This window comes from Falco cherrug, chromosome 2, assembly GCF_023634085.1.
Source record: "Falco cherrug isolate bFalChe1 chromosome 2, bFalChe1.pri, whole genome shotgun sequence".
Lineage (NCBI taxonomy): Eukaryota > Metazoa > Chordata > Aves > Falconiformes > Falconidae > Falco > Falco cherrug.
Window position 1 is genome coordinate 53,702,131 of NC_073698.1, and position 72,089 is coordinate 53,774,219.

A 72,089-nucleotide genomic window follows, 5' to 3' on the forward strand; every position below is an offset into this window, starting at 1 on the left:
ATTGCTTTAAAAAGAATGAATCTCCATGTCATGTTCCATGTTAATCAGTATATAATTCCATTTCTGTCCTCACTAAATTCTCACCATCTTTTTTTCAGGATTGCTCTGCTTCATGAATATCGCAGGATAATTTTCCCTATTTTAAAATTCTTTATTGTTATCGCAGGTTTTCTTACTATTCAGCTTTTGATGTCCATGAATCCCACAAACTCTGAGGACCTAGGGGGCCCCCAGAATAAGGCCGTAAATTTACTGAGTTTAGGCCCACTTTTATAGCCAGTGGAGGGGGAAACAGGGAGAGAGAACTAAGACCAGTCCTGTTCATTTAAAACTGAAGAGCCTATGTGTGTCTGTGCCTCTTTCTGCTGGCTGTGTGTGGTGAGCTGGCCTTGGCTGGATTCCAGGTGCCCACCAAGCCTCTCTGTCACTCCCCCTACTCAACTGGACAGGGAGACAAAAGTACAATTAAAGGCTCGTGGGTTGAGATAGTGACAGAGAAATCATTCACCAACTACTGTCATGGGCAAAGCATTCTCAAGTCAGGGAAATTAATGTAATTTATTTCCCATCAAATCAGAGTATGGTAATGAGAAATAAAACCCAAATCTTAAAAACATCTTCCCCCCACTCCTCTCTTCTTCCCAGGCTCAACCTCGCTCCCAGTTTTTCTTATCTTCTCCCTCCGAGCAGCACAGGGGGATGGGGAATGGGGGCTGTGGTCAGTCCATCACACATTGTCTCTGCTGCTCCTTCCTCCTCACACTCCTCCCCTGCCCCTGTGTGGGGTGCCTCCCACAGGAGAGAGCCCTCCATGAACTTCTCCAACATGAGGCCATCCCAGAGGCTGCAGTTCTTCAGGAACTGCTCCAGCGTCAGTCCTTTCCATAGCATGCGGTCCATCAGGAACAGACTGCTCTAGTATGGGTCCCTCCCAGAGTCACAGGTCCTACCAGCAAACCTGCTCAAGCCTGGGCTCTCCATGGGGTCACAGCTTCCACCTGCTCCAGTGTGGGGTCCTCCATGGGCTGCAGATGGATGGGTATCTGCTCCACCACTAACCTCCATGGGCTGCAGGGGGACAGCCTGCCTCAACGTGGTCTTCACTACAGCCTGCAGGGAACTCTGTTCTGGCACATCTGGAGCACCTCCTCCTCATCCTTCTTCACTGACTTTGGTGTCTGCAGAGTTTTTCCTCTCACATATTCTCACTCCTCTCTCCCTTCTGGCTGCCGTTGCACAGTAGTTTTTACGCTTTCTTAAATATGTAATCACAGAGGTGTTACCACCATCGCCGATGGGCTCAGCTTTTGCCAGCGGTGGGTCCGTCTTGGAGCCAGCTGTCATTGGCTCTGTCAGACATAGGGGAGTCTTCTGGCATCTTCTTACAGAAGCTGCCCTGTAACCCCTGCCACTACCAAAACCTTGCCATGCAAACCCAATACACTATGGAGGAAAACCACACAGCTTAACTAGAATGTCAGGTTACATACATAATTTAAATGCCTGAATTTAGATAGGCTAAAGGCTAGTCAACACAATTACTTCTACATGAAAATTACACTGATAATAGAATTGCGAGTGGTAAAGCCAAAGAATATCAATATTTACTTCAAGATTTCATTAAAGAAAAAAAATTATTTCTCTTGCATAGAAATTCACTTTTCAGTCACTTTTATCAAAACATACCATTAGAATCATGATTCTCATAACCTTATCATTAAAACCTTCCTTGATCTTCTGCAATAAAAAAATCTTAAATGCCATTAGAAGTAGTATTTATAGTGAAATGTACACATATTACATTACTATGCCTGGGTACTGTTCCAGAAATTATAGGCCATGTAGGCAGGATCTATCCACAGTTATAATTATAAATGTGAGAGAGAGAACCAGTCAGGTTCTTTACCACAAGCAAGATTACTATGTTTTTCCCCTTTATAGTCAGTGTAAAGCAGCTGGCTGACTTCCTTTCCTTTTAGATTGGTTGCTGTCATACAATATCTGTTATCTTTATGCTGTACACATTTTCATAATGTTACCATGTAATATAGTCCATTTTAGCTTTGCAGCCATATTGTTTCTTTCACTGTAATTTTATGCCAAGAGGGAAAGAGTCATTTAAAACTTACAGTCACTGAAGAGACTGTTGTATAGGTAACTAATGAAACAAACTTGGATTCTCCTTGGGCTCTCTGTATAAGTGAAGTAAATTAAGGTTCAGTGATCGGTCATCTGTAAATATAGGGTCAACTGTTGTTTGAGACCCCTTTAGAAGACTCTGAGATACCTGTAAGGATCATGCACGATGCTTAATTAACATAGCCTGTTGAATGAATATGTATGATTTTTCCAACAAATGTAATCCATAAACATATTTGTGGACTATATAATTTTGTTTGATTGAAACATACTGCATGTATGTTAGGTGGAATGATCCCCCATGCATCCAGCACTGCAATAAAGAATGCCTGATTCCTAATGGTACATTGGTGTTGCGTTTTCTATTCCTGATTTTGGTAACAACAACTTTGGTGAGGTTAAGGCTAGATAACACATGTAGAAATGAGAACAAAAGTAAGACATAAAGATGTAAAAGCCTTTCCTAGGATATTAGGGGTGGGAGAGAGATTTATTTTTTTTGTTTGATCATTGAGTCCTTAAAGACAATGGTGATTTCAGTATTTAATTATTCATTTCATTTTAAAAAGAAACAAACACTGATCTCAGCAAGAAAGAAAAGTCCCCCTGCAGCTTTTCCAATTATTTGATACAATAATTTTACCATGACCCCTAATGATTCTAATTTCCAGTCTTTTAAATCATCTACCAAATAAAAAATGACATGTGGTGGCCCAGGAAGAACAAGGAGAAACAAGTTCCTTTCTGTTGCCAAAGAGAACTGTACCATGAAAGTTTCAATTTTCATTCTAATCTTTTTTAACTAGAACAGCTGAAAAAACCCCTATATTCCAGTTTCATATTATACAAACACAATTCTGATAAGCCAAAAGATAATTTTACATTATTTCAAGCACTCAACAGAAAAAACATAAACATGCAAGTTAATAATTATGACCTAAGGCCAGAACGGCACAACACAGGGCCCAAACAAAACCCAGGATCAAATGCTGCATGATGCAGATACGATGAATCTCTTCTAGACTGCATTAGCCCTGTAAAGCAAGTGGGTGAGCCACACTGAATCCGTCAGTTTTTGGTCGTTAAAGTCAGAGTTGCCTCAAGTCATATCCAAGTTCCTTCTTCCATTAGGAAATCCAATTAATTTAATACTAAATGGCTAACAAGCTGACCAAGTGTTCCTGTCTGTTTTTATTATATTGAATGGAGCATCAATGACTTTCACAAAAGTTAAAAAATACTTACTGTGAGTAGCAAGTGAGAGAGAGGGTATGCACTCTTCCAGATGAGATGCAAAAGCAAAATACTTGATATTAGTAAATTTAATTCCTTCAGACTTTGTGAATACAATTTAGTTCCAGATTATAGGCATCTTAAAATTGGGTTATGACCAATAGTCAGCTAAATACATCTTTAGATTTCATTCACTAGGTTGACTAGGGACTTGATGTACTTCCATTCACATGAGCATTTAGTGCCTGTTCATATACTCTGGGGAGCAAAAGACACATATGTACAGCTGGCAGATGCAACACAGATACAAAAGTCTGGAAAGTATCCTACTTTGGAACTGAATCCTGTTCTGGGCATCTACAGTCTGAAGTTGATCTGAAACCCTTAGTGCTTGTTCCATTTGCATAAACATAGGCATCTAGATTAATTTCATACATCTAAGGTATCCAAGACATCCACACAAGGCTGACAGGTACGCTTTGACCTAAGGGAGTGCAAAGCCTTTCTGGGCAAGCAGAGAAGCAGGGGTGAGTGGCACCAGGCACATGATTACATCCATTGGCAAAATGAGATCTTATGAAAGTGCCATGGGAACATTGCTAATAACAGCTGGCAGGATTCACCTGAATTTTAGGCAGCTTAAATTCAGTCAATGAATATTATACCAGGTAACTGTCATAGATTCTGGAACATTTTCTATAGCAATGGCATTGTGCTAATTGAATTCTAATTCACTAAACTACAACCTATATGCCTCAAAAATCTCTGGGTGTTCTATTCAATACAACTGTTTTTCAGTTCCTTGCCTGAAGTGTTAAATATTTATCTTGCATACCTTACTTAGCTGCAGATATCACATTACTGTAGATTGAATTTCAGTAATTGACTACATTATTTCTATATAGCCTTTATATCTCAAAGGGATGCTGTGAAACATAATTAATGTGTTTGAAATATTTGGAAAAAATCAAATGGAAACCAATAGAGAAAACTAGAAAAAAATTAAAAACCAGTTGAGAAAAATAGGTGGATAACAGGTATAAGACTGGCATAAGTACAAATAGTCTTACCATAAATAACTGTAACAAATGTCCAAACAGACACCTGTGAAATAAGAAGTTTTATTTTCATTCCTTTTGGATTAAATGCAGAAAAGACATTCTTAATTAAAATGATGGGTGTCCATAGTAAGCTTTCCATGCTTTCCATCGGTGTAACTAAACTGGTTTAAAAACCATCTACAAGAAACCAGTATAAATTTCATTTGCAACAAAGGTCCCTGGTATAACACTTCTGAATTGCAGTGTTACATTCTTTCCCAGCTTCTCCTCAACAATAACAAATAAAAAACCCTCTCAATAATAGCAAAGAATCACAGAATCATTTTTAAAATTCAAATTTAATTTATCGGATTTGAAGTTCAGTGGTATTTAATACAAATGGAAGAGTGGTTTGGCATTACTTAGGCAAAAATAAGATGTCAAAATCAATAGAAAACAGTGAGTGGTGAGGGATATATGTGCATAATTAGACATCCTCACTTCCTTGTGAGGTTTCAGAATATGTAAGGCTGTAAGAATAAGGACAAAGGGAGACAGAAGCATTACTGTAATAAATTAAAGTATTTCCCTGACTATTCAAATGACAGTAAGGAATCCTTTCCCTTGTAATCCTTTGGATTTCAGAAGCCTATGGAATACTGAGGATAAGTTAATACAGAACACCAAAAGGACTCAAATATAGCATAGTACAGTGAAAAACAACAAGGTGTAAAAAGAGGTGAACTCTTAGCTTGATGGTCTATATCCAACCCTTTTTCACTGTGGCCTGCCTTCTCTGTAAAACTGACTCTCCCTTGTTGGTGTGTTCTCCTCCCTAATGCCGGTACGAGTTTTCTCTCCTCACTTAGATTTTGTTCTGCACTCATTCTACCCAGGCTTTCTGCCTAGTCTATACCACACAGTTTCTTAAGGGTTTTGCTCTAATACCTAGATTTATTTCCATGGATTTCTTCTCTTTCTGTTGATCTCTGCAGAGAGACTGCTGTCATGCAGAACAAGTGGAAATAGCAGGAGGAAATAATAGGAAATTTCACAGGAAAAAATGAAACTGTCTCCTGTAACGTGATCTAATCCTGCTCTCTGTAGCCTCAGTCTATATAGAAAGAAGAAAAAAATCTTACTGCTGCAAAATATCCAAGGGAAAATCAAGCACAACTTACACTTGATTATGTAACTCCTTTCATTAAGAATCTCATGTACATTATGTATTCTAATTTAAGTGTATATATTTGCAAATAAATTAATCAACACAGAAGAAAATTTTAAGGAGTAGAAAATAAAACTTGCACTACCATGAAGCCATGAGTAACACCAAGTATTTCCAAGACTCCATATCTCTGTGTTTAAAATATACGTAAAAGGTTTAGGTTCATTTATTATTTTTAAAAAACCCAAACCCTCACTGATTTGAACTACATGATGCTCTCAAAAGGAAATTTACTTTTCAGTAATTATCTTGGAAGTATTTCATTATAATTGGCAAAGTTATTGCTAGAGTGTTGTATCTTGCTCCAAGACAACTTCTTTAACAGTCATCTTAAAAGTAGGTTTCCATGGCTCCCATTTCCCCAAAATAAAAGCAGCTAGTCAAATAGCATTCAAAGAGCACTCTGTCTCAAAGCTAATTGCTAACATGGAAAATTGCTTTGAATAGTTCTAAGCTTCATACTGTCAATCAGTTCACAAGTTTTCTCACATTTAAGTTTATATTTATTGCTTTTTTTTTCTGTAGGCTTAACACCAAATGTCAAGAAAAATCAATGGGACAAAATCAACTTGAAAATATAGATAGACAATTTCCAGTGCAGTAAAAAGTAGTCATGTATGCATACCTGAGAGCAGAATTTGGGTCACTGAAAAAACCACCAACATTATGAATTTGTACAGACAATAGAAAGTAAAGCAGAAGCTTTCATTCCTTTTCCATATTCCACTCATTAAGGTAATATTTTTAATAAGAGTACAGAACTGTGATGAAATTAACATTTTCAGTAAATACTGTATTGTTCTATGCTTTTCAAAGCATGTTTGTTGCTGGTATGTGCTATAGATATAGACAACCTAAACATTCGATCTGAAACAGTAAAGTAATTCTATTATTCTTATGGCTAAGTACTCAGGTGTCAAGAAGTGCAGTCTGTTTATTGTGCCACTGATTTCATATGAAAATGGTTGAAATGGAAGAGTGCATTGGCAGGTGTAATTATACAGGATTGATGAGGGAATTAGAGAGGAAAGTAAGGACCATTCAACTGCATTTAGAACATAGAACATTGCCTGTGAAGCTGGCCAGAATGGCTTAGATGAAAAAGTTGTCTGCTATGTATTATTTCTTCATAAAATAGATGAATTCTGCTATGACATGGAATTTTATTACTCCCAGACACAGACTATACAAAGAAAATAGGATTATTTTAAAATGTGCTTTAATTTCTGTAGGAGTCTCTGACATTTCATCTACCTGTTCCTTACATTCTGCAATATTTAAGTGCAGATCTGTTTACAAACCTTTGGTGTACTTTTCCATACATTATTCTCCTGCTCTATAATTAACCTTTTGTTTAGCAATAGCAATTATAATTAAATTAGCATGCTGAACTATATAATATTTCATGCTAAGCCTGCAACTGTTGACTTAATTTCAGTTTTAATATAGCCAAGGTACTGAAATAGATTTTCCCCCATATCATCTTATTAAAATAATTATAAGCGTCTTTTAAAAAGTACAATCTTAATGAACTTAAATTAAATTTTAATTTGAACAACTGATTTTGTCATTAATATTACAGATGTTGAGGCTCACCATGAAACATCAAACATTTAAGGAATTAAATGAAACACGATTTTAATTAATTCCTACATACTGAGATGATATGCAACTGATTCTGCTTTAAAACATCTGTTAAATAAACTTTATTTTTTGTTTAATCCCTTATAATTTCTTGTTGTTCTTTATTTTTCCCTTGTAGCTTTCTTGACACTTACCTTTTTCACAGAACTGTTCAAATGTCTGTTATTGTGTCCCATAAGTGTCCAGCAAGTTTATCTGCTAAATATTCTGTTCTGCTGCATTAGATAACGGTTCTTATTTCTTACAGGAGTCTTTAGTTCAAATCTGTTTTATTTTATATCATCTCAGCTGTCATTCACAACTTCTGTCCTCCAGAGTCACCTACTTCTACGTACATGTTTGTTCCCATTCCGATTTTGTGAATGCAATATCTGGTTTGAATGAGCCCATTAATTCATTTTCTTTTTTTTTCTTTTTTTTTAATATAATTGTATATCCCACCCACAGGGTGACACTATAATCCTTTCAAGCATCAGTCTGGCTGTCACATAGCAGGAAACTAAGAAATATGCGGGCTTACTCTTAATTACTAATTATGTATTCCCAAAATGGAACCTTCTTCTGGTGTGTAATAATGTTGTCAGCTTTCCAATTCTCGAAGCCAATCCAAGTCATCCCACAGCTACCTACTTTGTTCTTCCTGTCATGATAAATTTCTTACATTTAAGCTTCTCGTTTAGCTGAACCTTCGCTGAGACCAATTCTTGCTTACTGACATGAAGCATGGAATTCATCTGACTAAATAGCAAGAAACACATTTTGAGAGGGTGATTCATCTCATATTAGTGTAGAAATCTGGAATAGGTTAGATGACTCATATTCTGTTTCTCCCATTCAATACAAAGGGACAACACATGTTACTTGAATTACTTGAAAGTATCCTGCTTTGGCTAATTCCACAGTAATATTTATCTGCTGGAAACTTTTCCACTGTGTGATAGGTTGACCACAGCCAGCAGCTGAGCACCCAGACAGCCACTTGCTCACTTCTCCCACACCTCCAGCAGGATGGGAGAGGGATAGGAACCTACCTGTTCACCAATAGCCAAAACACCAACATATAACACTGTTTTAGTCAGAAATCCAAAACACAGCGCCATGCTGGCTGCTCCAATGAAAGTTAACTTCACCTCAGCCAGACCCACTACACACAGCTATCGCCATAAAAAACCCCATAAAATGCTTTGGCCCTTATTTCCAGTCACAGTAGTTTAAACTGTAGTGAGGTTGAAGGAAAATATCCTACAACTAAATTTCTTTTTCTATGGAGAAAGCAAGGAATGGCTTTTGCCCTGTCTATTTCATGTTGTATGCCCTCTCCCTTACAGACCTTGCTTATGCCCTTCCTTCTACTAGCAAAAACTGGTTTTAAGCAAAGTAACTACTATTCTCATCTCCTCTACCCTTCCCTGCATCAAACGTCAAAGGCAGTAATGACCAGGCAGCTTTCATACTGAAAACCAAAGCAAACCTTTAGCACTTCAAATATAAACAGTCGTTACAGAGTTCTTTTTAACTGGGTATGTTTTCCATATCAACTAATCTATAAACCAGGTACAAAATTAAAATTGAGTTATAAATCTTAGAAATTAAAAGCATACATAACATCTGCCTATAGATGAAACTTTTCAGACTTGTACTTTCTCTATTCACTGTGCACTGTTCTCTGAAGGCACTTACTAAAGGATCTCTGCGCCAGAAACAAACACAGCGCTCTAAAATGATATTGTGCTCTACAGAAATTTTGCAGTAAAAATGTAGCCTACTTTGGGGATAGTAGTCTAATTGTATAAAACCAAACTGAGCTCTGTAATTCCCTTTTCTAGCTCTTCAAATCTTCAGTGGACTCAATGATCAGCCTAAAATAAACAAACCAAAAATGTCTTTTCAGTAGTTTTTCCATCTCTCTGCGAAAGTTTCCCATCTAACTTCTTGGAATATAAATTATCCCCACACACACACACCTTTTTTTTCTTTAAGATTTATTGGGCTATATTGCTACATGCCTTATTTTTAGACATCTAGTTGTCTAATGGAGTTTGTTTTGATACATCCAAACTAAACATTCAGGCTTTGTAGCCAGTGCATAAAAAGAGTGAATCAGTTAAGAAAGCAACAAGACCCTGCATGCTGCGAGACTCACCTAGATGGAATTCATCTGTTTATGCCCAAGCTATCCACACATTATAATCACTGGAGAGAAACAGTTATGTCCAGAGACTAATTCACCTGTCCTGTTGCAGCTTTTTGTCTTACGAGGAGATGAATCACCCCCTAAAGGTGACAGTTTCTCTCTTTTTAATATAAAGGTTGATGGGAATGACCAACTAGCTTTTAGACAGCGCATCAATACAAAAGACTCTCAGGCTTAAGAATAAACCTTACAGTATGTTCCATCTATAGTCAGAATTCACAGCTTTAAGAGCAGGAGAACAATTCATATCTCAATCACTTCTTCTAAAAGGTGACTTATTTCTTCTGAAATTTTGCAGGAGCAGCTAGAAGTAAGATTTTAATTCCATTCCTTATCCTTGCCTTTTCATTTATGTACACACACAAGCACACGTACATAGTGATCTTTGATTAAATATATAATCTACCATAAAAACAAGGGCTTGAACCTGGAAATCACACTCTAGTTGCTTCATGAAAATGCTTCATGAAAAGTAAAATAACGTTGCCAAGATGCATCACAATAGAATATATTATGATGTCATGGGGTGCTCTGCTGGATAAAGTAGGTTCAACCAATGATGGCTCAAACAGGAAATTGCACTCCAGGCTCTGCAATTTTACCTCCAAGTATTCCTTTAGCTGTGGCACATTTTGTACCAAACAGACGAGTAGCCCAGAACAAAGCACAAATCTGAATGTAAAAAAGACTGTGTTGGATGCTTCTTTATTTGTTCCTGTTACTGGAGTCTCCACTTGGCTCTTTTCACTGTCTCTCATCAAAAACCTGTTTTATTACCATCTGAGAACACAGAACAGACTTGGCAGACAAGATATGCAAAGGAGCAGGCTGTAGATATTACAGTAGAGGCGCACCTATTCTGCAGTGTTAGAAGTAAAATGTTTCTGGCACACTGACATTCTGATATTAAAGATCTCTCTGTTCTGTAACAATAAACATTTTCAGAATCAGTCAGCAGCTAATGGGATTTGGGATGCAGGATTTAGCAGTTTTGGATTAGGAAAATATGGAAAGATAGTTAGATACATAAATCCCGTTCAAGTGCCCATGTAGATCTACCCAATAGGCATTTTTTTTAATATTTAACACACAGAGGCAATTGGCTTTGGTCTGTATTGAGTAGCAGTTTATCCATTTCCATCAAAAATCCTCCACAAAAGGACTAATTCCTTTTGAAGACAAGCACAGTAACCATTCTGCCAAATGCTGACTGACAGCCAAGCTGCCCAGGGTCAGTTTCTAAGCACCCTTTCTAAAACATTTAAACAACTCAAGCCTCCACCTAGACACCCAGGAAATTACCAACATGAGCACAAAGTCATGCTAACATAGAAAAATTCATTGAGACTTAGAGCATACATATCAAAGACAGACACTGGTTCAGTTCCTGGACCAGTACCATATTCTGCTCCAGACCAAAACTGGTTGTTGGAGAAGAACCACATTCCCCCTGCCTTGATTCTTTCCTTCCTCACCTAAGGTAGTCACTGGACCTGGAGTATGAGGGACTGTTCCTCTTTCCATTCAAAGACATCACTGGCAAGCCTCCCCTCCTCCAGCCAGGCCCACACTTTCCATACACCATAGGATTTACACATACCTCACTGAAAAATATCAACATATACTTTTGAATACTTCATGCTACCACTTTTGGTTGATCTATTCATCAATACATATTAAATGTCATCCTTAAATCAAACAGTTTGCTCCAGATATACTATTAAATATTATCTAGAATTGTACAGTGGTCCTGTAGCTCCAGTGACTTGATGCAATTCTTCTTGATTTACATCAGAATGACTAAAATTAAAGTCAGTGTAGGATACCAGAAGTTTTAAAGGCCAGGAGGACAAAATCCTGTTATGGGCAAGTTCTTCAAAAATTAAATGAGCAACATTGTTTAGAGGAAATTCCCTTACTAGCTACTTTTAAGAATAACTATACAATATAGATAACTAGGACTGCTGCTTGTAGAAAAACTTTAATTTAAAATAAAATTTCACACTAATTTTCTGCAGTTTGAGCTAAGAACCATTACAAAAAAGAAATTCTGCTTTTTAGCTAGTATAAGTCATCATGGTCCATTAATATCAGTACAGATAATTCTGTATAGATAGCCTGATCTATACCAGTTAAGAATTTTAATTTGTTTTTTTCTCTTTTCATTGGAGTGGATTGGTAGTTTGAGTATATTTGAGGTCACTACCTAGCACTGCCTTGTTTTCTCTCTGAAGATGAGTTGTACTGTACAATGCAATTATGCTGATAAAAATGTGACATCAGATAGCCCTTTGGGGAAATTGCTTTGTCATGTCACCCAGATTTAATTAGGTAAAACTAAAAGAGAGGAGGGGGGGAAGTTTAGCTGACAATGAATGTCAGTTATGTATTTCTAAGATTAAGACTCCCTGTGACTTGGTACCAAAAAAATAAGTCATCTTACAATTGATTATGATTCACTTTTAAGAAAACTTCTCATTTTTTCAGTGTAATTAACTGAATAATGAAAAAATATGAATCAATTCCATGATGAAAGTGTTTTTGCACCTCTCACAGACTCTTTTTGTTATGCAGTATAGCTACCATTTCTGGGTTTTAGTTGCCTTCCCCTTCCCACCCCGCCACCCCCCACTCCCCCTCCCCTGTTTGTTTTTTTAATAATGATTTAGATAGTACACACAGCATCTACAAAGATAAGTGGTTAGTGTCCTTTTTTGTCCTCATGGAAAAAGGATACCACTGAGACCATTGCAGTTCAGAACAATAGTATATTTGCTTAACTTTGGTTTCACATAACAGCCTGATTGAATTAACTTATTAACACTGAGATTCAGTGTAGATAATTTTTTAGTGAGGATAGCTATAGTCAAAAGAAAGAAAAAAAATAAGAATCCTTACACAGTGATGTGCTCTGAGCTGACTACTGCAATTCAGGGACAGGATCCCAAATGTACAATGTGTGGTTCTCTGAAAAGATCAGTCTAGTGTCCAGTAGCAATCAAAAATTCAACTGAATTTTAGGAGTTTTTAGGAAAGATGACGGATAACAAAGAAAAAAAAAAAGCCACTACAAAGTCATGCTGCATGTGGATCTTTAATACTTTGTACAGCTCTTGTCCATCCATTTCAAAAAGGATGTAATCAAATAATGTTCAGAGAGGAGCAAAGGGATCATCAAAGAAGAATTTGGAAGAACTTGGAACTAAGAATCTTTAGACTGGAAAAGGAAAAAACAGAGAGAGAAAGAGATGATGTTGATGATGATGAAATCTGTGAAGTCATGAATAGCACAAAGAAGGTGAACATTGAGTGACTGTTCATTGTATTGACTTTTCAAGAAGTAGAAGTACCTTTGACCTGGCTCTGCTATGTTGTGATCTCATGCAGAATCTTGAGCCTTTCCACATGAGAAAGAAAAACAGAAACAAAAACATGAACAAAAAATCTCAAAGAAGGTGGTCTTAATTTCTAGGCAAAACTAATTTCACAGTAGAGCTACTGGCTCTAATAATTAAATTTTACTTATTTGAGAGCTGTACTTCTTGAGTTCATTCAAACACATGTGAAAATCTTACCTTTTCATATGAGCCTATCGAATCAAGATCAGAGATTTTAGATACTGCAGGAATATGAAGATCTAATCCATTAGAATTAAACTTTGGTAGAAATTATTTGCAAGATCTTTCCTCTCTACAATCTGTCCCTCCATTTCTGAAGGAAATAAAATTGTTCTCTTTCAGTCAAACATTGTGAGCATAACAGATTTTCATATTACCTGATTTGGCATAAGGTGCCAAAAGTTAGAGCATAGTAGAGGAACAGTAAGGGAAGAACACTCTGGAAGAGCAAATTCTGGAAAATAAATAATAGGATAGTAAGTGTTTTGCCTGCAAAAACTGTTTTTTCTCTTACTATTTCTTTACAAGCAGTACTTAGTGTCATGATTATACTTCCTAGCTCAGTCTTCCATGCCACTAGGCCAGATGCTGACAGAATTCAGGTTTACTTAAATCACAGTAATGTAACAGTTTCATTTTCCAATATAAAATAGCTTTTCAAAAACATGTTTTATGTTTTATGACTGCTATATGAGCTGTGAGACCCTTTAAGAAATACTTCTTTTCACTGAAGTCTGTTCAATGTGGAAAAAATAATTAAATAAGACTTACTAATGTAAGTCATTAAACTGAATGGTTTCTGCCATAAGCTATGGTAGTTGCTAGATCGATAATGCAGCAACAGCCATTCTCTTGGCCTCAAAACTGCAAGATAAACATTTTGCAGAGGGGCTGTATTACAGAAAGCCTCTCCTCATATTAAAAGTCTTGTGGTTTTTTGTTTGTCGGAGCAATTTGCCTGTGCTGGGTACCCCATGGACTTCACATAAATAAAGTTCATAAAAATTGAAGTGGATGTTTAACATACTATTTAAGAACATACCCTCATTTTGAAACATAATTTTTTTTTTTTAATTCCTATGGGAATCTATTCTTGTAACTAAGCTAGAGATGACCATTTTCATTAGCTATTTCCTTCATTATATTACAACTTTTTCTAGGGGATAGACAATAAATTATTATGAATTGTATGTAAACAATGTGTATATGACCATTTATAAAATGTGGTACATCAACTGTTTTAAAAATGCTACCTATATACCTACAGGAGTTTGCCCCTTTTCTGTCACCACCAACGTTATCTAGTGAATCATTTCTGTTACTTTTAAAACTTGTGTGAATTTATTAGCTTTGCATTTGGATAATACTGACGAGATTTGCTAAAGTAGTGGCTGTTTTGTAAGCTTTCCTTGCAAATCTCACCAGCACTAGTCCATTCAGAGTGGCAGCTACAGAGGCTTGTTCATGTGCTCAGCTTCTAGGCTGTCCTCTCTATCTAAAAATGAAAGCAAATCAGAGATTTAAACATCCGCATAGCAAAGAATCCTGTTGACTTGATGTAATCTTTGAAGCTAAATGCATAATTGGGAGGAATGAGCCATGTGTCAATTTAACTGAATTTTATTGATCAGTCTTGTAGACTAACTTGTGTTATGCAGTTTTGGCAAGTGTGTGAAGTTTCTTTGTGACTGAATGGAGGCATGCTGTTTCTCTGCTCTTCCCACATTCTTCACAGGTTTAAATGGTTTAGGTTGATAACTTCAGGTTTGGGTAATCCAGGGGTCTGTCTCTTCTGCTAAATCAAATATGCTCAAGCCTGGAATGCTGATCAGATCCACACAGCATTTACAAACTAGGTCAGTCTTTGCTCTGTGCTGGGATGCTCCAGTGACTCTCCTGTCTCCAGGTAGGGCACATTCTGGAGAAAGTTCATCCCACACACAATGCTTCAAAAAGGGCAGCTTGGAGAAGACTGTCCAGTTTTAATTACCGTCAATAGCTCACCAATGCTGCTTCAAAAAGCTTTCTGCCTGCAGATTCCCTGTGTGCCTTAATGCCATACCATATGGTGATGTTTAGTAATTGAATCCAGCCCTTCTTAACTTCTGGAGTGGATTTCAGCTTACTTAAATGTAGGTGGCTATGTTTCTATTATACTCAGTATAATAAGTACGTTAAGTACAGTAAGTAAAATTCAGGCAAATTTTTCATACCTTAATATAGACTTTCATTATCTGAATATCCTTCTGGACTCATGATTGTATTGATGAGGGGCTCCATTTCCATTTCTTAAGCATGGGAATCTAACACTTTATGAAATACTTGAAGGTATCCAAAACATCTGCCCAGGGCTGACAGATGTAAGACAGGGCCTATAGGAAACTGATACCTGCAGGTGGGCCCAGCTCAGTAGGGCCCATGGTTGGGCAGGGCAGGGCTGTGGGAAGCTGGGGATCAGCTGTTATGGCATCACTGGGACAGGGGATGATGGCCCCTGGGGGTGACATGGGGTCCTGAGCCATAGGCAGGGTGGGGAATCCCCAGTGTGGGCTGGGCTAACACAGTGCAGCCTGGTGGTACCCTCCAAGTCCTGACAAACTGAATCTTCATCACCAAGTGATGGTGAATTGAATACCATGCTAGATGTTTCCAGTTAGGTAACAGCCAATGACAAGAACTTCTTAAGAATAAATTTTGGATGTGGTAAACACATTTGAATTCAGTTATTTCTATTTTGCACAAATTTAAATAAGGAACCAGTTTAAGAGGAGATCTAATGGGAAAAACTACAGAGTGAAAAAGAGATAATAGTTCAAGGTTGTAATAGTATGAGATTCCCATCAAAAACATGAGAGAGGAATCAGGATATCTAATTCAAGAAAGACTGAGACTGCTAAAGATGACACAATCAAATAAACCAGAGGAACAAGACTTTAGACAGCTAATTCTGAACAAAATGTCAAAGCACAAAACTTCTGATATTTGACCACACATAAATAACTGAAGCCTATATCTCAGTGTAAATTAGCTGTAAGGTGTATGCATTTCAATCGGTAGAATTAAGGATATTTTTTAAAAAAAGAATATCTAGAAAACAATTATATAATCTCCTTATTAATATAATACTCTATTAATATAACAGACTCACATAGACTGTTCATTGGAAAGTCAAAGAGATTTGCTGATGTGAGATTGCATATGCCTAGACCCAGATGATAAAATTTTCAGATGCATGTATCCAAGATTTCCTACACATTTATTTTTCAAAAGCATTAAAATTACTAAAAATTTCAGAGGAACCAAAAAAGATAATTTCAGACAAATTACCTGGAAGCTCCCTTTTATGAGTAACTCTCTTACTCAATAACAGACCCACAGTGTTAGTAGTTTTCCATTAACACGTTATTCAAAGTCTAAACACATTCTTGAGGTGCTGTACGAGTTACTCTGTGACAGCCAAAAAAACTAGATCTTTTTCAGGCATCCACAGACATGACAGAGTTAAGCAAGCAGCGAATTGCATATTTTACACAAATACCCACTGTGCATATCTGAAGATAATTTATGGTTCAGAGAATACATCAGATGAATTTGAAAGGATCTGGAAGCAATTTCTAAAACACACCATGAGGGGATTCACTTAATTCTAGATCCAACACTTAACTGCCAGCATACGGCTTAACAACTTGTGCAACCCATACAGGTGCTGACTGTCTGAGATAAAGCAATTTATTCTTCATTCATTTATGTCTTACTATTTCTTTTACCTTTCAATGTGTACATGGAGAAGTCTTTAGCATGATCCAAAAAAGATACCAGTAAGAATTACTGCCCTTATCATGCCAAGACTTATTTGTGGCAGTAGTGGGTTAGTTGCTGGCTAGACAAAATGAATACTAAGAAACATCACTGTATAAATTGGAAGTTTAAAAACGCTTACTTCAATATGAACTATTATGGCAGCTGTGGTTATTCTAGCTTATTTCTACGTACAGTACCCTGACTTCTAAGAGGACTCTTTATTCCTGAAAATATTAGTGTAAATTTTAAATTTGAGTGTTTTCTATGCTTCTTTCTGGTTGGGTTCATACAGTGTCTATTTAATTTACAATGTATGTTTTCCACTAATTCTAGTACACTTGAAATGGCTATAAAATTGTATGTATTATACATTTCTTTTTCATTCAGTAATATTCTTCCACGTTACCTGAAGTCATTGTGACCCTCGAAAACTCAGACTACAGACCCTGAAGAACTTATTTTCTTATAAGTAATGCTGTTGACATGGGGGGAAAAAAATCATGTCATTTTGGCAGAATCATATTCAGGTATACTGTGCGCAGGAAAGCACTGTGTATTTCTGTTACTGTGTCACAGCAAGAGCACAGTCTCATCTCAGGGCTGATGGGAAGGGAACTGTAGTTTGCCTTAGTTTTGCTTGCTCTCCTGTTGATCTTTTCTGCATAGATGCTTAAACATGTAAGATTACTTGTCTCTGTGGGGATGAACCTTTGTAAAATACAGCTATAGAGCTTTCTTCAAGCCTTATTCAGTGAGCAGTGAACTTCAGTTAGGTAACTCCAGCTCTTTTCCAGGTGCGGACAAGTAAAATGTGGGAGGTCTCAACTATTTGGTTATTATTCTCTATCAGAACCTGCTCTTTCACACATTAACTCTTTTAATTTCAGTGGAACCCATCAAACATAACATGTATTTTTCTTACAATTAATGTTAAACTATTAAATTGCACATTGATTTTTTAAAAGGCAAAATAAAGGAAGTAACAACTTAGTTTTACAGACCTTGGCTATGCCATGGAGATTTCATATTGTCAATATTTTTACTTACCGTTCTCCTGTCTCCTTCATCAACCTGAATATATTCTCTTCTGATTTTATCAGATTACCAAGTGACAGATTTTTATACCCCAGAAAATTTCTTCTCAGAAACAGCATGAAGTTTAGCTGGGAGCAGAAGTTCAAGCTCTGTTATCTCTTTGATAAAGCCTTCCTTGATCTGCTTAAAGTCACTCCTCCAAGTCTCTGCCCTGAGGTTAAGATCTACAAACTAAAAACCCCATTTTACTGAGATGATTTCTTTCACTTCTGACTCCCTATAAATCCTCTTGTGGCACTGGTATTGATTAGCTTGTCAATAAGTATTTTACCTGACTATTGTTTGCAGCCTAATTGCCAATAAATGCACGTGAAAAGATATTACACAACAGAATGGAATTCCTTTTATATTTAGACCTACGAGTATGAAGTTTCTCATCAACTTCAGCCTCAAAGGCCAAAAATATTAAACTAGCCAGTACAGTATGTCATTTTAGCAAAATTTTAATCAGGACAGATAAGTAATTGGGGGGTGGGGGATAGATGTAGATACAGGATGCTAGCACAGAAACAAATAAATATGAATATTTTCTAGATGTAAAAACATTTAAAACCTTTTTTTCCCCTATAGAAATATGGATAGATATTACAGTGGTATCCCAAATCTGACATCTAGAATTGATTTTTGAAATCTGAGTGGAGCTTAACATAGATCTTGCTATGACAGCTTTTCTTTAGCAAGCTAATGATAATCAAAACATTAGGGTTTTTCCCAGGTTTTGCAGGATTTAAAGTATATTTCTTTCATCACTTTTACAAATTCCACATTTACTATGCATCATATTTCCAGGTGAGATTTTTCTTAAGTGATGAATTTTTAGGGATTTGAGGGTCTCTCAAAAACCAGACTAGAGTTGTAGACCAGAAACTGGCTGTCACAGAAACTGTGTGGTGATTGTCTCTAGTCTTTATCAACAGCTAATAAAGACATTTAAACTAATGTCTTTTATATCTTGTAACTATGTAGTACAACTCATATCAAGATTTCAGTATATAAAGTATACAAACATGATAAACTGACAGCAGTCTTCTCCACCTTGGTAATACATAATGCTCATAATGTATTAGAAATTTGTTGTAGTCCAGTCAATTACCAGGACTATCAACAATTTTTATCTGTAATCAGGATGGGAGATAGATTTACTACTAATCCCTAACTGACATTTGCAGTAGAGTGATAATGTCACTTTTGAAAGATAAGAAGTGGTAGTGAATAATCTTTCAAGAAAGCTGTCAGAGATAATATTCAGGCTTAGTTATGAGAATCTGTAGGAAGGAGGTTTTAATCTGTGTATACCATGATACATGAATTTTCAAATCCAAATCTCATTCAATGAAATACTACATAAGACAAATTTTATTTTAGTTTGGTTTAGTTTATTTTTTAATAGAGACAAGGTACCAGACTCAAGAACTCTGTCACTGTTCTGACTACTTGCTAGTTGGATAAAATAAAATATGAAACTTGGAGCTGATGTAAGGTAGCTATGAGCTTGATTCTAAACTGTTGGTGCATAAAGTGTAGAATAAACTATTCTCTTTCTACTCAAGTTTGACTGGTGCAAAGAGTAATTTCAGGCTAAAATAGCAAAAAGCGGTACCTTCCATTCCTCAATATAGAAAAAAAGAGTATCTTAAAAAAACAAGTTGCAAACCATCTTTTCAGCAACCCCACAGCAATCATTGAGCATCACTGTTTTCTTCTACTCTTAATAATCACCATGGTCCATTATGTGCAGAAGCAATGTAGCATGCTGCTCTTAAAGAGATGTTTCCCAGTGCCTGATCTTAAACATATGTTTTTGAACATGTAGCTGGACACTGGAGTATGTCTAAACATCAAGATATACCAGAAAATTTGTAACCCAAATGAAAAACAACCAGGGTTTTTTATTGTTTTCTTAAAGAAAATGAATATTTCTGGGGATTTCCTTTTTCCCTTTAATCTGTCAGCTCTGGCAATTTATTCTAGTATATGAAGTTAAGATGGGTTAATTGTCTTATACATAACACTGTCATTATTTTTCCTCTTCTTGTACCATTAAACACTTTTATCAAACTACATTCTAATGTAACTATGTTTGGTTTACTACCGCAGAATTGTGAAAGTATAGTTTTGACAAAATTGCTGAGAATAATAAATGTCTCAAATTTTTCCAGCACCTTCAACATTTCACTTAGATTTTCTTTTAGACTCAGGACCCAATTTCCCAGTCAGCAGCAAAAGCCTACCTTAATAGTTCAGTTTGGTTTAGTTTAGTTCAGTTGTGAAAGAACTTCTGCTAACAGGTTCCTTTTTATGCAACATAATAAATACAGTTGACAATATCTTCAGGTTCAGCAATGTCTCTTTGAAGCTGATCCATGATCTTCTGCCTCCAATAGGTTTTAGTGTTTTCAGAAACATCATCACCACTGCAGAGTTATCCATGTTGTAGTCTGCCATTTGTTTGAGTCTACAAAAATAATTTTCCCATCCATTTAAATTTAAATGTTGTAGTATTCATTCTTTGGTGTAGTCTTGCAAGCAAAACTTCTTGAGTATTTATGCAGTTAAAACTTGCAACACCACCCCTGCAACTGAGCTTATGCCATTGAGAGTCCCATGGCTGTAAGTTTTTCAACTTAGTAGTATGTATGATGATAAAAATAGTGGCTTTGAAGTCCCCAGTTGGAACATTTGTGTATAGCTGGTACCACAATATCAACATATGCCTTGAAACATGAAAAAGCTCAAGTTAAGGGAAACAAGACAATTTTACAGGAAGATATTTGTGAGAAGGTGTGTGATTTTTTTTTTTACAGTACTTCATGTGCTATTGCACATGTATGTACGTTCATAACAGTCTGTAGGTCCTTTATTTAAATTATTTTGGTGTACCTAATGGATCAGATAGGTGGTGCTTTATGATTTTATAAATTTTAAGTATAAAATGCTCTTTTTAGGCAACGGGAGCAAAACTTACCCAACTGACTAAAAAGGTGCCGATAAATCATCATGGTCAGTGAAATGGATTATTCAGCCAACTGTGGCAAGTTACCTCAGAGTTTTGCTCTGTGTTGCAGCAAACGTTTTTCCAATACAGTGATATCCTATTAAAGTTCTCAATGTTAGGCAATTTTTTTTCTTTAATGAAGACCATCCAATCAATTGGCACATTTTTAAAAGGTTTGAAGAAAAACAAATCAAGATTTCAAGGCAGATTTAGTACTTCTGCTACTAGGTAAGCAACTTTTAATGTCTATACTACTGTGCTGCTGGCTTCACACTAGTCTTAAAAACCAATCTTTTAGATTTATTAGAAACTTATCTCTGAATTTCTTTCCTATGCATCCTGAAGAAAACATGCTTTTCATGGAAAGCTGCAACATGTTTCATATATGCTAAAGCACAGATGATTTGCAAAACAACACATTCATACATAATAGATTAAGTAAATTACTTGTGTACAGGACACAAAAAATAAAGAGCTTTAAAAAAGCTCTCACAAAAATTTTAGGTTTTTAAACTCTTTGTTAGAAACTGCAGTCTGGGATGTATTTCAGCTCCAGACTGAGAAGCCACAGTCAGGATTTTAAAGGATGTAGCTGAATCCCACGCTTGGAGTCTTCACTCAAGGACAGCATTTGGGGGAGTTTCTTTAGATTATAGGTGTAGAATTTTGATTTGTACCCTTCTATATAGCTTTTCATAGGGTGTAGCTATAGATCTGATTTTAGTACTATCTCTGTAAGTCTCCATCAAAAATTCCTGATGTCTGCAAGGAAGGGCTGATATGTATAAAATTGTGCAATAAGTACATAAATAAGCTTACATGTATGCCTTGGCTTTGCAAATTTATGTAAATTTTTGCAAATCTACTCTAAGCAAAGCTAAAGGTGATACTTGAAGGGAAACAACCTAATTTGGTTCCTTTAACATCTGCAAAAACATTCAAAAGTTTTTTCACCAACATACAGAATTTAGTGCTGCTTTACAACATAGTTTGAATCCAGCAAAGTAATTTAAGGAGATAGTGTTATTAGAGACAGAACCAGAATACTTACAGAAATGCTGTTCATCCACACCTACAACTACTTTGCACTACTGAAACAGATGATTCCATCCAACTTTACTACATCACACCAATATCCTTCCTTACCTTCCGAAAATATTATTAAAAGTGCCTGCCAGCAACTCCATCTCTTTCACAGTGGAGCATCCTCAGTTTGAAACAGCCCACTGATTGATTATGGTAATCTACTACAGGCTGAGAGCAGTTAGTAAATCTCAAGTCATTACATCATATTTACCGTGTGGTTTTAATTTTGTTTTTGCATTTCTTATTAGCCCTACATTCATTTTTCAAGTTCACCACAACAAAAAAATAGAGCATGGGTTAAAAAACATCTGTAGCTTTTCTATATGGAATACATGAAAGGAAACATATACATAGTATAATAGTAGTTGCAGTATTCTTGAGTAGGCATTCATCAAATTCAAGGAACATCAAGCTTTTAGCTACCCAAATGATTACATCAAAAAGATGGAACATACAAACTGCAAATTAATCTTATACTTTATTAAACATACTGAAGTATAAAAGACGTACGTCAGCAGCCAGATGTGGGTGCCCTCATTTTTGTCACATATATCTTCACTCCACAGAAGTCACTTAGCAGTAGTGGTGTATTGACCTACCAGACAAAATTATTCAGAATGTACCTACTCAGCATTACCCATCCCTTGATAGGTGCAAACGTGCAGCAATGCAAACCCAAGTTTCATAGACGTAGAAAATGTGGGACAGAGACACTACACAATAGCATCAAACTTGTTTTGATCCCCTGTAGCTCTGCTACCCAGGTAACAGAAGATTATCAGCATCACTCTGCAGTCTCTTCACTCCACATTGCACTTGTAACGCACAGCCCGAGTGTGTCCCAATATAATTGTTCCAGGGTGAGGTTTGGTGTTTGCAGTTGCAACACTGACAAAGCCTGATCACAATGAGACTTCAGAGTATTTGCAAGTAATAATAGAGAAACGTAGTTCACAAAAGATTTTGCCTTTTTTCTCCCTGTGTTTTAAATTATTTATATTAGATAAAATATGTTTCATTTCAGCAATATTCCCTTAGCCTAGGATAGACTGCCTTCTCCTTAATGTGCCAACTATTTTAGGTTATTGATTCTTCGTGTGTGTAGAACTCGGGTGAAATTTGCTAGAAATTACCTAAATTTAGATACCTAAATAAGAATGTCTACATATAGGCACTCACAGTAATCAGTGGAGATCCATGGTTCAATTCAGTTGTTTCAACATGGACCCTTAGTCCCATCTGGGATGCATTGAGAGGTCCAAGACGTCTGCACAAACCTGGCAGGTCAAGCAGAGAGTTTATGGGGGTTCGCAGTCTTCTGGGTGGCAGCTGGAGGCCAGCTGAGCTACTTGATGTGTCTCCAATGGCACCAAATGCCATGCATAAGCAACTGAATCCCACCCTAAAAGCAGTAAAATGGAAACCGGTCGGGGTGACCATCTTGAGAGAAAGGGTCCCAAGGGAGCTGCATGAGCACAGGGCTTTAGCATCATCTGGATAGCTCGCTACCAGTCACCCTTCCTGACTCCTGGCTACTTCTGCAAATGAACACAAGCTACCCATAGAAAGTTTGTCACACAAAATCCCTTTCTAGATCTCAAAATTCTCAGCTATTGAGATCGCATGCAGATGCACCTTGCTTTCACAGGGAGGAAATCTGTGCAGGCAGGCCAGAGAGGACCCCAGCACCATCCTCGTGCTGGGGTGCCAGGGACAACGAGGGGTCTCGGAGCCTGTACTCACTCCAGCTGGCATGTGCAGCCTGGGTGCTAGTAAGGGAATGCACAGAACCTCCACTGTCATCATAGACATCCTCTGCAGCACTTACAACAGTACGTACTGGTAAATACAGTATGTTGTACAGATTATGGATACAACTTTTAGGTATTGTTATGACAACATTCACAACACAATTATAAAAGAATCACATATTTATTTGGGAGAAAAAAAAATGCATATTTATTGGCAATCAGAATGATACCTAAAGGATGATGCTGATCTCTAAACGTTTATATAACATGTATCACCTTTTTTTGTAAATCCGCAGGTGGACATTAAGAAATAACTGCAGTCCTCAACAATGCAGATAGAAGACTAAGCAGTATTGTTAAATTCCAGCTATGAAATGAAAGCGTATGTGTCATGTTAAGAAGGGGGGTTACTTGAACCTTGTATATTTGGTCAGCCTGTCAATTTCCCAAGAAAGATGAGACCGTTGTGTCCGACCAGCCTGCCCGCTACCTGCATTTTGACAGCCCACTGTATTGGGGGGTGATTCCACTGATCTATTCAGGGACCCCTGTTGGTAGCGTCACCGAGTCAGATCCCGTGTAACAACTGCTCAGATCTCCAGAGACTTACACAAAATGAACTTCAGCTGAAGACTTTCATTATACAAAATGCAAGTTTGTGACAGAATAAGGTTTGAAGATTGCCAGTGATAATACACTGACTGCAAAACAAGCCCAAAACAAACACTTCATAACAGCCATCAAGAGTTAGTCATAGAATGAAGTGCTTACCCAACAGGTGTCCCTATGGGGGAGAAGGTGGGTTCAGCCCGTCCACTGGTCCCACAAGTTATGATGGAGTCTTCCTTAACTTCTTCCCACTTTTTATACTTCATGGCACTTTCATATTAATTTATCATACACAGGACAGGTTCCAAGTTTCTCACTTCTAGTGTAAATTAGTGCACATCCTCAGATAGCACTGCTGAAGTTTTTCACTTGGTTACACATGCTCCCCAAGTGGGGTTTTGGTCCCTTGCAGGGGGGCTGTTTGAGTTGGAGGTCATGATCTCCCACTACCACAATTTCCTTTGTCCTACTTTTGACCAATTTTCTGTTGATATATGGGGGTTGTAACACCTTACCAGCTTGTCTCCTCCTCACTTGAATGCTCCTTTCTTAGTGAACCGTGTTCTTTTCACCATCTGTTCTTGGTCACTCATCCTTCCCAAGGCTGACTCTTGATTAGAAGTCACTTCATTTGTAGAGACTGGGTCAGCTTGACCTAAATTTGTGTTAAACACTGAATCAGTGTGTGGTAATTTGGCAGTTCAGACAACAGTTGCCCCCTCTTGGACTTATTTCAGTCCAGGATTAGTCCATTGTCTTTACATTTAGATGGGGCTTGAGTGACTCCAGTCATACATACATATTGTTACGGATTGGTATCACGTGCCCAGTGAGGTGTGGTGGTACCTTGGAGGCAGGTAACTTTGGGGTGGAGGTGTGCATTGGTATTACAGTGAGATTATTTCATCTGAGGAAAGTAATTTGCCCACAGTGGTCGGCTCAGCAGTGGGCATCTTCTCATATATTCTTCATGTGACAACTGCTATGCAGCTTATCAGACCATCAGGTTCCCATTCCTGCAGGGAGCCCAACAGAGCCTGGCCATGGGGTCTCCACTCCACTCCACCCCCTTACTCCTACCAGCATGAGCTGAGCTGGCAGGGTGTGTAGCTTAGGGAGCCCTGGTAAAGTAGATTCCCTGCATGCCAACCATCCTGAAAGTGATAGCTGCATTTTACACTAAAAAGATTTCTGTAATACTATGCTTCTTTTAGGTCACAGTTTTCTCTGATTCCCCCTACCCCCCCCCCCCCCCCCCCGCCCCCCAAGTAATTTTCCCACAATATATGTAAGGAATCAAGTAGCTACTATAATCAAGTAGACAATAAGTGGTGTTCAGAGTTGTTAATATTTTTATATACATGCAGGGGCATGCTGACGGTATGCTCAGGAACAATGAATTTTCTGTCAGACAAAGATATTTTAAAAGGTATATGTATGGAAATATTGTTTAAAAAAAATCACTTATGAGTCTAAACGTATTAACTGTGTAGCAACAGAAGAGAGAAGACATGAAATAACAGACCACAGAATATATTCAATAGATTTTAGTAAACATTTTTTTATTGAAATTTTACTTTGAGCCCTTTATGAATAATACAAGATTAACAAAAAGTAACATAAACAACTGGAACAACTGAAAAAACTGCAATTTTTGTTGAGTACCTCTCAGCAAAACAGAATTTTTCTTCAGTATTTCTTTTTTTTTTCCTTAGAGCAGCATACATAAATCACAGCATTCTTTATTGCCATTGAGAATGAATGGGATAAATCCATAATTTGGAAAAAAAACAAAACAAAACAAAACAAATGTGCTGTTTAAGTTCTTTATATTTATTCTCTGCAAGATAGTGTCTTATTTTATAAAGACAAAATCTGCTTCACGGTTTCTAAGTTCCCAGCGTATACTTTAAAAAAACAGAAAAAACTACCCTGTTCTTTCCATATATTCTAGAAACTTTTCAGAGACACAATTCAAAATCTGTTGGGTTTTTTTTGGTAAATTTTAATTTGGCCTTGTAAATAAGAAAAGTTTTCTGGGATTTTTTGCTTGGTAGCTTTGAAATATTGGTCAAAGGATATTTGTTATGCCTTATAGCACTGGACGAAGTTTTTTTTTTTCATAGTATTTGTCCAAATAGAGGTGATCCTATGAAACTGCGTGAAGCTTTGCAATACCATTTAAATTTCAAATTATTTTCAAGGACCGTCTAATATTGAAAACTTTGGAGTTCTATATTAAACTATCTGCTGGGGAATTGACCTCAAAGAATACAACATAGAATTATGCAGTTGTCTTTCAATTTTTGTCATTGGTTCACACACAATGTTACACTTTACAAACCTCAATCAAATAGATCTGCAAAAGGAAGCTGTAGTGAATGGAAATCACTGTGAATCTAACGGTTTACACACTGACACAAAAGAAAGAGGGGAAAAACATACATGCACAGTTTTGTCTTTTTATTTGGGGACTTAATCCAGCTTTCATTGAAACCTGTAGGAATTTTTCCATAGTCTTCTGAGACTTTGGAAGAAAGTTTGTTATATCTGCCTTTGATATTTGTAGTATTCATAGCATGCTGGTATCCAGGACTCACATTTTCATAATTGCACAAAATCTAGTTTTTGAAACCGGGGGAAATACCCACAGATTTAGATGCAGTTTCTTATGAATGAGGATGTCAGAATTTTGTCCTTGGTATTTTACAAGCTAAAAGCCCTAGTGTGGAGGGGTTTTATTTCTTTCTATTATTATTCCTTAAATAAAATAGAAGAGCCTGTGATGGTCTTGTCAGTAGACAGACAAGGATAAATACTCTGTTCAAAGTCTAAGAATGAGAAAATAAAGTGTAAAACTAAAATCTGTCTAAACTACCTATTACCTACAGCCAATGTGAGCTTGACAAGAACAAATCTCTGTTAGATGAGTAGAATCTTAAACACTAATTAATTCACAGTTATGAATTAAAAGATAAAATTTATTAACTTTTTTTGTTCTCTGGTGCATATCCTATTGCACTACAGAAATAGCATTCTGCTAAAAATGCTATTTACCATTCAAGATCTGGGTATTTCAAATAATGAATTCTCAGAAGGAAATTGCATAGTCCTCTTATGTGTATTAACGTTCTAACATATGTGTAATCTCTCCTATTAGCACTACTTCTACCAAAGATGCAAAACAATGATTAGTAGTGGAGCATTTCCCAATAACGCAGGCATTAGAAAGGAGCTAAAACCAAGAAGGAAACCACTTTGGTATTTAAATGTCCCGTTGTGATTGAATGCATGGCTCAGAAAAGCTAGGCCACCAATTTGTTCATCCCACACACTTTTATTTCCTTGTTAACTAATTGCCCTGAACAGCTTTGCTGCTGGTAAATGTTAATTACATAGTGATGGCTCCATGACTTACTTCTAGCAGTATACACAAATTTAAAATCCCTGCTCTCTCAAGAATAGCTCCTGAATTCTTTTTTTTTTTTTCTTTTTCCATGGAAATGCATTGCCAGTCCAGTTCATTCTTCTTAACTCATAAATAAGTCTGCAGTCCTGGGATTTCTGTGTGCATTATTGAATTTTAGCCTAAATCAAATGCTCCACAAATATTATCTGGTTAATTTTCATAGTCTTTGCATTCTTTAGTATGAAACAACAATAGAGGTTTTCTTTGCTTTTCTTTTTGAATACCCTTTGAGCCTGTCATGTTATTGTCCATGCTTATAAAGGAACTTAGGCACCTACATTTTTTGTTGGCTTTAGCCCTTTAACCAGAATTTAAGCACAGTTATAATGTGATCATAATGTGATTTAAATCCTCAGACCCTTAGCTAAACCTTCAGGTATCTAATTCTATATTAAAGATGCTCAAACCCAGCCTTTTTTCTCTGTAAACCTGCAGTCTTCACATATATTTCTTTTGTAAGATTTGTTGTTCTCCATAAATTGAGTCTATTTCTAAATTTCCCCAAGAAGCTCAGTCTGGAAGGTATTATACTCAATCCAGCATGCTGTAGACAGTGTTTAAATTGCTTTACCACTTCAAAGGATTGATGTTTCTGCCTCCCATTTCCTAGGAGCTTGCCTCAGCTGTCAGGCATTCAGGCTTAGTGGGATAGCTGATTGTACTGGTTTGGGCTGGGATAGAGTTAATTTTCTTCATAATAGCTTGTACAGTGCTATGTTTTGGATTTGTGATTGCAATAACGTTGATACCATACCAATATTTTAGCTATTGCAGAACAGTACTTACACAACATCAAGACCTTTTCTGCTTCTCATGCTACTCCACCAGGGAGCAGGCTGGGGGTGCATAGGACATTGGGAGGGGACACAGCTGGGACAGCTGGCCCCAACTGATCAAAGGGATGTCCAATACCATATGGCGTCGTGCTCAGCAATAAAAACTGGGTGGGAAGAAGGAGGAAAGGGAGATCTGTCTTGTCAGGCAATCATTATGTGTGATGGAGCCCTGCTTTCCTAAGGGTGGCTGAACACCTGCCTGCCAATGGGAAGCAGTGAATGAATTCTGTGTTTTGCCTTGCTTGCATGCACAGCTTTTGCTTTCTCTGTTCAATTGTCTTTATCTCAACCCACGTGCGTTCACACTTTTACCCTTCTGTTTCTGTCCCCCATCACGCTGGGGAAGAGTGGGTAAGCAGCTGTGTGATGTTTAGTTGCTGGCTGGGGTTAAAGGACAACATCCATTTTGTGTACAAGTGATGATCTATTGAGCTAAAAGGCAACTGAAATTAAATACAAGACTGCTACTTTCACCAAGAATATGGACTATGGACTTGTGTGGAAAACTGCATCTAGATTTCTGTCCCCTCTCCCAAGACCTTTGAAGTATGTTTGGGAGTAGGGAATTCAGTTTGGTGCTTCTTGCTAAATGGGTAGCAGAGTGATAACAGAAAGCCTTGGAGCCTCCAGAAAAGATGGACCTCTCTGTGAAACCAATTGATTGGATGTATCAGAATGCATACCTGCTCTGTTATAGTTTAAGATAAATGTTGTTAAACTGAAAACACCAATTATTTATGTTTGATAGTAAATTACATCAGGAGGGAAGGTAAGGTATTTGGCAGAAAAGATTACCCTACACAGTGCCAGAAACTGCACTGATATCTTATGGGTGCCAGAAAGGCAAATCAGAAAGGGCCAACACAAAATGCCTCTGTTTTGCAGACAGGAGTGAGCTGGGATCTTGCAGAACACTTTTTTCCACTTCAGAGAGCTGCATACAGCAAACATTCTTTTAGGTGCCCAACAGATCAGCAGACATTGGCACATAAATATTAAGTAAACTAAGCAGAACAAGGAACCATTCTCTGGCCCTTAGACCCGGTGGCATGGGATGACCACCTCCACACAGCATAGAACTTGACTACCGATATTTTCTAGGCCTCACATGGTGCATTGCTGGCAATGAGAGCTGGTTGTTACTTTTAATCTATTCTTATCAGTTAAAAATCTCAGGAAAAAATTCCACAGCTGACTCTGAGATTCCATAATACATACACTGAAGATCTGCAGCATAACGTAAAAATGTGGGTGGGAGCTTGCGCATTCAAAGCCTGCTGAGATAGTGCTAGAGAACTGAACAGAGCAGAGGGACCCAGCACAGAGCAGTGTTGTCCATAATGCCTTTTGGGAGTGTTCCTTGATACCTACTCTCTTCAGTTTGGGCTCAGACAAAATTTGAGAGAATGCTGTCTGGCACAGCCAAAACTGTACCAGTGGTGATACTGAGAATTAAGTAGACCACATGTTAGTGCTGAAGACCATCCTCTGGCCCCATTTGATTTTTTTAACATAGACATAGGCAGCAAGGGTTTGGTTAAAATCGCAACAAGAAGTTAGTGAGAACTGCCCTATCTCAACTAGGAAAGACAATAAAGTTCTTCTGCCAAAGTTAATACAATTCTTGCCAATTCAGTGAAGTTTTCAGGCTAAACCAGAGGCTTGGTAGTATTCATGGGACATAGCCAGAAGGACAGATTGGGTACATAGAGGTAGCTAGTGTAGGCATCAGCATGCTGGCCTTTCCTTGCAGTGTGTAAAGTGCATAGTTGTTTCAATGCAAAGAGGTCTCACAGGCCTAAGATATTCTCTTCCCCTCATTCTCATGATGGTATCCTCAACCTTGCAATCTTTTATGTATACTCTGTGTGTGAAAAGAGATTTGTCTGGATCAGAGACTCAGATCCACCCTCTGTAAGTGTGGTAAACTTATCCCATATAAATTCCTGCAGCAGTAAAACAAAAGTAAGGTGCAAAAGTTTTTCAGGGAGACTGTAAGCTCCATCTGCATTTAAAGTAACTGTGGGGATTAGCTGGATGTTCCCTTCACTGCAAACCAAATGGACAGAATTGAATATATCTCCTATGCAGGTTCTAACATGCAGTGTTTGAAAAGGCAATAGATCTTTTGAGCTTCCAAAGCTTTTAGGACTGACACAACAAATTCGTAAAGAGCTGATCTACAGCTCTAATATATGTTGATTCATCACATGCTAAACTGGCAGCTGCAGTAGAAATGGCCTTTGATTTTAGTTGCTCTGTTAGGTTTTTTGGGAGATGGGAGATCTGATGACATAGTATTATTACTAGTTTTTTACCCCTCTTAAAAGTTCATCCTTATTTTTCAAAGCTTAATGTACAGACTCTGCAGATTCTAAAAGCATTCTTTATCACTAATCAGGTCTTTATCACCAAGTGCTTTTCCCTCTGCAGTAACTGTCCTTGTGATTTGAAAAATTAAGTCTTTGCATTAGCTCAGCTTTAAGTAGTATACAGCACTTTTTTCTCTTTATTTAGTGTTCCCAGAAGACTTCTCATTATTAACTTCTTAACTCAGACTTCTTAGAATGTCTTCCTTTAATATCTCTCTGCATTATCTCAGCTTGCTTTTTAACATTAGCAAATAACACATATTTCAGTAACAGTTTGGCCCTATTGACTAGAATGGCTTCCTTTTCAGATGAGCAACACACCTCTTTTGATTTATTCTTTAAATTTCTCTCATCCTCTTCCATAAGTTGTAACATTTACTTTCCTTTGTCCACATTCATACACAGTTCCCCTAGGCTGAGTGTTGTCTTTGTATTTTTCCCTCCTCTGTCAAGGAACTACCCATTTTGTTTTCATTTTCATTTACTTCGTTAAGCACAACTAGTGTTGGCATTTAAAGCACCAGCATACAGCAACAATTAATTATGAACAGTCAATCTGCCTTGCCAAAGGACAGGAGATACTCAGTTAAACCAGAGGAATAGACTATAATGGCAACTAGTACTGCATAAGCAGGTCATCTATACTATTGCTTGAGATCACTTGTGTTAAATCAAACTGATAGCATTTTGAAACAAGCTATTTGGCCTTCCACCTTTTCTGCTATAGCCTCAAAGAAGATGAAAACTATCTACTACCCAGTACTCCTACTATGCCTACCAATAGCTGAGTGCTTAGAAGCACATCACATGGCCCAAAAGTCAAAAAAGTCAATTCCATTTAATAAATACTGATAGGAGCTCTAGCTTTTCACAGAAGCCATACATACTTTCAAAACATCCCTCCATCTTCACCTTCTTCACTCTTTATCATTCCAGATTTCTCGTGACATTGAACCCTGATCTGGTCCCATTTCTTCTAACTATCTTTCCTGCTCATTGACAGCAGTGCCTTCTTAAGACTGCATGAGTAAACTAAATTCCTTCCAACCATTTGGCAGTAAGAATGTGAAAACCTTCACTTTATCTAGGAATAATCATTTGCTGTTTCTTGCTTCTCATGAACTGCCACTGCTTTGTTCCATTGGTCTTCAATGTTTAGATCTTGGGATCAATTTAGAACCTCTCCTGGGCCAAATGACAGCTAAATCTAAAGTGATGAAGCACAATATAGAGAGCTAAACCCAGGACCTGGAAGGCAGCCACTATATTGGACTCAGGTTCAACAGTGTTCCTTATTTCTTCATTTTTCATCCAAACCTTGAAAGCCAAGCATATGGATAGGTAGCCCTGCTTCAGCAGGAAGGTTGGACCAAGTTACCTCCAGAGATCCCTTCCAACTTCAACCATTCTGTGATTCTGTGATATACCGGTTTGTTAACTCTGGTTTTTGTGGGTTGACTATAAAAAAAAGCTGTCTTAAAGAAAAATCACTGAAAAATAAATGCTCTAGATGACATTGGATGACAAGAAATTGAGGGGTCTGGACTTTTAAAACAAACAATACTTCAGAATAAATTTCTGGAACAGAGATGGATTTCCCCCTAGTTTTCCTTCTGTTGACAATAAATAACTGGTGGGACAGAATTTTACTGGAGCTTTTGAGTGGGCTTTCTGGCCAGTACATAAGCTGCCTATTACAAGTGTCTTCTGTATTGGAAAGCTTTCTGAAAGTGACTGGATTATTTCAGATTCCTTTTTTAAGTTTTATGGGAATTTAAACTTACATCCATCTAGTACAATCAGTACCAGTGTGATGTCCCACAAAGCTTCCAAAATGTGTTATTCAGCTGTGGTAGATTCTAACAAGAAAACTGCAGCAGCAGGCTTTTAAATCAATGCTACTTTGGAAAAGCAGCAAGAGGTCAAAATGACACTTGACATAATATAAATTATGTGGATTTGTTAAACCATTTTTATGAGAGGTCATTCCTCCAGCTGGTTCCTCTTCTATCTCTACAATCAAATTGTACCTAAACTGGGAATAAACCGTAATTTAGATTCATTGCTAGCTGAGAATAATCTGGAATATGTGTAAATGCTGTTAATTTCTGTGCCATTCCTACAAATTCTGTAAAATAAAACAGTAAAAACTGGAAAACTTTAAATGCCTTAGTAATGGGCCTTCTCATTTTGATCCAAACAAAATGTAGGAGTTTTAGGTTAAAATATCAGAATTGTGATTTTACTTTTTCAGATTCTTTTAACCACCCTGTTTCTCTAATACATAGAGATACGCTGTTTTTTTCTTTCCTTCTTTTTTTAACCAGATTATTTCTTTTCATTGTTTCTTCAAACATAAGGAAGATATAGCTGTTGGAGCAGCTATTGTGTATAGACGAAATACATTCAGCCTTTTCAGACAGGTAGCTTATATATAGAAAAAAAGCAAGATTAGAAAAAAACCCAAGGACAAGGAAAGGGAACACATACTAAGTGGCCTTGCATCACACAGAAGAGAGAAATCTCCAAAGCCTGCAGAGTGATACTTCAGAGGAGTAATAAAGCAAACAAGAGTAGAGTGCACAATAATAGAGTGCACAAATGGCTCGAGTAGGTACAAATAAAGATAAATTAATGAAATGTTCTTCTAAAAGAGACTGAATTATAAGTGCTATTCGTATTGCTAGTTATCTCCAAAGAGAGCTTACTGGGAAGGAAAAGTAGCAGTACGGAACACAGAGGATAATATAAGAACTCAGGCTGTTACAATAATGGTTCAGCCAGTTAAGAGAAGTCTGTATGGGGGGGAAGAGTGGAGCTGGCCTATTCTAGGGGTGGCAAAATTCTGAAAACAGCTGAAATTACTCTGAACCTACACAGGGCTACAATGTACTAGCACCAGAAAGTTACAGAGAAGACTTCTTAAATATTACAAAATGTTTTTGAAGTATTTACACTCACTTTTGAGCAAAAATATATGCACTGACAATTACAAAGGAATAAACCAAGATTGCAGTGTATAGGTAGGTATGTACAACATACGTGCTCCTGCCTTCAGATGCACTGTGTTTCTAGGACTCCACTTTTAAAAGATACAGCTGCAATTTTGTGGGTAGCTGGGATGTAACATCTTAAAGAGAGGATGCAGAGAATAGTTCCATACAATACTACATGCATTTTCAGACTCATTTGACCTCAGGAATCAAGCATGCAATAAGGAAGAAGGTGGGTGACTGAATACTTGCCCTCACCCCACACACCTGATATCTTACCACTTGAAGAAGACTGACTTAGGTATGTCCATGCTCCCCAGGGGATTCTTCCACTTACTAATGTCTACTGCTCTGTCCTTGTATCATCTCATCAGTGCTGGGGAAGCAAGTCACCCAAGTTTTCATCTGGAAAAGTCTCCAGCATCATCAGATTTCTAAGAAGGGGTGCTTCATGTATGTGAGGACATATTGACTATCTACAGTGATAAAAGAACAAGACATGATCCCAAGCAAAGTGGAATCAACTGATTCGTATCCACATTGCTTAACTTTAGACCCCTGTAGACAAATTTTGTTTTGGAGAGAGCCAGCCCAGAGCCAGGGAGCAAACTAGCATTTAAGCAACAAGGGTAGTCATGAGTGCACTCCCCGACCACTCCTTATCTAGCAACACACATATACTCTGTGGAGGGTGGATCAGAGAGGTAACCACTTGCTTTATTAACAGTTCACGTAACTGAAGAACACTTGTAAAACACGTCTTTAATGTTTCAGCTGTGCTGTATCACAATGACTTTCCTTTTAAAACCATAATCCCACAACAGCTGTTCTTTCTAGGATTAAACCATGTCTTTTTCCTTCCTTCAGTGTAAACCAGTTTACAACTCCATTTTTTTCAGACCTGTATCACTATGAACTAGTAGAAAAGGAAATCAAAGGTTCTGTATTTGAAGGTACTGAAAAATAAGTTGATTCAAACTAGAGGAACCTGAAGAACTGGATCTCTACACTACCCCCAATCTGACCTGGGTAGTAAATTCTGAAACAGTATAGAATTGCAGTGGCTTTGAAACTTTAAATTGTCAATGTGTAGCTGAAATATAAAACTCTTCCCCACTCAATCGAAGGAAAGAAAGTGTAAAAACAGGCTTTATTTTTTGAGCTTCATCAGGAATTTAAAATGGACAAAAAAGTTCTAACACAGGACTTGTTAGAAGTCATCTACAAGCAGAGCACTTGAAGGAATAAAGTTAACTATAATGTTATAGAGTGTCACAGTCAGTAAGTCAATGTGATCAATATTTAAAGAGACAGTTTGCTTTAGTTCCTTATTTATTCCTAGAAAAAGGCTTTTTAAATTTTATCTGCACTTCACTGATATCCTAGACAAAACTACAATTTGACCTCAGGTATTTAACCCAGCAAATTATTATTTCTGAGCTAGTATATATTTGTCTATGCAGTGCAAAGGGCAATTGTCTCCACTTTTTTCAGTTCCTTCTGATCCTTCAGATGCTTTAATAGGTATCTTTGCTAATCTTTTTCATATTTGCTAACTGAAAAAATATATGTATGTATAAAAGCAATGTTCTAACTTGACAAAAAAGTGGAATTTTGCAGTGTCTTAAAAATATCATGGATTTTATTACCTGTCCATGGAAAATATGAAAGAAAAACAATTCAATTACATCTCTAACCCAGATGAAAGCTGGGGAAGGGGAAAAGAATGTCATACACATTATTAAACAGATTTCATCACTGCAGATTTAATGAAAGATGCACCACACTGAACCCTGGCATTTCATTACTTATAAAAAAACCCAAACATATGCTTAAAGAAAATTAATGAGACTGAGATAGCCAATAATGTTTCAGCTTTAAAAAGTCTAAAGGAATAAAATTACATTTATTCACTTCAGTCATATGTATGTAATAATGGGTTTTAGCAATATTTTTTTAATCTATGCTTAAAAAGAATTCATTTCCCAAAGTGATAAGGACAGTGATTGTTTTCTATCAAGAATGAAAACATAATAAAATGAGAGAGAAATACATAGACCAAAAAAGCAACAGAAACCTCAGCTAGTACTCAGAGAACATATTGCTGGAAAATATATATCAATTTGTTGGCTGCAAAGCAGCTTTCTTGAACAGAAAACTCGGTTAAGAATAGCTGTGAGATAAGGGATGGATTTGTTATACCTGTTGTGATGCATCAATCTGTCCTTTTTTTCTGAGGCAGTATGTAGAACACACAAGTAGAAACTGCTGTTCTATACTCTTAAACAGAGTATTTGGTAAAATTCCTGTTATTTTAAATAAAACAAAGCACCCTCCAACTGAGGACCTGAAATTTCTTTTATGCTCTGTGCTTTAGTTGGCTGCTTCTGTAGTAGATAAGTTCATAGTAAGTCCATAGAAGACAAGTTTTTAGGACGTTAGAAAAATACATTGAAAATTATACCAGATAAAAGTCAATGTACAACTGAAGTGTTGACACTTAACAAAAACAAAATGCATTTACCAAAAGCAAGTAAATCACAGATATTCAGAAAGATAACAAGGCTATCACTAATGTGTAACAGTAATGGAGAGACAGTTAATTTCTTTGCTCCTGTGCATGAGATATCTGGTCTGAATATTCTCATTATAATACTATATCAAACTATATCAAACTTACTACAGGTACAAGACCAATAAAAAAATAAAACCAACTAAAAGATCTGAAATGATGACAAGATGAAAACAAGATAGATGAAATGTTTCTATTTGGTGACTTTCCAAACAGCAACATACAAAACCATGGTATATTAGATTACGCTGGATTGAATTTGATTGCAATTAAAAATTAAAACTTAAACATATATAAAGGAATGGTAAATGCATCATAATTTTATGTAATTATGGTATCATATTAATGTTTTAAAAATTCTGAATTTGCAATTTTCCTGAAAGCACCTGGAAAGTTGTGATGTGGAAATCAAATATGCAGGGTAGTTCCTGTAATGGCCATTATGTAATGTAAAGTAATGTATGTAAATGCATTTCATATCTAGAGAAATGTATCCTCACAAAACCTTTGTTCTATAACTTGAGAATTGTACAGTATAAGAAAATGAAATCTAGACAATTGGAAGGTAGACTTTCTTTTGAATAAACTGAAGAGAATGGCAAAGAGTTTCAGAGCTTTTAAATTTTATCTTTCTATCAATTAATCAATACTATCAGGGTTATTCTCACTGAAAGCTTTTTAAGAACCTTAAATGACTGAAAGTCTTAGCCTACAGTGCTGGCTCAAGTACAGGTTGTGTCAGAACAAGTACGTAAGATTGCATGACTTTTTGACAACTTTGTTCAGCCGCTGTGGTTTTGTCACTCTTCTGATTCAAATCCAAGATACATTTAAAAACTAACAATAAATTTTTTAGACATAGGATATATTTTTCCAGTGCTTTATTACAATTATTTAATTAAATTTTTTTAATAAAACATGCTTATGTCTTGGTTGTTCAGTCACTGGTGTTTCCTGGATTTCTCTGGCTATTCATTCTCACACTTTATCTTGATCCTATAATAACTTCCCTTTATGTTCATGGAAGACTGTAATGATATGATAAATTATCATGACTGCCCACCCATTATGAAAAATAAATAATGGGAATAATTAATTGCTAATTCTATGGAAAATTTGGGTCCTTAATCATTGACACTTCACCTGGGACAGGCAGTTAATACATAGGCAGTCTTTCCACCTACCAGTAAAGTCTTTTTTTTTTAAAGTTTACCTGCTACTTCAAACATTAGACCAGCAATTTTTCTGCTTTTCTGTACTCAGGAATTAATAGTAATTTTCATTTTATTTGATCTTGTTCCTTGACTAAAGCTTTCTGCTTGTAAATTTTATCTGTATTTTCAGACCCTCTCGATTGTTTGTTACACTTGGTAATGTATCTGACTTCATAATCTGAAGAAAACTGTGGAAACTTGTCAGGACACTCCTTCCTCCTTTGGGAACGTGGGAGAACAACCATGCTCCCTCGAAATAATTCTATCAGAATTACACAGGGTGGTTTCCAGAGTAAATCAATTGTAAGTCAACAATCCTAAAGTTTCCTCCTAAACTACCAAGAGAAACCAGCATAGCCGTTTGCCCCCATTTGATCTGCAGTTTCTGTAGCCAGACAATCCACTACATTCCTGTTTCAGTATTTTATTCAATGAACTCATGACTTTTTCATCATTCTTGCCTGCTTACTTCTCTCTTCTTCTTCCTTTTGAGCCTTACCAGTCTTGAATTCTGTTTTGCACAATGTTTCATTTCAACTGAAGAGATGAAAAGCAGTTCCTTCCATACTAAATTATAATGTAGTACTGGATGCACTGTCAGTGAAGATGTCTTCAAATACTTTCATGCTGAGAGCATGCCGAATTCAACTCTCCAGTTCTCACCTTCTCCAAATTTTTCACTAAATTAAGTAATCTGGACTATTATATAAAAATAAATATAATAAACTAGTAAAAAGCTAAGAATACTATCAGAAACTTGTCTTAAAGGAGGAGACTGAAGTTATTGGTCAGATTAGAATATGTTCTTGAGTGCAGCAAAGAGTTCCAGACCTGAATCCAGTCTCACATGGCTCTTAATAGAGTGGTAGTCAGGTAACTCAGAGAGGAAGATGATTTTCAAACATGCCTTTATCTTCACAGTTTTATTGGCTGACATAGCAATCTGTTTTTTATAACACTTCTACCAAAAGGTTGCAAAGGATACAGCTGAATATTTATGTTCTTTATCAGCTCTGAGTCTTGAACTTTCTCTTTATGATGAAGATATCTATTCTTCCACCTTTAATTTTTTCTCGTTTATATCAAAAAGTGCTTTGAGGCATATGCAGTTTCTTTAAAAACCACAAAGCCTAGTGAGAACCACATCTGTCAGGGCTTATATATGCTGCTATACACCATTTATTTAACGTTAATTGTAACCAGCCCATGAGGCACGGCCACTGATTGATGAAATTAATGGTCAGTTGCTGACTGATGCTAAGTGAAGCAGTATGATTCATACATATCTATCCAACTACGATACTAATGAAATGCAGGTCAAAACTGCATTGCCTCTCTACATGCTTAACAAAAATGTATTGTTAACGAGGCAACAAGGGGATGTAAGGGATGGCTGCTTTTACTACCCACCCCTGCATGAGGAGCAGACAGGGTACCTGAAGAGCAGTAAATTGGTCTTTCTCCTCCTTCCAACAAATCTCATTTTTAGCAATGGTACTTGAAGGTAGGCTGCTGAACTAATTTTCTGACTCTGCATCTTCTCTCATCTCCTCCACTGGTCTCTGTACAGAGGACTGGCCATAATTTTGTGGGGGGCAGCTCTCTACTTCTACAGAGATAAGCAATGGCAGTGCAGTTTAGAACACTTACTTTTGCTTCAGTATTTTTAATGCTCAAGTCTGTTTCTTATGAAACAAATAGCATCAAGACATGCCTATAGAGAGCCTGACCACTGGGCTAGAAGGCTTCACTTGCTTATTTTCAAGGGTAAGTAGCAGTCCTATTTGATTCTCTCCCCCTTTGGCTTCCTTATTCCTTATGAGACGTTTCATGCTTGCCATCTTTAATAAGAAAATATTATTGCCATGTTTCATATTGTTGACTTCGCTTTTACCAATCTTCTTCAAAAGTAGGCAAGTAGGCACTTTTATACCACTTTCACCCTTCAAGCCAGCCTTAAAGGAAGTGAGTTCCTGTGCCCTGGTATTGAAATCACATAATCCAGTTGCTGATTTACCACGATCATCTTAAAAGTAGTCAAGCTGCGGGCTCCTAGTACTTGTAGCTGGAGGCAGTTCTAGGTCTTCATTCTTCTCTTCTCATAGTTAGAATCTCCCTAGCCTCCACTCTAAATGTATTAAATGGCAATTTTCAACCGTGTTTCTGAGCCATTCTTTAAGTAAGTTTTTCTCCTTCCCCAGTATGCCTCAGATATAAACAGATAGCAGTCTTCTTTTCAATCTCCACTACACAGGATATGTTCTTTGAATGACTACTTCTTAGATGGCCTCTACATTCTCCTATACCATTCTAGCAGTCTTTCCCTACATGTTTTCCGGTAATGCTTCTTTCCTAAGGACTCGTGACCAGCCTCCTACAGATATAGTTGCATCCTGTATTCTACACTTCCTAAAAAATATCAGTAATACGTCAATTCCATCACTAATATTTTGCCTGATGACATCTGTCTCTCCTACAAATGTTATCTCATTCATATCTGGTCTGGCTACTTCCAGACTGCAGTAGAGGTAAGCTCTGCATGCCCTGCAGTCTTGGATTCCCAACTACAGGGATCAAAGAATTATATGGAAAAACCTATGGTCCTAATCTGAACTTGGCACGTAAACCAGTTCATGGTTGTGTAGTCAGTCTGATAATATATCAGAATGCATTTCAGCACATTGAAGGTTATGGTAAATAATCTTGGGAGCAATAACAAATATCAAATGGTAAACTTATTATTTTATTTTTTTCTGTTGAAAGCTGTGATCAAAAGATAAACCTGAAGCAAATGTTTAAGTACACATCTTTCTTGTACAAGACAAACCCCACTTCCAGAGAAGACCACACGGGATCACAGCATTATCTAGTCAACTTCAATCAGTCTCAACAATTGATACTGAAAGAGTTACAAGCATTATCAATTTAATTTTTATCAGATAATTCTGGAATTTCTATGTGGAAATTAAACCTATTCAGGAAAATGTGTCACTAAACATAAACAAGTTTCAAATACATTTTAAGATTTTGTTTTCAGACTCCAGTGAAGACGGTTAAGGAAGTAATTATTTCTGCCTAACTATCTGTCTCCTGAGGATGAACAGTTGGTGGCATCAATTATTCAATGAATTTCACATTTTTTTCACCTGCAAAAAGATTCTCAGTCTTTCAAGAAGCAGTTTTGATGGACTGAGCAAGACACATGTAAACTATAATTTTTCACTACATTATAATAAAGTGAATGTTTTCTAAATGTCACAGTTTAAATTTCATGGGGCATGAAATCTACTTTTGAAATGAAATCTAAAGCCCTTTTCCAAATAGGGAGTCTAATCTCATAGTCAAAAACACTTCATATTTTCTGACATTATTAACCTTGGAGGGCTGCCTGTAAGATGATAACGCTATCTGACATATTAAACCTGAATTTGCTTTATATAATTATGTTACAGAATATTTAAAATAGATAAGGTTGCAAGAAAAATATTAGTGTGCATTTAGAATTATTTTAATTTACTAATAATAAATCTAACTGCCCTTAAGTTTGACATGTTAATGTTAACACAAATACTAACAGATAACTTCTAAAGAAATTATTTTTGGACTAATCATACTGCTTAATGTCAAAAAAGATAACACTTTGCAGTAATGTCAAGGAAGCTGAACATTAAATATACTCACTTGTTATTGAATCTGTAATACATGTTGCATTTTCTGTTTGCAAAGGAAAAAAGAACAAAGATTTTTATCACATTCTAAATAGTTGTAATAGCTCTTGTATTTATATAGCAATCCATAATTAATTTATTCATTATTGTGACACCTAAAATGAGGCTTTTTTTACACTGATTTTAAAAGAAACATATAAACAGAACTGAAGATTTTCACAGGCTTCAACTCTGAGTATCTAAAACCCAGACTAGGAAAAAAATAATGAGAAACCCATAAAACACTTACAAAAAAAGCAATATGTCTTTGGAGGCTATCAGGTCTTGATAAGAATAAAAAAATATTTTGTCTTTGGTTTTGCTTTTGAACATTATACTTGGTGCTATTTCCATTTCAACAGTCTGTTGTATAAGCAGAACAGTAAGATAGATGTATAAAAACAAAGATTACTTTTTATGTCAGCATAGCATTCTCCCTTGATGCAGAACAAATAGTAAAGACTTTGATCCCATGTTATTTAATATCTTACTTTACCATAAAGCAGCCATATATTCAAGGATAAGACAACTTGAGAAAATAAGCATGAAATATCAATTGTGTTCACAGGGGGTTTTTTAGTGGAAAAGTACTGGAAAGTTACCAGCTTTTCTCATGGGTATCAATAAAATGTGCTGCCAGTTGCAGAAAACAGATGTTTAACTGGAAAGGAAGAATAAGCCTGGTAGTTTAGACACTAGGCTGAAATTTAGAAAACCTGGATGCAATTCCTTAATTCAGCACTCCTCTCTCTGCTCATATCCTTGCTAATTTGGTCATGATCTGGTGTCCATTGACTTCTGCCAGAATGTCCCAAGATTTAGCCTTGGATCAGGTCCTTCGTATTCCAGCTGAAAGAACTGTGCTTTGCTTGTCCTTTTAGTCTTGCAACCTTCGGTTTACCATTTTTTGCAGGTAACACACCTTCCACAGTTTTGTCTAGGATAAAGCTGCACTCAGATCATTGTGTTGGAAACAGGTGCAGCATTCAAAAAAGCTGCTACCATGGAATGGTTTGTATCTCAGGTGTATCTCTTACCATGGGTGTAGTGGGATCCATCCCCATCAGAAGCTGGTAGCTCTCTGTAAAATCTTGTTGAGTTTTATTTCCCTCTTGGACTAAGGGCAGATGGCACATCCTAACACCAATACCAACACCATTACACATCACGGGTGGAAGTGCACCGCAGCACAGGGAGCCCAAATCTCACCTGGGATTCCCCTGGCTACCCCTGAAGGCACAGAGGTGAACATGCAATGACATAGGCTGAGCAGGAAAAAGTGAGTCGCTTGGTCCTGCTACCCCATTTACTCTGTGATTTAATGCATGAGGTGATTTTTGAGACTTTATTCTGTAACTGTGGTCTTTGACCCTCCTTTTTATAACGAAATTGAATGACAGATTTTTGGTGCTGAAAAAACAAGGTCAGTGACAGCGCTACGGAGTTCCCACACTTCCATGCACCCATGCTGCAGACCTGAGGGGCTGAGTATTGGCTGCCCCAAGCTCATAGAAACAGGCATATGGCAGCATGGGCTGAGCTTGAAAAGAGGCAAACAGGAGAAAGCAGCAATTCCTTTAACCTTGATCATGGTAATTTTGGGGCATTCCAACACGTAACCTTTAAATATCCTCCTTGAGTTAGTATTGTCATAACTTAAGTAATTTATACTGGTTTTATTTTGTATAATACTGTTCTCTTAAACTTCCAGTGTCTTACACATAAGCACTCATGCGCACAAAAACACCCCTACCACAAAACAGTCTTATGAGATCCCCACTAAATAACAAGTACTTGAACTTCTGCCACTTGCAGACACTCATTTGCAGTTACCAGCCATACAAGAGCAGTGCTGAGAGCCCTCTGTGACAACTCCTTACCCCACTTCAGAAAAAAAAAAAAAGAAAAAAAATTAACCAAAGCATAAAAGCATTTTTATCAGCTGTTTAAACTCCACTGTATTTGACATGAAGTAGGCAAGGACTGTTCACATGATCCCTTGTACCATCTTCAGATATCGAAGTCTAGAAGCATGCAAGGACAGATTCAGAGCAGCTAACTTCAGACTTGAAAAAGTTGCATTCATGTCTGATGCCAGAGACTCCCTTGCTGGGAGAAAGACACGCTTCTAGGCAATTCAAGGGATATACCTTAAACACACCTTAGGAATGGATTACCCTTAGGAAGTACATATCTATCTTACATGGCTGACAGAGGACTTTAGGCTGATTAGCTACATTTAAGCATCTGACTTTCAGATGCTTAAATAAGGACAGATTACGCCAATCCAATTCATCTACAGCTTTAATTGGTGCTATGAATTGCTACAATAGAAACACCTAAGTAGTGTGTTTCTAAGAAACGTTACTTTCCTGCCATTAAGAATCTTAGAGACAAAGGTGTTAACACCCATTAAAGAAAAATATTTTATCTAATATCATCCAAGGTTTATTATGTGAATCCCAGATTCAAAGTCCAGTTATACATGCTGACACAGGACATCCTTTTCCACTGCCAGATAAGGTAATAAAAGACAGCAAGGCACAGAGTAAGGCATAATATCTGCCTGAATGCTGTAAAACCTGCAGGAAATGTAAAATTGTTGTGACTGTGATACATGCTAAAAATGCATGTGGCATGCCACAGGATATCTGTAAAGTACAGTAGCCAAAAATGTTTTGAAGATGTCAGATCAAGGAAAGTACATTCCCATTTTATCGCAAGCATTTTCAAATTAAATTGCTGTCTCACTGTCATGAATATAAAGCTCTGACTTCCTTTGGTTTTCTATATCACTTCATGCAGATTTTCTACAAAATGCTTGAGAGACATAAATGTTTACTGAGTTTAGCCCTATCACAGAAGCTCCAACTGAGCTTTCATGCAGGGTAAAAAAAAGTATTCATTTGAACAGCACTGGCTTTTATCACATTTATTATCTGTTGTCTTTGCTGCTGCAATCAATAAGGTGAATGTCTATGCAAATGAAACATTTTCAGTGCTGAGCTGAGACATATATCTTGCAGGAGGTCACCGTACAATCTTTACCCATCTGATACAGACTGCAGTATTTTGCTGTTGAAATGTAAGGTGTCTCTGAAACTCTTACTTTCATAGACCAGGTTGTTAAATGAAAAAGTAAAATTAAAGCAACCCATAATTTACCATAGTCCAAAAAATTATTTCAATTTAATCTTGGCATAATAGATAATTTCTAACCGGGCATACAAATAATTGCTAAAAACTGCAGTTGTTCAATTTCAAGGGCCTGGTGGAAATGAAAAGGGAAACAAAGGGAGACGGGCATTGCAAAGGAAACAAATAAAGCAAAGATCAAACCTGAGGTTTCTTTCAACCTTCAGAGAGGACTTTCTGAGGAACAGAGAAAGGAAGCACTTCTTGATTTAGGTCTAATAGGATGTGGCTCTGATTCCTCTCTTATGTTATAAGGAGTCAGAAAAACAACTTATTTATATCTTTTATGACCAGACTCTGATGAGGGATCTTGCTTTCATTAGGTATGGTTTATATCTAAAATCCTAGGTTAGTACTGTTTCATACTGTGCTTCTCAATATAAGTTACTCTATAAGTATTAATATTACAGGTTACATAATTTTTATCTGTGTTCTTTGCAGACAAAAACAATCCCACAAATGTCACTAACTTGCCAACTAACCACACCAAGCTAGATCCTCTGCAGGCTCACTCTGCTCCAATGAATTCGTACTGTAACACTTGAGAATAAGATCAGAGCACTTCAAGGTGTTTTTTTCCCCAATATTTCTTGTTTTTCTCTATCATCTAATGGTAGCTTGACAGCTGAAAACTCTTAGATCTTGTACCAGTGGACCTTTATAGCTAGCCAAACTGAAGTAGTATTACTGAATTAATGTATTTTGGAGTGAGTAAAATAGAAAACAAGTTTATAATTATCCCCTATATTCCAGAACAATGCAAAAAAGACAGAATTAAAACTCTACTAAAAGCCAGAGTGCCTTGTATTTTTTATATCCTTGCCTTAGCCAACAACTATAAAGAATTAATTCTGTACTATCTAAAAGTCTCCCTCTCTTAACCAGATCAGGCCTGAAGCTTTGTATGCTTCACACCTGTTTGTACTGAGAGGGGCGCATAGTCTGTTGCTGCATGGTTTTGTAGAGCCTGGCAAAATGAGACTGTGAGCTCAGCTGGGGACTCTGAATGTTCTTAAAAGGTTTTTCACCATGTCGTTGATCATAATCATTGATGACAATAATAACAGACAAAAAGTGATGGCAGTGGAATCTCTATACATACAGGAACTCAGCAAAGCATTACAACGCATTCTGGTAATTTATAATCATTATAACAATGCTAATGATAATTAATAATAACAACAATAGTGATACTAACCAAAATGTTATGTCTAGATGCCACACTTAAAAAAGTTCTATTAATATATTTGCTGAGACTTTGTGCTGGTTTTGGCTGGGGTAGAGTTTATTTTCTTCATAGAATTCAGCAATAACTAAGTCATCCCTGCATTATCAACACTGTTTCCAGCACAAATCCAAAACACAACCTGATTTGTGCTGGAAACAGTGTTGATAATGCAGAGATGATTTAGTTATTGCTGAATTCTATGAAGAAAACTAACTTTATCCCAGCAAAAACCAGCACAGACTTAAAATAAAATTCTTTTTAAACTCCAAATTGTTGGACTTGATGCCTAAGAAGATTTGTGTGTGCTGAAGTCTGCAGCAGCTGCTTAACATTTAATGGATACAAATATCAAGAATTTAAGGGTCCCCTTACCACTCTTATTATAATTTACAGGGCAGTTGAGGGAGATAAGCTGTCACCTGAAAACCCTTATAGAGCACCATTACAGCTTCCAAACTGAAGAGTATTCTGCAGGCATGTGTATCTCTTCTAACTTGTATTTTGCAACCAATTACATCTCGTGCCAAAAGAAAGGGAAGGCAGCTTCTCTCCAATATTGCGATTTCACTTAAGCGTGTTCCTCCCTTCTTGAATAAAGCCTAGAATTTAGAATAAATACATCGAAATTGTACCTTTATACACCTGCCAAAAGCCCAGAAAGACTTTCAATTCCTAAGAGAGACTGCTGCTTCTCATAGTAATGATGATCTTGGTGTGAATGCATCAGATAAGAGCACTATGTAAAAATACTGGCTTCCCTTCTTTCCTTCATCATTCAAAAGGAACGATGAAAAAAAAAAAAGTATTAATACATTTGGCTCAGATTCCTTCCACCTCATTTCAGGCTCCTAAATGCAAGTGGGTAATTTTTCCATGCTGCTTCTGTTGCCAGCAGGGAGGAATTTCCAGAGGCCAATTCGGATTTCTCTTGTGCTGAGTTGCCCTCTGGAAGTGTCTCTCTCTATTGACCATAGGGATCATGCACCCCAACACCCAAACTTGTCCAAATTCAGGACCAATCTGTGTCTTAGTGAGCATAGTTTATTGAATTAAAGCTTTAGTATGCCTACTTTCAAACAAATAAGTATTTAGAATAACAAATTTATATACAGACAAGGAAAACCAAAAGTTATTTTTAAAATATCCCCCTAAATCCTTTGTGAATCTTGTGTCATTTTGGTAATTAAGGCCTGACTTCTGAAGAGAGTGAAAACAATCAGAATCCCAGGATAGTCAACAGCAACTGGTGAAAAAAAGGACATATCCTCTTTCTAGCCCATATTCTGCGCTCGTGTTTCAGTTCCTGCCCTGTATCCAATAACTAATTCTAAATATAGGGAGTGTTCCCAGAGCAATACCGGGGCTGGTATTACCTTTCCTAGCAGAAAGCTCTGACTGCAAGACCACAGTCCTTCTTGGGCTGTCTCTCAGTGGTCCATGGCCCACATTTTATCTCTGTCACTTGAACAGCTTCCATTGGGACAGGGAAAAAAATATGCCCATCTCATCCTTGCAGTATCTTATATTTTCTACAACAGTCTGAAGAATGTAAGAAGCTTACCAGTCTCTGCATCCCCTACTCCAATTTTAGAACAGCATTTTTCTCTTGGTGATTCTGAAAGTCTTCCCTGCCCTATCCCTGCCTCTTCCCAGTTCCTACACACACACAGTTTTATTGTTCACATAGCATTGGAAAGAGTTATCTTCAAAGTTGATCTTAATTTTCCTTCTTGTTATTATACCTGTCTTTCCTTATTTCAAACAACTTTTGGATGAGCATATTTTGGTTTTCTTTACGATTTAAAAAAATGTGTCTTTCTGAAAATACACAAGAAACAAGTATTATTCAGACTTACAGTGAGGTCCTGGGGCTTGGATTATATGTGACTTTCAGGTCATGCCTACTGTTGAATTCATTCCACATCCACAACATATAAGTGCAAGCCCACAGCCTACTGTGAATTGCAGAGGAAGCAGGGAGCTGGACAATTTGGGCTCACCCTACCCTTGAATGTAAGTCAAAGACTATTTCTAGCTGCAATTTAGACACATATACACAGTTTGCTGAAGTGACTATACTGACATCCACTCAGTGTAACTGTCCTGCCAGGCAAAACACCAATGCTAGTATGTCTTAACAAAGCAAAGCAAAGGAAAACAAAAGCAAAACAAAAAAAGCCCCAAACCACTATATAAACATCTAAAGCTCTTTCCAAGACCTAATTCAGTATAATAGCCCAGGATGTTCTCAGCTTCACCAGACAATTATCTTCTTGCTTGAAAGATGACCATGAACAAAATGCATCCAAGAATTTAAATACAGTGAGCAAAATTAAATTAGCATGACTGTGCAGAGTCAGTGCAGATGGACTAGATCTACAGGAATCTCAATGTTTAATTTTAAATAAATTGCATAATTGCAATTTATTTTCAAAATCTCAAATTAGTGCTGGCAGTAACATTTTAATATATGAATACAAATGGAGACACAGTTAAACATAGGGCCTAAATGGAATCAGGCAAATAAAAAATGAGAAACCACTGCACAGCAATCCAAAGAAAAAGAAGCAGAATGCAGATTTATATAATGCACCACAATATCTAAATGTATTTAAGCAAGAAAAAATGCAGTCCAAGGACTAAATCAAATCCTTTCTCTTTGGGGACAAACATTAATGCACTTGTATTTGATTTGGTTGATTGTCAGAATTTTTTCCTATCTGGTAAACAACAAAAATCAGCAGACATTTTTTTAAATGTCATGAATTTTTCTGGCCCATATTTTGAATCATCATTACTGAAAAGTGCTAATGGCTGAAGACTACATTTTGTTAGCTTAGTAACAGGCTGGATGATGTCTGAGTTTTAATGAAACCTAGAATTCATAATTGATAAAGAAATAAGATGTTACTTCTGTGCTTTCTTAAGACAAGGTTCTTACAAGTCTCACAAAAGGTGCTGAAATTGAACTCTAGACTACAATCACTATTTTATTTTCTTCTCAAGGCCATTTTATGGTTTACAGAAAGGATCAGCTATTCCACTATTGTTCATGGAAATGTTTGTCCTGTGAAAACCCCAGCACCCCAGTAGTCAGCAGAGTTGCCAATAAACAGAGATGAGGGACAACACCTCAGCCTAAGTGGCTGATGACAGAAGGTTTAGCATTATTATAGACATCATTTCCACTGTGTGGTTTTTGGTTGGTTTTTTTTTTTTTTCATTCTGTGAGTGAATGAAAAGCCAGGATTGCAATGCCTTCTTGTAATTAAATTTAAAATGTGCTTTAGGTGCTACAAATCCCTAATTCAGCCTTTACAGGACATAAAGACAACTTGACATTCAAAATGTAACCCTTATTTTTCTTTATACAAATTAATTCCTTGCTTCTTATTTTATATACTGATTGTAGGCTCTGAGAATGATTTTTGTTTTGTCTTTACCGTAATGTGCAAAATGGGAATACTGGGACTGCAATTCTTAGATTCTATGATAATACAAATAATTAGCCATAAGAAAAACAGGAAACAAAAAAACTGATTCAGTTATTCCATTTTTCTTATGAGGGATGAACAGGAGATTTTCGTCTTTGTTCATTCGCTAAAGGAGCATAATTAGATGGAGATTCCAGACGCTGTATGGCCCTCTAACGGGAATAACACATACAAATGATCACAGAATTTGCTATTCCTCTCTACTTGGCATTGCAAAACGCTGGTATTTGATGGACAAATACATTTAAATACTATTAATTATTATCAATAATTAGATCACATGGAATAATTTTTAATTTAGATAGAAAGAAGGTTTGGTGAAGAATGAAATCTGTAAAGAGAGGGATAATGTGCTTTTTTACATTTATTTTTAATGTTATTAGAGTAAAATAAAAAACAGATTTGGATAGAATCCAGCATCACTACTTTAACAGATTTTGTTCTCAGTCGCAGGAGAAGAGTTCTCACCCTTTCCATTCACAGTGGTAATTGCTATATAAAGTGGTCAGGCTGTTACCTAAACAAGAAGAGTTTATCACGCATACAAATTCCAGTATATATCCTTGATTCCCAGCAATATCAACCATACAAATGTGTATCGCCCTTGGCTAATCTGACAATACAACTATCTGATAAGCAAGGACAGAAGGAATGATGAAAGAAAAAAAAAAAAAAAAGAAAGAAAATGGGATGTATTTTCCAGATAACATACTTGCTTCCTACAGTAGAATTCTAAAGAATTCTTTGAAGAATATTGGCACAGCAAGACTGCATTAATGAAATATAAATTGTATAGAGAACAGTATAGAAGTTCCTTCCAACTTCCATTGTAATTCTACTGATTCCATTGCAAGCCTATTAAATAAGCATCCACCATTTCTGTATTCAAACACAAATTAAAATTTATATATATGTGCTCTCATGAGAGAGTTGTGTGTCACCCTTTTGCAAAAGACCCAAATGTACAGAAAATACAGCTAACAAAATACTAGAAGTCCTACTACAGGAATTAAAAAATCATCAGATCACTCTAATTACAAGGTATATTTCTTGGAGTGTGCCCTCTCTACTACATATCCCTGTGTGTCTCTGCATTGCTTTAATTGCCAAAAGAAATTCCCTCACACACACACACGCTTGTCTCCTTGGGAGAAGCTGACAGTACAAATATGCAGTGGATGTTAATTATTCAATGCACTACCATAAGGCACTCAGGTATTATGATGATAAGCATAGTGTAAGAGCACATTTAAAAAAAACAGAACTGACACTGCAAGAGTCTGACAAACCTGGAATAAACCGAAAGCAGAAGCAGCAGACAAAATTAATGTTTCTACTAGACAAGTGTTCTTTAACAGATCTTGAAAACCTAGTGTCCGTGCTTCTTTCCTGTCATTCATATTAGCACTAACCCTTATTGTTTTGCAGATTGATTCACTTTTTCTTGGTCTTTCAGAGTACATAACAATTATGTGCCTTTATGAGGTCATCTATGGCTCAACAAGACATACAGTGTCTGCCATGCCTCCATTAGCTGTCACTGAAAATACTTGGGTAATACTTTAATTTGTTCTTTAAAATTCTGCAACTGCAACTCTGTTCTAATCAACTGATGTTCTGTATTGTTGCATAAAGCTACCAGAATAAATTAAATCAGGTTCAGACAACATATTGCATGCTACCTCTAGCACAGTGCTTGTTGTATGTGAAAGCAACAATTCTTTTATCGAAACATTTTTGCTTTTACTTAATTCCAGGAAAATGAAAACATAAGAAACGAACAAATTTGACTTCAAGGTTAATGCAACAGAAATCATTTAATTCTAATCCATTATCATTCTAACATGATTTTTTTTTCAGCATTGTAACAGTTTAGTTGTACTTAAAACAGAATTGTTTAGGAAAAAATAAGATTTTTAACATGCAGATTCTCGTAAACACTAACTGATTTTTTACAAAAAAAACCCCAAACCCTCCTGTTTAGATACTGACAAAAGTGCATTGCAAAGGAATATGTAGTCTACATCTGCCATCTAGTGTAAGAAAAAAAATACTGCAGCTTCTCTACCTGAACCAAAATTTAAACAAAAAAATTATTAGATTGTCTTTACCATTTAGACCTATTGCTGAAATGAAATCACAATTTATTTACATACACATTAATAGAAAACGGATGACAGCATAGAAGTACTATAAAAATACATTGTTTGGAAAAGACATTTTCAATTTGTTGTAAATTTTAAAATGGGGGTTCAAACAGCACAAAGAAAATGAGCTTATAGTTTTCGATCTTGGGGCAGCACTGAGAGACAGCATGTGAGTAACCATTATAAGCACCGTAAAGAAAGTATGAACTATTGGACTTTTTCTTCAATGCTTGCATACTTCTCTTACTATATAAACATAATTGCAGCTTTAAACCTCATTAATATATCCAGCTTCCAGAAATAGTGGGCAAAGATAACTGTAAGTTGTGTCACAGTCTGGTTAACTGGGCAGCCCCTACAGATATGTCCACATGCCAAGAAGTCGTCCAAGGAGAGGTTTCAAGCACTGATTTCCCTATCACATATACCATTTTTTAGGTTTCTCCCTGGACCCGTGCTGTATCAGTCCAACAACATATCTGTAGGTCTATGGGCTTTGAGGTCATGGCTCCTTCTCTGACTGTCCTGTTTAGCAGCAGAGTCCATTTGTGTCAACTGACTGCAGTAGTGGGTAGTCTTACCTGGTAAAGCCAGTAATAACATTGCCTGGGGAAGGAGATGGTGTCAAAGAGGTATTACTGCTGTACTATTAGAGCTTTCTTTAGAGCACAGGCAAAGATTTAGTTTGGGCAGGTTTGGGCATGTTCCCTGTTGCATTACCATCAAGGGACCCAGATACTGAGCACTGAAGAAGCTTCTCCAGTGGTCAGCTCTTCCTAATGACTTCTCACTGTCAGCTTTGGCGAAAACCAAGATGACTTTCTTGGGCTCCAAAGACCATTTTTGAGAATCCCATCTGAAGAAAAGCATTAAAATAAAATCACGTCTACCCGGAATAAGACTGTGACAATCCCTCACAGAGGTATTACTTCAGAGCCTCTTCTCTGTAGCATTCAAAAATAAACATCTTGATCTTACCACACAACAGAAATTTGAAAGCTACCCTTTGACAGACTAACACCTGAAAAAGACTATCTTCTAGCTGAATTAAATTTACGCCACATTACAAATATCAGAATTATTTCTTTTTAAATCACAAAAAAAACTTCTAAAGTGTTTCTACCTACGAAGATAATACTTTGCATTTTGAAGCTATGTATCTATCTAGCTATAAATTTATAAGGTATTTCTTATCCACATAATAGTTACAAAACTTTCATATCATTCTTTGTGTATGTGGATGTCTCCTAAATGATCCCTTTACCTTGAAAAAGAGCAACTTTTACAGAATGTGTTTCATTTGAAAAATGTCAACTGTTTCAGGAATATATATTTTTTTATATAAATATCTAAGTTTTATGGTCCTTTTTTTTTTTTTTTTTTTTTGAAAATATTGCTCAGAAGGGCTTTTAAAGTGTGGATATACAGTGTATCAGTTAGGGGTACTACATCAAGCAAAATGTAATCTGTTCTTTCCCTCCGCTGCTCCTGGTTCCCACCCTCCACATCCAACTACCATGCTGGTCTTGCTTCAGGAAGCAATAACATTTTCACTAAAATAGCAGAACAAACAAAATTACTTTCATTATTTACTAGTTTTCCTGGGAAGAAGAGACACCAAAGATTTTGCTTTTGTTAATACTATCAGCAACAAGACAGATCAATGTGACAGACTGTTTCCAGAGTTATCTGATGAGCACTTCATCCTCTGAGGCGCTTGTTTTCCACTCTTTTGGATCAGGGGGATGCTGCCACTCATTCCTAGCTCAGATACCCATCCTTTTTCTCTTTCATGGAGACTGGGGAAGAGGAAAGCAGAGGGTGGTGTACACTGCACATCATACTTTCATACAAAATCGGGCCATGACAGAAGCAGTCATCTAGACTCAAAAAGTAATCTCAGGGCTGGCAGCTTATTTCTGTCCCACTTGCTGCTGCTTCTCAGGTGATCAGTGAAAATCCCAACCCCTCTTACATACTAGTGCACTCAATTCTGCTGAGAAAAAAAGATGTGAAGGAAAAAAAAGATCATACTAATGTAAAAAGGCCTATCTTTTGCTCGAAACCCAATATGAGCAGAGTGTCTGAATTAATTCTGCATGACAAGAGTCCCCCCCTAAATATGACAGGAAGCTACATTACCCAAATAATGAGGATTCCGGCTGAGGTAAGTCAGGGAAATGCATGGACTAGTGTAATCAAATACAATGTCTCGTTTAACATCTGAACATACAGACAAGTCCAATAAGGTTCAGTGTTAATCAAAGCACATTAGAAGATTTTGAGAATATTCAAAAATTAATCACGTTTTGCAACAGAAATACCTGTCCTAAAAATTCAGTATAGTCTCTAGGGGATTTGCTGTATATTTCTGAGCAGCAGAGCAGGTGCAGCATGGTTTATAAAGATTTGCTACCATAAAAATGAAGAAGGCAGTGACCCATGTGACTGCATATATAAGGCTGCTACCTAAGCTTTGCATTAAGAGGAATTTCCTTCTCTCTCCCTGTCCCTCTCCCTCTGGGGAAAGGGATTTGAATTGCAGATAGCATCACTCATCATAATGAACACTGCTAACCACCTGAGTATTTCAGGTACTAGACATTAATTTCAACAGAAAACTACTCTAGCAGAAGATGTAATATCAAAGAAATACCCCCTCAGTTTTCCTTATTTAGAGTTTGTTTCTACCTGCTCTTTCCATTTCGGAAGAGCTCTTCCTTAAGTGCTGTGCTACACCAAGAGGCATTGGGAACTTCTTATTCGCTTTGAGGGTCGCTTTGAAAATCACAGCTGAATGCAGTCGAAATGCCCAGCCTCATGGTGCCGGGAGGTGCCTTCCTCTGTTCACAATTCAAGTGAAGCATGCATATGAGAGAAATTACATATGCCCAAACTTCTGCCTCCCTTCAGATACCCAGAAACCGAAAAGGTATTTGCCTATTTAAAACGGGTTTTTCACTGCCAGTGTACTGAGAAGACTACACATCTGGCTTTTTTCCCCTGAACAATTATTGCCCTCAAAACAGTTAAAATTATAAGACTATACAAGGTAACTTTTATTTTTATTTTCCACTATGAAGGACTGTTATAGCACATCTTGGTCTGAATACCACCTACCATTTGTTTTTCATAATTTTCAGTCTGCAGGGTGAGTGTACAAACACCCTTTCTAACATACAGTTGCAGTATCCCCCTAAGGCAGCCAACTAGCTGCAGTTACTTGCTCCCCAGCTGCTAAGTTTCTTAATTGAAGGAGTTAAACACGAAAAGCAAGAACAAGTTGGTATATTTCTCCTTAAAAGCTGTGTGGTTTGCAGTTATTTCTACAACTGCCAAAGAGTTTGAAAGTATATAGTTATTTTCTAAAATATTAAGAATGTTATCTGGTATATATTTAAGAAAGATGCATGTCATAGAAACGTAACCCTCATTGTAACCATGGTAGGAGGTAAAGAGTTGCTTCTATTTTTTATCTTCCAAATATTGATCCAAGGCTTCACTTCTCTATTTCTGACACAGAACTCAAATTTGTATCTTATGTGCATGTATAAACCTTGCTATTTTTGTCCCAGAGATCTATTCTTTATCACAACAGGGCTAAATTTGGCCCAGTACTTTGCTGAAAACCATGGCAAATAACTTTTAGAATAGCTGGTGAGCTTCCAGGCATTTTTGTCTTAGGGCCTCTTTCTTCAAAATTGAACATAAAACAAGCTAGCAATGAAAGACAGAAATAGATTATAAATAAATGATACTTAAAAAAATTAATCAAGCTTCTGAAGCCTCTGTCTCAGACTGACTTGTGGTTTTCATATGTCACTTAAATTAACCTATAACTAAGGAAACTATGAAAAATAGATCAACCCACTGAGTGTTGTGGCCTTCAAAAAGACAGGACCATGTTATAAAAGGACTCTCTGCTAATATATTACCAGGTCTCAGGGTTACCACTAGAAAACGTAACAAAGACACAGATCCTTTGAAAATAAAAATGTCCATTGTTACAATCACAAAGAATGGACTAATTCCCTCCACTCTCTTTTCTCTAATCCTTGGTCAGTGAAACATTCTTGCTCCTAGTTACAAGGGTAATATAGCTGAACTATTCACCTTACGTTGCACCATGAGGCTATAAAAAAAGAAAGTAAAAAGCTGGATGCCTTACTCTGTTTTCCACATCTATTGACAAAGCAAGCCGCACAGGTACTTTCTCACTTAGAATCCCTATATGTATTTTTGTCGTTCAGATTAAATGGATTATCCCAAGTAAAACATGCACACATATGGATCAGTTTCCTCCCTGCAAAATTATAAAGCTGCTCTGTGCTGCTCCTGTGTAGCAAAACAGCGATTGTATCAGTGAATCCGTCTCCTTCAGGATCCCCTCTTCCCCAAGGACCACATGGATGGCACACATCTACTGCAATTATTCCTATACTTCAAAACCATTCCATTTTCCAGGGAGGATGGCACTATGGGGAGTACCCAGCTGATTATACACCCTTATTTTTGAACATGAAGACTTCCAATGAGAAAGTGAGTCTTCAAAGGACTGCTAGACTCATCATCTGTGATTTACTAGCTATGATACAAAAGGTCTGCATTGCTTTAAAATTAGAAATTTACCTAGAAAGTTCGCAGCATAGGAAAATAAAAATGCATTTTAAATACCATAGGACAGGTTCTCCTGAACTCGCCTGAAATTCATAGCACTCTCATACATAAAATATGGACTTCAGCTACCCACTGGGAACCAAGGCCATATAAAGAGTGATCCATCCTGAACTTATCAGCCAGCACCGGGGGCAGGACGAGCAAGAGACATTCAAACAGAGTTAAGGTAATTTGTCTGTACTTTTATTTTTAGGGATAGCACTGCAAAAGTTATTAAAATAAGTTTTGAAAAGTAATTAGTTCCTACAACTAGTGGTGTCTCCTCTGGATACAGTTCTGGTAAGCGTACAACTTCATGTCAGTAGCTCTGCACTAGTGTGTACACATCTTTCAATGGAAATGGAGACTAGATGTGATGGATTCCACAGCAGATCCATAAATCTGCCACAAAAATGATTCAACTTTGTAATGGCATATTAAAAAGAGATAAGTAGTCATACACAGCCCTTTACATGCATTAAAACCTTGAAGAATTCTATTTTACTTAAAGTGATCTTTTTCAGATGTTTCTACTTTAAAGATAAGAATTATGGCCTGATATGTTACTATTAGTACTAAAATGAACAGAAAGATGATGTCATTTGACAGGAAATACTATGTAAGTGCTTCTATCTCAGAATTAGTACTTCTAAAAGCCTGTTCTCTGTTATTACTGTTTAAAAGTCAATGATGCAACACCTATGTGTTTTACTCCCCTACAAAGACTGTGGCCAGTGAGCATAGATGTAAAATGCTACACAAAAATTGTATTATTACTATCATTAGCATCATCATCATCATTATTTTTATTATTATTAATTTACTGTGCAAATGCTTACACACAGAGCAAATCAACAAGGGGAAAAAAAAACCCACACGCAGCCTACAGCAATGGCTAGATATCACAAACGAAATCATATTACTATTACATACAGTACTACAACAGTGTAGCTTTCCCCACAGACTGGAAACTGGTCCTAGTGTGCATTATGCTTTGCTGTACCAACACAAAGGACAGGGTTGGTCTCACCTAACCTGAGATGCTAAAAGCATGAGCTGTACACTGCAGGCTCTGTGTATAATCCAGGGAGAAAAACAGGCAATTCTACAGCACAATCCATCTGATTTATTTTGGACCTACAAATTAGAGTAAGAGGAACTACACCCTCGAAAGGGGCCTAGGGTGATTAGATCAGACGTAGAAGTCTGCGTTTGGCAGATGAACCCCACCCACGCTGTCTGCTCTGGAGGGCCCATCATCTCAACAGACTAAGCAGGCAAAGGGCAAAAGCTGAAGCACGGGGAAACTATAGCAGTGCTCTTATGGTTCACTGCTCTATACACTGAACACACTGGCTTGGGGGGGATTTGGGGTCCATAGTGTCCTTCTTATCTTTAATTAAAGGATTCTGACTTCTGTGAGTGAATTTGTCCTGAATCCAAAAGTAAAGAAATACAAAAAACTAATAAACCAGTATTATCTCCAAAACTGACCTATGCTATAAAGCTGTCTTCATGCTTCACAGAAGAGCCTGTGCCTAGAATTTCGCTCCAAGCTGGCTCATTTCCTAGTACAGCTGTAAAAAAAAGATTACAAATGTGGTCACAATTTGTACTGTCATTACCCCTCTACAACCAGCACATTAAGGTTGCAGTTTACCTGTTATTGTAAGACTCAGAACATTTTAGCTACTATTTTAGCAAAACTGCCTTAATCATGAAAGGGATGGATTGATAACAAATTTTAAGTCTGGGATTTGGGGATTCTGATGGTCATTTTGAACTCAGACTGAATCACAGCATGATAGGCAGGGTTAGAGTGGATGGAAGAATGGTATCTATTCCTGTGATTGCAAAATATAAGACTTGTATTCTATATTAAAGGGTTTTTTGAGGATGAAAAGTTATATTTGATGCTCATGTTGAGCTAATAGTTTTGTGGGTTAAATCTCCCTGAGGCATTCCTGGTTTTTAATAGGGATTCTCTGAAGGGAATAGAATAGCAATGAGCATCTTGCATAGTTTGCTGACTGCTTCATATTTTTTTCCTACTGCTTCTAGAAGTTTATTACTTTTCAGACAGTTTATTCCTTTCTAATAAGGCTATTTCAAAAGTAGTGGCTAACATACTTAGGAGAAGTAGGTGCTATTGCTGTAGGACAGCTTTTTTATGATAATATTAAGTAGAACAACATTCATCTGAGAGCAACGCATTACACTGTTGCTTTCTATACAATCTCCAACAGTAAAATCATTATTAGTATTTTTAACTACACAGAAAATAGGTGTCTCTGCATACAGTATTTCACATTTAGTGCTCCTAGGTTCATGACTTTGAGTATGCAGAGGATAGCATTTTGGTCCAATACTGAGAAAAGAGATCATGTTAGAGTTCTTGCTGACATGGCATATACCATATAGCAATCAAATTATTTCCACAGGGCGCATAATTCTACTACTGCATTTCAACAGCGTTCTAAAGTACAGTGGCATAAAAGAGGTTAACTAAATATCAAGTCTCTGCAAAAGCAACTCATAAGCTAATATTCTGTTCAACAGGGAATTTTAACGGGTAGCTAACTTCAGGCACACACTCGTTAATTTTAGTGGGACTATTTGAGCATATTTGAAGTAATGTACTTCCTTTGGTACCCTAGTGAACTGGGGCTAAATGAATAAAAGGCTATTATGCAACTGAATATACAAAGGTTATTATGCGTTCTTGTAGAATTGGTTTGGGTTTTGAAGAACATACAAAGGTTATTATGCGTTCTTGTAGAATTGGTTTGAGTTTTGAAGAAGGCAAATATTCTTCTCTCCCTAAGATCTGTTAAGTGGACGTTGCATCCACAGAGTATAAGTGGACTATTACAGCTTTTCTAGAAAATGTGAAATTGGAGTTTTGCTCTAAGGGTGACAAAATCCTTCTGCTGAATTTTCATGAATAAAATTAAATTTTCAAGATGCTATATTCTAAAGGTGGCATGTAAGGAGATTTTAGATTTAATGTACAGCACAGTCATATTTGTATGCATATCAGACAGATTTAACTTTAACAGAAACAGCTACTCATTTGAATTAGGGCAGTTGTAATTAAGACACACATCTACAGACATGCCACCAGGGCTTTCCTCAGACAAAAGCTCAGTACTATGCAAGTTCCTCAGACAATGCACCATGCACGCTGAAATAGTATACTCATACAGTCCAGTAGTTCACATATGAGCTCTGTTTTTTGTGATACTAATCATCCCACTGTTAACATGGATTATTTTGGTGCTGGTTTAGTATCAGAAAATCCTCACTGTAAGCATCAAAGAGTTAAGTTGGGTATTTATGGCTTCAAAAACCTGTAATCTTATTGTTTGAACTCCTTACCCAGGTCCTACAAAAGCATGTCAAGCTGACCCATAGCAGTCAATTCTTATTGCCCTTATCTAAAAGGATTCCCTGCTGCAGAACAGTCCTGTGCTGCAATGGGAATGGCAGGAAACCGAAAACAGGCTCTTCTATAGCAACAGGAGCTTCATTTATAGCGCACACATACTGTAAAAGCAGTCCTGGGTTTCCTACCAGCATGCCTGAGCCTAATTACACCTGCTGTAGTCCTGAATCACCAGCCAAAGGCCTAGACTAGTACTTCAGTGCCTTGCTGAATTTAAAGAATAGCTGAGATGGAGCCTGCAGACAACTAATGTGCTCTAAGAACAATGGGACAGTCGTTTCATGGGGTGAACTAAAGGATTTCAAGGGAGCTGCCGCAGAGACTACACATTGTTGTGGAGCAAGAGGTACTGTTTTGTGTACTGCACTTCACTCTTAAGACTTACACTTGAAAAATAAGCCATGCAAACCCAAATAAAACACCAAGTCTCCTGGACTAATTTTTAATGTCAGGGTGTTTGGTTTTTTTCCCAGCTGCTGCTTTTTTTTCCCCTGTATTTAAATCTATCATTTTTCTACCTTGTAAAAAACAGAGTGCCTTTCCAGTTTTCCTTCTTTCTCCAGTTTACTATGGTTTCTTCATCCCCTGTGTATTTGTTATGATTCCTAACACACTCACTAATCTCAGCCCCAGATGCTGCTGCATGGCACAAGTGACAACTGGGGGCAACATTCTGGTTTGCCCTCCATAGCCTGAAGCATCTGCTTCTTTTGCACTTCACCTTTCTCATAATGCAAGGGTAGAAAGACTGGCTCCTGGGAAAATTCTGTCTCGAGACATTCAAGTCACAAGACTTGCTACTGGCACAAGCAACATATCTTGCTTGTGAAGGCCAGCACCCTCTGTCAGGCCAGGATCCCCACCTGGTGTGGCTTTAGAGAGGGGAGGTTCCCTTTCTTCATGTAGTTCTTGCCATCTCTGGTGTCCTAACAGCTGCATTCAACATCTGGAATGTATTTTAAGGCTTTCAACCAAATAAAAATATTTACCTAATTGTCAGGAAAGCTGCAAAATCCTAGTGTACTGTCACTTTCTTACAACTGCCTCTTAACCATGTTGTAACACAGGTATTTGTGTTAATCAGGTAAACGATTCATTTTGTCCACAGCTTCACTTACACGCTCTGTTAAACTTTTCAGTTCTTCGTTCTGATAGAACTTCAGTTTTGCATAAAACACAACTGTAACTGTTGACTGAAATCTCTCTTCCACTGAATAAAATAACTGTTGAAAATGCAATGGAATAGAAATACAGACCATAGTGAAAGTCACTGACAAGCTACACACAATTCCTAGTTTCGTAAGATATTGTAGACAAACTGCAGGGTACTCCAGCCAGTGCAGGACATTTTACATCTCCATGGCACAGAAAACGAAGTAGATAGTATATTAAATTTTCAAGGGGTTTGTTGGGACAGCAGACTAATCAAATTAAATCTGTATATTCTAGAGAAGAAATAATGGAGTAAGGGGGATCCTCATATAAGGATTTAAAAAAATCAAGGGAAAAGAAACTCTCTGGTTAAATTACCCTAACCTGAAACAACTTCAAAATATAAACATGCCTTTATGAATAATAGAATGCTCCACCATGCTTGACCACACTTTAAAAGCTTATGCCAGCATTTCTCTTTGGATAAGAGGTAAATACCTCCCATTATTAAGTTACTTTGCCCAGAAACTCCAACAGAATCTATATTATAATCCCAGTGAGAAAGCAAGGTTTCATTTTGTCTCTGCATATGAAATACTGCTAAATAAAAACACTCAAAGCAAGGAGCTTGAACAGTGGTGCTCTCATCACCTGCATGGTTTAACTCTTAGCCACTGAGGTTGGGTTTAGACTGTGCCACGCAGCAGCTGCTGGGGCACTGCCTGGGCATAGTTCAGGGGACAGTACATGGCGTCTGCCATTCCCAATATGTAGTCTGAACTAGACTGCACCCAGTTTGGCTCCCTTCACACTCCATATCTCAGCAGGATTTGCAGAACTTCAAGCATCCCTGCTGGCCCTCATGCCACATCGCAGAGCTTGCAAAAGATATTCTCAGATTTATGGTATGAAAATACTAACCCAGTGGGCTGCCCTCATATCATTTCAAACAGTTTGAACTTGGAAAAAAAAATAAACCACCAACAGAAAGCCCACAAAATTATAACTATATCTTAGGGACAAAAAAAGCATGGCATGGAGCCTAGAAGAGATCCAGAGCCAAGCGAAATTTGGTTGCAGCCAAGATGTAACATTTAGCCTTGAGGCTAGAGAAAGGTCCCTTACTATGTTTTATTTAGCAACAGAGATGCAGTCATTGTATACATCTAGTTTATCATCTTCTCCTCAATGTTAGTTGAGATTTAAGGAGAAACATGTATTAAAAACTTGCATAGTCACAGCTTTCCAAATTCTAGCAAGCCTCTGTTTTAGGATTCCCAGGTTCAGGTGTCAAATCCAGACTACTGTGCTTGATAGCTGAATTTGTTCAGTGCTCTTTTTGGACTAACAAACACTTTTGGCTTCCAGGACATCGTGTCACTGAAGAACCCTACAATTTAATTTTTCTCTCTGGAGAAAAAAAAAAGTCTTTCTGCTTTTTTAAAATCTACTGTGCAATTGTTTCATTGGGTAACGCTTTGGATTTTCTTTTCACTAGAGAGACTTCATCTACAGAGCTGCTTCTCTCTGAAACTCTTTCATACTTTGGTCCATACCTCCTAATATTTCTTATCTTCCCTGATTCTATTGTGGGGGTTTTGTGTGGTTTTTTTAGTCCTGTGGTCTTTAACTGTGTGCATTAATCAAGGTGTCAGTGCATTGTGCATGGATGCACTATAGCACAACAATGTTCTTTCCCAGTAAGTCTAATAATTCCAACATGGCACTGCATTTTGATTGCTATTGAGCATTGAGTTGATGTTGTCAAAGAACTATCACAAGGTCTCCAAGATTTATGCTGGGAGGTAATAGATAAACTATGGCTTAATTTTGTACATATAGAAGGTATGTCAACAAACTATCATCTGCTTTTCCTGTCCATTTTTTAATAACCTATAAAGCGCATACCCAGGAAACTAATTATTAACTTAAACATAATATCAAGGTACAAGAGGATTATACACTCTGAAATATATCTGAAAAATATTGATTTTCCTCATGCTACTAACTTCATTGAACAAATAATATTTATCTACAAGAACAAAATGTGCACTTTCATTAATGTTCATTAAATAGACTTCTCTCTCAAGTCTATGATCTTGTGTAATACTGATGCTGTAAAGCTGATTCTGCACTACTCGCAAGTTATATAAATCAACAGCAGACTAACTTGATAGTTGATAGATAGTTGATGAGTGGTCAATACAATACACAAGCTTCTACTTAGAAAATACAATAGTGGCTATGGGGAAGGACAATTCCCTATCATTAACAGTACAGCTGCAGCTGCATCTATTTATTTCTCCATATTACTCATAACAAAACAGTAGTGTTTTCTGTCCCCTTTGCACTCATGCAAATGACTTCACAAGCAACAAGGCAATGATGAAGCATTCTTTTTTTGATTCACTCTTGTTGTATGCTCCCTGGGACTGTACAAGACAAGCCTTTCATCCTACACAACCTACTTTTAAATGGAAAAAAAACAATTGTTAAAAAACCAAATATTACATATTAAAAGAGATTGTGTGAAACAAATATCTTCATTTTAAACAGGTAGGAACAAAGAAAGAACTTTCCTGTAAAAATAAATTCATGTAACAACATTAGTTCAACAGCAAAAAATAACAATGGAATTCCATGTGTCAGTGGTTTCCCAGAGGACCAAAGAAGTCCCTATGGACCTATACAGTGCATTCGTGACAGACAACAGCAATATGACATGCATTTAAAGCAACTGAACAGAGAAAGCATCCAACTTCTTTTCAAAACAAATTCATAATGTATTTAATTATACATTAAATCTTTTCCTTATCAAACTCTATAATTTCCTATTCTCAAACTATAATTCAAGTGTAAAATAAAAGGAAACTTTTTTTTATGTCATAATTCAACTATCATTTTATTTCTTTTCTACTGAATTACATTTCATTGAGCAATAACTGTCTTTATCTGTACTTAATAACTCATTTTTCATATCTTACAAGTGCTTTCAGGGCTTTTGTATTGTGTTTCTGGGGGTTGATTTTATTCATTTCTAATATAACCTTTTTACAGAATCTCCAAAGAATAATTCAGGGAAGGAGTTGGCACAATAATGTGCCTCACGTTGAAAAGAGCTGATTTTTGGAGAGAGGGCCACTGTGAGATGTGAAAGTTATCATTACCCTTACAGGGTCAATTCAATTTAAAACTTCTGAAGTTAGTTATGCACTTTAAAAGGCATTCCAAAGAACAGAGGAAAGACTATTTGGAGCTTTCAGAAAAGGTATGAAAAATACCCACATCTTTTCTTATATTTGTTTCACATATTACCCTTGTGTAAATAGAAGTATTAATTTCTATTTAAGAGTAGGTAAATACTGAATAAGATCAGAAATTAGAGAAACAGCTTTCTATGATTTTCTAGGTGACTTCATTGGATCTCAAGATATGTAAAGGTGAAGCAGCTTATGACGTGTCCAAACCTCAGAGCAGCACCTGAGGGACCATCAGCTCTCAGACTGTCATGGAGAAGGCAGCAAAATGGCGCTTTATTGAAAGACACAGGCACTTATATACTAGTAGCAGAGCCAGCCCTTTGTGGGTGGTTTTCTACTTAGTTCCTACGTTTCCATCACAACACGTGATCTTCCACATCGCCACATCCCTATGCTACTACATAAAGGATCTAGGCAAAACGAGTTGCTTTTAGTTCAGTCTTTCCTCACTCTTGCTTGTGTTATACAGATGGGCTTATTGTCAGTTGGGACCACTACTTGCCAGTGCATAGACTCATCATGCATTTCTTAATGTTTAGAAGAGTCTTAAAAAAAGACATCAAAGCATAGTGGAATTCAAGCACTGAGGTCAACCCAGATATGTCCAATAAACACTAGGTTTTGTTTTAGTTCACAGCCTAAGGAGAAACCCATTGCTTGTCCTCTTCTGAAGTCACTGCATACCTGCGTACACCATTCACAGTCCTGCAGGTGGAGCACAGCCTGGGCTCTCCCAGCTATGGACTACAGCGGGAGAGCTACAGGATCTCCACTTTTATTTCTGGATCAGAAGCTGTATCTCATTTGGTATACGCCATAGTTAGGTACTCACCATTTGAATTAGAATAGTTGCAAGTATTAAAATCCCATATTCTTACGGACCTTAAGGCATACTTTTTCTTACTGCTTAAAACACTATAAATCTAATTAAAGCAGATTCATGACAATTATTTCAAACTATGTGAAGCTTATAAGGTACATAAGAGGGTATTTTCAGTCCAATGATGCTTAAAAATATGACAACATGACACATGCCACTCTTTTCATTGCCACAACAAATTACAGGGCTTGGTTGGAAAACAAAGAATAAAATACTTCAGAGGAGTGGTCTTTTTGGTGGCTAGAGACCTGCCTAATCAGCGTGAAGCCCCCGTATCATGTTTGGCTTGCCTGGAGCTTTTTGATCAGTGGAAAGTTAACAGTGAGTTTGTCACAATCTTGTGCTGTGTAGTTAAGTAATACTGAACCTTTAGCCTTATCAGACTAAATTAAAGGCCCTGCACCCATGTACATTTAAATGTGTCATAGAATAAAAGATACAATTTCTTCATAAGAGCAGAAAGATGTTTATTGCCACCGGCATTCACCTTCCTTTCCCTTCTAAGAACATGTATGCACAACCCTTTGGGATGGTAAATCATGTGCAGCCTGAGAGATGCAAGTTCAAATCTAAGACCAGGAAGAAATCAACTTTAGTTAGCTACTACTTGGTTATGTATAAACAGACATCATATTCTTCTCATCTGCTGAATCAGGCACTAACTTTCACAGTTTTTCCCCAAGTGAAATGGTTAAATTATCTGACCCCCAATATGAAAATTTAATATTTACATACTGGCAATAGGCTTTTCAAGGCATAGATTAATAGCAGAAAAAACCTGCCCAGACATAATTACTATATTAAAAGACAGCAGGTAGCAAGTTTTTGGAAGCATTTTTACTTAGAACTCAGCAGAGGGTAAAATTAATTTCTCAATTATCTTAAGCCAACCTGTTATTATAACACACTTCTGAGTCACAGGTACACTTATCAACAGCATCAATTTTTCACTAGATTTCTCCATTTTTTCAGTCTCAAAACTGTTATCTAGACCTACTGGTGAGCATTAATCACAGTTAGCATTGTGCAATTTTTTTCAAAGTATACTTTTTTAAAGCCAAACCATATTACTTAGTAGTTGGAGTGAGAAAATGTATCAAGAGGAGTTTTTTGTTATTCCCTTTTCTTACCTCCTTCTTGTTCTCCTCCCACTTCCCTCTCATCCTTACCCTTCTCTTCCTCCAGGAAAGAATCAGACACAAAATTCCACAATTTATTAATTAAATGGAACTGTGGTTTATCAGAAATTAATTAAAAATGTAATATTGGTGAAAACTTTCAAATAATGAAATACACCTACTAATGTATTTAGACATTTCTGAAGCCGATTAATTATTTCTTTCAGAACAAAATCCCACATCCCACAAGGCAAGATGACTGACAGTACTCAGTATGTTGCTGACTTACTCAGCATCTTGCTCACAGTAGCAGACCAATTTAGTATTCTTTACAAGTTCATGAGAGTACTCAAAGGAGTGAGCACTTGGCAAATTTACGTGTTGAGCCTTCCAGTAATCATCTTGCAATATCTAAAAAAGTAAAACATATTAACATCTGGATTTGTCACTTTCTGTTTTAGGCAAGCAGGGTGATGGAGCTAAATAATGGTTTAAGTAATCTGGTTCTCACAATCTTTATCTATGGAGAACTCTCATTTGGTTCATTGGCAGCTATGTGACTAGTAAAAGCCACAAAATAAAAAAAAAAAGAAAAAAAAAGAAAAAGGAGGAAATAAACAAATCAAATTACTTTCAGAGGCACTCACAGGCTACAACATTGTGACTTTGCCTAGGATTAAGATTTGCCAATGTTAGCTGTGGTAAAAACTCACCTTGCCTTGCATAACTATAACATTAAAGACTTTGCAATTTCCTGGTTATTAATAATGAAACTACCATTAACATCTTAAACAGAAAGACAGCAGAAGAGGAACAAATGCACCTCTGGAAGGAATTAACTGATTCTGAAGATGATTAAAGAAGTGGGTGGGAGCTTTTTATTAAAAACACTGAGACTGAACTTTCAATTAATGAAGTATAGCTTATGGGTTTTGGCTTGATTAATAAAGGCTGTAACTGAACAAAAATGGTAGAAGTAATGAAGACAAAGTAGAGCTTGAGAACAGATTGCCAGTAGTAGAAAAGGTACAAACACTGTATATTCATTTTGAAATTTAGGGAAGCAGAATATCAATAAAAGCCCTGAAAGCAATTAGTACCTCCCATATTTTTCTTTTCCCTGATAACATGTGAAGGCCATCATCTTAGTGGCATGTATTGAAGAGAGGCAAAAGTAATTAAGATACGAAACCAGTCATATTACTGAACAGAGTGAACTCCCCACTTCACCGTAATTTCATAGCTACAGCTGAACAGCTTTGGGTGCTGCAGGCCTGGGGCAGGGTCCTGTATGATCTATGGCTTACATGCCTTATAACTATGGACACACTTTATCATGTCCATTGAGGGGTGGCACAGATAAGTGTCCAGGTAGACTGGCACAGGCTTGCCCAGGCCATTGCTGGAAATTTGCTGCTCTCGGCCAGTGCTTGCTACGTGCATGCCTAGAGCAGGCACTGGAAGACTCATAAGTGCAGTGAGGACTGCAAATGATTCAGCTTAGAGAGGAAACCCTTCTGTCAGTTTTTCCACTTTTCTTAGAGCAAAAATGTTATTATTTCTTCTACTTACCTTTAGCATCTCTAATACAAAAGTTCTGCCATCCTTTAATAAAACACTTTGAGTTCTACTAATGCAAGCAACTATAAAAAAGCATAATGATATTATGCAGGTTGTTTACCTGCATGAAGTTCAGAGGCATCAATGAGGAGATAAAAGGCAAACAGCACTGAAAACAGTGTACCATGATGGTGGCCAGTGAGTCATTCTTACTGCATGCCTTAAATTTCAACAGCCATGAAAATAATAACGGGAGATCCAGAAGTCTTTTTGTTGAACAGAGATATTAATTTTAAAATTTTTTTAGCTTGTGAAATTTTAGGTCTGAATACAGTATTTTTCTTCAGATTATTGATGTGTGAATCTTCACAGTTAATCATTGTATGGTTACTTATACAAAGAAAAAACCTGTTACTTCTGTTTCTGTAGAGTTCTTCCATACATAAACATGTGGATGCACACACACACCATGGAGACAATCTTGTTACAGTACCAAACTCCATAAAAAATGAAACAAAAAAAAAACAACCAACAGGAGTTATAAAATAGCTATTAATTTTCATTCTTCAGGGTGTATATTAATGAGGTTAGAGGAAAAAACTTTTTCCCTTAGGTACACTGTATCTGCTGACTGAAAGATTTCCTGCATCAAGTATGTGAGATGGGCCAGATTTAACGGCAGAATAATGACTATGCCACAGGTAAAATTAAATATGACACTTCCTGTGATCCCAATCCCACACATGAGTAACAAAGAGCTAAATTTTGGTTGTTGTGGAGAAGTAATTTGTCACCTTTTTTATTTTTGCACATACCAAAGGGCAATTATGTACAGTAGAGAAGTAGTCTTGTTAAATAACCTCATTTGGAATACCAAATTTGTGTCCTGTGACATGGGGTTTGATACAAAACCCAAATATCACTTCTTGGTCAGCGTATGACAGAAAGTGGGAATAAGATGTTATGAGCAAGTGAGAATAAATTGTTATGGATTCTACTTCACTGTTGCTCTTTATTGAAAGAAATGGCCACCTTAGCTCAATTTTATTTCTTGTTTGTATTTGTAATACTCAAACACTCAAAGAGTTCAACAGTGGCACGCCACACTGGCAGTATTTTAAAGGGCAAGATTACATCTTCATACTAGTTATGATTATCACTGAGAAGAAACTTAATTCTCAGGACACCTTTTTCTTTCCCTTTTTTGTTCCAGAAAGATTGGAGAGCAAGTATCTGGTTTAGACTAATAAGAAGAAACATTACTTCCCTGCACAGTTAATCCCATAATAACTTTTAGGGTTCTCAAGATTAAATAAAGGAATTAAGGTAATAAACTGTGTAAATGGGCATTAGAGAAAGAAACATTTTAAAAATCAAAAAAGAGACGGAAATTAAATGAAATTAAGAATTGCTGTCAAATATAATAAAAGACAGGTGTTTATCAATTAAAAGGGATGATTGTTGTAACTGGGGCAGCTGAGAATGGTAAGAGAACAGCTGTTCCTTAACGTTACTTCTATATTAGTTCTATATTAACAAAGAATGCTTGTTTTTCATTTGCTTTCCTGAAAATATTGCATTACTGCTAACTCATAAAAGAAATTGGAAGCTAGTGGTAATACTTTAATTAGCAGCTTGATAATACTATAAAATTGTGCAATAAAAATAATTCCTGAACATTTGTGCACTGGTCTTAAACATCAGTGGGGTGGCTATTGCATAGTTATTCATTAGACTGACTGAACGTTAAACAATGCTTCCCAACTACAATTTCTAAAGAAACTGTCATATTGTGGAGGAAACAAAAAGTCTCCCAGAGGATCATCTGTTGGCTTAATGAATGTGCTTTCCTCCCTCATTCCTTCTGGTCCAAGGAAGCCCTAATGATACAATACCTCATTTAGCATTAGTCTCTTTTCCAGAAGATATTTTAATGACCAGGTACTTTACATTGTTTATTTTCCAACTGGTGAAACATTTAGAAGTATTATATTACTACTCCAGCATTTCATAGCACTAAACTCATAAGGATGATTCACATTTTATCAGGGTAGTTTAAGAGAGGTTGTCTAATGACAAATGCTGACATTACATACATCCAAACATATAACAGATAAAAGGTAGATTTTTTGGCCTCAGCTTCTTATTATTGCCAGTGCTAATTTGTACCCTCAGCTTGATTGAAAAGGCTTTTATACTCTTGATTGACTACCCTACCACCAAAGAACTTGACAGCAAGCTGAAGTCCTCTTCTGTAGAAAGGAAGACTGGTTTATGTCTACATCCAGAAGATATATTCTAGGAAAAGTAGGTACAGATCACACAGATTATGTCAAAAACCTCTTTAAAAACTAAGTGAAACATAATGATGAAAAATACACACAAAATAAAATAATTACCTCAAACTTATCTGTACCTTGTGAGATTTTATGGGTTTTGTGGGTTTTTTTTACTTTTCTTAATCTAAGTCTCCTCTGTTTTGGTGTCTCTGCCCAGCCTGCTTTTAAAAAGTGTGAGAACTATATTGGCAGAATTGAACAGCCTGAGAAAAGGCCTATGCTGTTCTGTGATAACATGCTCTAACACCCAAACATTAGGTGAGAAAGTACAGACAGTAGCTGTTGATTGTATTGGTTGCTCCAAAGAAGAGGCTGCAGGTGGGACCACACCAACCATTTACTGACTCTCCTCTGAGCTGCCGTTGCCAAAAGTCCTCACCTAACCAGGATGGAGCTCGCTACCCAACCCCTGGCAACCATTCCCCCCGACACACGGATACACAGTCACTTTGTGTTCATGTCTTCACCGCTGTTACGCAGTGTTCGCATTATAAACTTTTTTCCTTGTACCGATGCTAATCTTTATACTCAGCCTGTGAAGAAGTAGGCATGGCATGCTTCCCTCTGAACTCACTTGACATGCCCTAACACTTATCACAGCAACTTGGCCAGTTTTATGTTGGTTTTTTCATTCTTGAGTCAGGGTACATTTTGAAGTTACCTTTAGTTATTTACATCATTGTTTCACACCATTCTTGGTGTATGATTGTTCACAAATTTAAAAGAATTATCAGAAAACTGTATCTCAGTGTATTTGTTTATTTTTATGCAATTGGAGTTTATCATACATTAACTCATCTGAGGAAAAAAAACACTGATCATTTTATAAAATATACTAAACAAAAATGTTCAGAAGTAAAATATCCATATTTAGTCTTAGCTTGTTGAAGTGTATTTGAGCCGAACTGAGTTTTCTACCTTCAGTGTCATTAGTTAGATCTAATAAAGCACATACCTGTCTAAAAATCAGAGATTGCAATGCATAGCTCTTAGATGCCTCAGGGGTGATTTAAGCTTATATACTACATGAAGAAAACATTGGGACAAAGGAAAACATTATTGTGTCAATGTTGAACTGGTTTATTTCTTAATTTCCTGAAATTAAATTGAAAGTTTAATTCTAAAAAAAATTGTACTGATATTCAGTCAACAAATGGTACCAAACCATCAGCTTCTGATGTCACTTTTTGGATGGGAGATAAAAGAAAATAATAAGATAATGGAAAACAAGGGAAATGCCCAAAACAGGTGAGAATAATCTAAGGCAGCAGATAAATTTGTCTAATGATTGAGGCAAAACTTTAAGGTGATATGGCTTTTTCAGTCTGCTTGGATGAATGGTCAAACAAAATAGTTAATAAAATTAACACTTCTTTTGCTTTCAGTAACTGATTTCACTAATAATTGTTTAGAAATAACCATTTAAAGTGAAACAGCTTTACATCATAATTAGCACTGTAAGTTGGAATATAATTTAAACATTTAGAAGTGCACAAATTGCTTCAATAGTATAAAAAGATTTTTAGTATGAAAAGTAACTCGGCACTGAGTTTAGAATATTGTATTGTCTAAGACTTCAATATTAATAGTGCAATTTAAAAAGAGACATTAATATATTTCAGTGGTTCTAAACAAAGTATAAATCAGTATATTTACATAACCATGTCCAATGTGTTTGACATTCTGTTCATATAATTAATAACACATTGAACTTGAAAGGCCTTTCACACAGTGACTCCAGTGTACTTTGCAGTTATTAATAAAAACAGATTTCATGACACCATATGAACTAGCAAATACCCTGAGATGAAGCTGTTCTCACTGAAGAGTGATCTTGCTCTTTTTGTACCACTGACCTAAATGAAATGAAACTTTTACGCTTGCTATTATCCATACCTGAGGAAATACAATTTGTTCCTATTCAAACAGAGTGTCTATCACAGAATAAGATATTAATGTCGAGCCCTCCCTAAACTATTTTTAAGACACTTTACAATCTGAATACAATGAGAACAAGGCTTTTTAGCAACTGTATTTCAGCATGGTGAGTTAAATGTTTTAATGGTTTCATACTGTTACTTTCTCACAGTGTACACAATAAAAGTGAGTCTATGCCAGAACAATATTTATTTTGATTCACCAAGAGCCATTCACTTAACAGCAGGAGAGATGCCTATATGAGGTATTTGGAACTAAACTTACCTCTAGGGTTATGCTTTGTATGGGGAATATCTTAATT